This window comes from Hyperoodon ampullatus (genome assembly GCF_949752795.1).
Source record: "Hyperoodon ampullatus genome assembly, chromosome: 4".
Taxonomy (NCBI): Eukaryota; Metazoa; Chordata; class Mammalia; order Artiodactyla; family Ziphiidae; genus Hyperoodon; species Hyperoodon ampullatus.
This window is the reverse complement of record NC_136917.1, coordinates 2,705,454-2,777,542: the sequence shown is the minus strand read 5'-3', so window position 1 is coordinate 2,777,542 and position 72,089 is coordinate 2,705,454. Positions and strand designations below refer to the sequence as shown.

The window sequence follows — 72,089 nt, the reverse complement described above, 5'->3', positions numbered from 1 at the left end:
TTACATTTAAGGTAGTTATTGATATATATGCTCCTATTACCATTTTCTTAATTGTTTTGGGTTTGTTTTTGTAAATCTTTTCCTTCTCTTTTGTTTCCTGCCTAAAGAAGTTCCTTTAACATTCATTGTAAAGCTGGTTTGGTGGTACTGAATTCTCTTAACTTTTGCTTCTCTGCAAACCTTTTGATTTCTGTATTGCATCTGTATGAGATCCTGCTGGGTAGAGTAATCTTGGTTCTAGGTTTTCCCCTTTCATCATTTAAAATATATCTTGCCACTCCTTTCTGGCCTGTAGTGTTTCTGCTGAAAGATCAACTGTTAATTTTATGTGGATTCCTTTGTATGTTATTTGTTGCTTTTCCCCTGCTGCTTTTAATATCCTTTTCTTTGGGTTTAATTTTTGTTAGTTTGATTAATTTATGTCTTGGCATGTTTCTCCTTGGGTTTATCCTGTATGGGACTCTCTGCACTTCTTGGACTTTGTTGACACTTTTCTTTCCCATGCTGGGGAAATTTTCAACTGTAATCTCTTCACATATTTTCTCAGACCATTTCTTTTTTCTTCTGCTTCTGGATGCCTATAATTCGGATGTTGGTGTGCTTAATGTTGTCCCAGAGGTCTCTGAGCCTCGTGCTCTGTTATTAGGTTCATATATGTTTTGAATTATTATATTTTCTTTTTCTCTGATTAAGGGCTTTAACACAGAATATATAAAGAACATTCACAGTTAAATAAGAAGGCAAATAACCCCCCAAAAAGGATTTGAACCCTTTACCAAAGATGATACATAAATGTCAATTAAGTACATGGAAAGCTATTCAAAAATAGTTATTGGAGAAATGAAAATTATGAGACTGATGTGGTGCCTACTTTGCTAAGGAGGCAAGTTTGGAGAAATGCAAATTAAAACCACAATGAGACACCACCACGCACACACCAGAATGCCTTAAATGTTAAGAACTGATAATACCAAGTACAGACAAGGATATAGTACAGTAGAACACTCACACAGCTGAGGGGTTAAAAATGGTTCACACACCTTGAATTATTTTATCTTCTCAATGGATTGGCTCTTTTATCACTATAAATGTCCTCTTCGTCTCTACTAACTTTTTTGTTTTGAAGTTTACCTTGTCTGGTTTTAGTATAGCCACTCCAGCAATTATCATTGCTCTTTGCATGAAATATATTTTTCATCCTTTTACTTTTAATCTCTTTGTATCTTTGAATCTAACATTTGTCTCCTATGGGTAGTATATAGATAGATCTTGTTTTTTTATCTAGACTGATAATCTCTGCCTTTTTATTATGTTTTGTGTAATCTACTCATATGTAAAATATTTTATTTACAAACTGAATTTTACTTTTGGATTTCTATGTCTCAGGTATTTTTTGTTCCTCTATTCCTCTTACATTGCTGTCTTTTACATTAAAGTGGATATTTTCCATAATAGCATTTTAATTTCTATGATTTTTTCATTATAATTTTTAAAATTGTTTCCTTCATGCTTCCTCTAGGGCTTACCTTACACATCTTAACTTATCAAAATCAGCTTCAAATTTTTTTAACTTAATTCCAGTGATGTATAGAAACATTACTTCTATATAATTGTATTCTCTTTCCCCCCCTTTTGTGGTATTATTGTTATACATATTACATCTATAAATATAACAAACCCAACAGTACATTGTTACAATGATTATCTTATGTAATATTATGACTTTTAAGAAGCTGAGAAAAGAAAGGAGTACAAGTAAAAGTTTGTAGCTTTTGTTATATTAACCTCATTATTTATCATATCTGGTTCTCATCATTTGTTCCTGTGGATTACCATCTGGAATTATCTTCTTATCCCAGTACAGCTTTGTTTCCACCCACCTTTTTTGTACTATAATTGACAAATATAATACCTTTCTAAATGTTAGGCTTGACAATATATTACATGATTACTGTTTTATTCAGCTACTTTTTAAAATCAGTTGAGACAAATAAGAAATATGTATATATATTATCTATTAGAATTACATAATTACCTTTTCCAGTGCTCCGTTTTTTTCATTTGGATTTGAACTACCATCTGAAGAATTTCCTTTTAAGTTTCTTGCTAGGTGGGTCTGGTAGAAACAAATTTTTGTTTTTGTTTATCTGGGGATGTCTTTATTTTGTTATCATTTTTTAAAAGATAGCTTTGCTGAATATATGATTCTTGGTTGACAGGTTTGTTTTTTTTCCTTTAGCTCTTTGAATATCCCACTGCTTTCTAGCCTCCATTGTTTCTGATAAGAAGTTAGCTGTTATTCTTATTAGGTTTCCCTTATAAGTGACAAGTGGTTATTCTCTTGCTGTCTTCAAATTATGTTTTTATTCTGGCTTTCAGTATTTTTAGTGTGATGTATATAATTGTGGCTCTCTTTGCATTTATTTTACTTGGAGTTTGTTGAGTTTCCTGAATGTGTAGGTTATTGTGTTTTTTAAATAAATTTGGGTTATTTTCAGTTATTGTTTCCTCAAAATAATTTTCTGCTCTCTTCTCTCCTATCCTTCTGATACTCCCATTATGCATTCATTGGTGTACTTAACCATGGCCAACATTTATGTGAGTCTTCTTTCATTTTTCTTCATTCTCTCTTCTCTCTCTTTTTCAGAGTACATAATTTTTATTATCTACATTCAAGTTTGCTAATTCTTTCTTCTACTAGTTCAAATCTATTGAGACACTCTAGCATGTTTTTCATTTCAATTATACTTTTCAGCTATTTTGAAGTATTTTTCTGTTTCATCTGACATCTATTCACAGGCAGTTTCTGGTGCCTGCTTATTTTCCAGCATATGGGCCATGCTTTTCTATTTTTTTTGTGTGTCTCATATCTTTTGTTGTATTTTAGAGTACCTTTTGTTGTATTTTTGGAGTATTTCTAATACCTGTAGATCATTACTTTTATGTTCATATTTATACTGTTAATGACTGGCTGGATTATTTTAGCGAACTCTACCACACACACACACACACACACACACACACCACTCACAGTGTTAACCTTCTGATATTATACAATTCAATGGATGCAACACTTGTCTCTCAAACAGAATTGGGATCCAGATTTATGTGACTTTAAGTCCTGTCTTTAAGACCAGGATCTGGTTCAGAATCAGATGGAGTCTACCACTGCTGCTGGGCCTGAGGTCTGTCAACAGAAGACCAGGAAATGGGTGTTGAGATAACCAGACAGGACCCAAGGTTCACAGAACCCATAACAGTACTCGAGTGTCTCAATATAGTTCACTTTTGAAGGGGTGGATCCAGAGCTCTGACCCTCAGGAATGTGGATGGACCAAGCCTGGAGCTGGTCCTGAGAAGTGGGAGGTGGCCATGTGCACAGGGAAGAGCTGGCTGGAACAAACACCATCAGGGCTGGGTTAGGCGGCCCAGACCTACTCCTTTGCTCTCTGCCTCTGAACTTGCCTTTCTCAGGGGCCATGAACATTCTGCACAATATCCTCAGATGATTCCCTCAGCATTGTTGCTTTGGGCCACAGTCACTGAGGAGCAACTAGGAGAGAGAGGCAGGGCAAGCTCAGTGTGTGAAGTCCTTTCCAGTCTTGTGAAGACACGACCATGGGCAGAGGCTGGTTTCATAATTCTCTACTCTGCTCAGGGCAGTGTGATGAGGTAGGCCAGCCCATGTTGGTCACCTAAGGATCATGAAGTGTAATATAGAAGAGACATACACCTGAGGGGATATGTTCCTCCCAGTCTGGCCCAGGTTCGGCTGTAGGGCTTCTCCATAATGACGGGCCAGTGTTCACTTGGCCTCTTGAATATTCGTCTTACAAACTAATCTGGGGACATTGTTTCCAGTTCTTCTTTGTAGCCCTGGGCTTGAGACTCTGGGCAGTTGTCTTTGCTGTACATGATTCTTCTTCCTTGACTCAAGATGAAACTTCCAAAGGATTCCCCATTCTTACAGCAAGGACTGGCCAGGAAGGGACAGAGAAATGTGGATGCACCTTGGCATGACTCACTCTGTATATCTGAGCGGTTTTCAGAGACCCTCCCTCTACACTGACAAGGACCACACATGCCTTTGTGTCTGTCAGTGGGAGAAGATACAACATTAACAAGAAGGTCAGAACCCAGCATCACTGGGAGAAGTAATGTCCAATCCCTGTACTCAAGGGCTTGTCAGGAAGCATCTGTGTGCCTGGGTATTGTTCAAGTTCACTAATGAATAACGAAATCTGAAAACACAGAACACAAGGACTTTGACTAAGTATTTCATGGCCTGAAAGGGCTCATCCTTTGTTTCAGGAATGTAATCCATCCTCAGAAGGGGCCTTGATCACCCTCTGCTTACCACTCTGTAGACAAAGACAGAGCTCTAGGTACAGGGAGCCACAGGCCCTGTCAGCCTCAGAGATGCCCCTGTGGACCTGGGAGGGGAATTTAGAGCTGGTGCAGGTCCTGAGGCTGAGACAGAAAGTTTAGACAGAAAGAAAAGTGACTGATGGAATGTTGTAACCAGAAAGCTTCGCTTGTCCCTGAGTTTCCTTTTCTTTCTTAATGACTTAAAATTTTTAATATTTCAGTCATCACCTAATTTTTAAAAATGAAGATATTTTAACATGAGGTAATCACTATTAATTCACAATCCTTGCTTGTGAATCTGTTAAAATTTGGAAAATCACACTATTGAAAATAAAAATCTAACATTCTTAACACTAAGAACTAAGCTAGAATTACATTATATAAAAGTAACAGGACATCCCTGGTGGTGCAGTGTTTAAGAATCTGCCTGCCAGTGCAGGGGACACGGGTTTGAGCCCTGGTCCGGGAAGATCCCACATGCCACGGAGCAACTGAGACCGTGCACCACAACTACTGAGCCTGTGCCCTAGAGCCCTTGAACCACAACTACTGAGCCCATGCTCAGAGCCCATGCTCCGCAACAAGAGAAGCCACAGCAATGAGAAGCCCGCACACGCCAATGAAGAGTAGCCCCCACTTGCCGCAACTAAAGAAATCCTGCATGCAGCAACAAAGACCCAATGCAGCCAAAAATAAATAAATAAATAAATAAATAAATTTTTTAAAAAAAGTAACAAAGATTCTCAGTCCCAAGTTAATAATCAAGAATTTATTTCAAAATCCTTTCAGAACCTCCCCTTCTGCCTGTAATGGAATAACAAGATCCAGACTTCCTTCCAACATCAAATGAGTAAAAAGCCAGATGAACTTTGTAAAGCAAATATTTCAGACACTGGATGAGAAGAGCACAGGACAGTGGTCTGGAGGCAGGAAGCAAGTGACGGGAGGCCCACAGCTGCCCCAGCTCAGAGCCTGAAGAGCTTCCAGGATACAGTGATGAGGAGATCCAGGCAGAGAGTGAATTAAGTTAAGGAAACAGGGATAAAATTTTGAGGAGGGAAAGGCAGCTATAAATCTAGGGCCACAGTATAAAGAGAAGGTTGCTGCACACAGAGAGAACTCTGGAGATCTTCATGGGTGTTTGCTGAACTCTTTGCACAGGCACTAATGCGTATATGCACATGAGGAAACTATCCAGGCTGGATAAGAACCATGGATAGGGGAGCAAGATGAACAATCCCCGGGGTCACTCAAGTGGGTCATTCTGTGTCCGCAGAAGTCAGAATGGAAAAACCTCCTACCTGGTGGGCCATGCTATAGAGTCCTTAGAAATGTATTGCCCACTAGCAAAGCCACATTAGCCTATCCTGGTCCTGCCTTACAAAGCTTTTATAGTATCCTCCAAAGACCAAGCTCTTTAAAGCAACTGCATCATTTTAAAAAGTCTAAAAATATTTAAAATAATTCTGTGATGGTTAATTTTATGTGTCAAGTTGTTTGGGTGAAGTGATGCCCAGATAGCTGGTAAAACATTATTTCTGGGTGTCTCTGTGAGGATGCTTCCAGAAGAGATTAGCATTTGTATGGTAGACTCAGCAAAGGAGATCCACCCTCACCAATGTGGGCGAGCATCATTCAATCTGTTGAGGGCCGAAATAGCACTAAAAAAGGTGGAGGAAGGGTGAATTTTCTTTCTCCCTCCTTGATCTGGGACATCCATCTTCTCCTGTCCTTGAACATCCAAGCTCCTGCTTCCCAGGCCTTTGGACTTGGACTGCATTATACCACCAGCTTTTCTGGTTCTCCAGCTTGCAGACAGCAGATCATGAGACTCCTTGGCCTCCAAAACTGTGTGAGCCAATTCCTATAACAAATCTCCTTTTATATATAATATAATATTGGTTACAGAAACAATGGGATATATGTATATTACATATAATAGGTCCTCTGGAAAACCCTAATACCAATACACACACACACACACACACACATATATACAGTCTACCAACCACCAACATAAAATTAATGGTGTCTAGCCTCCAGGCCAAAATGACAAGACATGCAAGAAATCCAATTCATGACAAGGAGAGATACCCATCAATAGAAACAAACCCATAAGTGATACTTATAAAAGAATTAGTAGACAAGGACTTGAAAATAACTATTACATAAATAACTGAGATGTGAAAGACATAAAATGAGCTGAAAAATCAAAGCACCTTCACATTCTCATTAAAATTAGAATGGTAGCATAACACAGTGGTTAAGGTCATGCACTCCAGGGCCAAGTGGCAAGTTCTAGTCCCAGCTTTGAAAATTACAACTGTGGAGTCCTGCTCTAGTGAGGAAAACATGCTGGACCTTAGTTTTCTATTTTGGAAAATAGGGATTGTAATAATACCTTCCTTGTAAGTTGCTATGAAGACAAGTGATTTAATATTTGTTATAACCATAGAAGATATTTCAGGGCTGTATAAATACATATGAAATAACTGAAAGACACATAAGCCAGTGACCTGCCATAAGCAGAATAAGTAGATAGCTCTATTTTACCTCCTTTATTGCCGAGATTTCAGCTGCACTTAACACTGAAATTCTGGAGAGCAGTCTGTATTTCTTTTCTCTGCATCTTCAAGGCCTATTCTATTGCCCAGAGGACAGGCAATGTTCTCTTAGTGGAAATTTTTGTTATTGATACTGTTTATTGTTTAAAGGTTTTATTTTTTATAATCACAAATAATTTCAGCTGATGAGCATCAAAGCCATCACCTATAGAGACTGTGCTCCAACTCGGGCATAGGTCTCCACTGTGTAGAGAAGAGTGGCTGCTAGGAGAGCAGGTGGCACATGCAAGAGCATATGCCAGAAATCTTAAAAGTTCAAAGTCCACACTGGTATCAGAATCAGGGCCAGTGTGGTCTTAGGCACAGCAACCCCTGCAGCCAAAGGGCACACACCCAATGTTCCTGCCGTCTTCCGGCTGGCTTTGGGGACCCCAACAAAGGCAGCTGGTTCCAGAATTGGTATTCCGAGTCTATTCATTTAGATACACAAGCTTTATGTGTTGTTGTTAATGTTTCAGTCAAATCTCTTCTCTTTTTAAAAAATTAATTAATTTATTTTTGACTGTGTTGGGTTTTTGTTGCTGCATGTGGGCTTTCTCTAGTTGTGATGAGCGGTGGCTATTCTTTGTTGCGGCACGTGGGCTTCTCACTGTGGTGGCTTCTATTGTTGTGGAGCATGGGCTCTAGGCATGTGGGCTTCAGTAGTTGTGGCACGTGGGCTCAGTAGTTGTGGCTTGCGGGCTCTAGAGCACAGGCTTAGTAGTTGTGGCACACGGGCTTAGTTGCTCTGTGGGATGTGAGATCTTCCCAGACAAGGGCTCAAACCCGTGTCCCCTGCATTGGCAGGTGGATACTTAACTGCTGTGCCACCAGGGAAGTCCCTCAAATCTCTTTTCAACTTCAACCTTTCAGTATTTCTTGTTTTAGATGTTTTGCTTATAAAATGCATATAATTAAATATTGTTTACTGTTTCCACTCTAATAAGTCATTTAACTGGAAGATTTAGTCCACTTACATTGAACATAAGTACTAATACGTTTATATTTAAATAGGCCATATTTCTTTGTGCTTTCCATTGGTTCCATCTGTTCTGTGTCCCCTCTCTTTTCTCCATCCTTGAATTCTGTTGGATTAATAACTTTTAATCATTCTATCTTTTTTCTCTCTTCCAAGCAGAAGTTACTCACTCTGTCATTTTTATTGTAGTGATTAGCCTAGAAATGCACCACATGCATTAGTATTTATCAAAGCTCAATATCAATTGATGTTAACTGAGGATTAATTACTATCCTCCTAGAAAATAAAAGGACTAGATCTACAAAACACTTTTCTGCATGTGTTTTAGAGAGTATATGTATCCATATCTGTTGGAAATAGGAGTGAAATTGCTGAGTAGTAGGGTAGACATATGTCAGCTTTAATATTTAATGAATACTGCCAAACAATTTTATAATGTGATTGTACCAATTTATATTTCCCTCATCATTGCAAACAAGATGTTGCCTATCTATTATTTTAATGGATCTGGTGGGTGTGTATTTGTACCTCATTGTGATTTTATTTTATGATTTCCTGGTGTCTAATCAAGTTGAGCATCTTTCCCTATGTTTATTGGTTATTTGGATATCCTACTTTTTTTTTTCATTTTGATATCCTTCTTGTGTATTCATGTTTCATGCCCATCTTTCTATTGGGTTGTCTGTTTTTTACTGATTTATAGGAGTCCTTTATGTTTCATGAATTCAAGTCTTTGTAGACATTTAAGTATTACAAATATCTTCTCCCACTCAACTGCCTGCCTCTCATTATCTTAGTTGTCTGCCCACTTCCTCAAGTACTAATTAGGTTACCTTTTGGAGGACTGCTGGTGAAGGGATGCTAGTTGTTGTTGAAGGCCCTTCTTAAAGGCAGCTTCTAACTGCATTTCCAGATTTGAGTCCAGTTCTCTTTCAGATTCACAAACTGACTTTCTGAGGGCAAACAAAAATGAGCATACCCTTGGTAACAGACTCATACTATTAAAAATCAAAGAGTCTTATGGACATCATAATGGAATTGCTGGCTCATAAGGATGTAAATGTTCAATTTGAGTAGTTACAGCTAAAGAGTTTTCCAAAGAAGTTGTACAATACACATTTTGTATCCAGCCAGCTACTGCACATCCTCATGAACACTGGATATTGTCAGTCTTTTAATGTTTCCCATTTTGCTGGGGATGTAGTAATATTGTGTAGTGATTTAAATTTGTATTTCCCTGATAATTAAAAAAGTTTATTGGCCATTTTGATATCTTTCTGTTCAAATTACTTGTTCTTTTTAAATTGGATTTTCTGCTTTTTTTCTCATTTATTTTTAGGAGCTTTTCATATATTCTGGATGTGTCCTTTGCCAGTTAAGTGTGCTACAAATATCTCTTCCCATTGTGTGTCTTGCATTTGAATTATCTTAACTATCTTTTGATAAACAGAAAATTCTAATTTGAACGCATGGTGGTGCCAACTAAAAATTGTCACTTGCCATCTGCCTCTACAAGGATTAGGTCATTAGCCACTGCAGTCACTGACCTTCAGTACACTCTGAAAAGAGTTCAGGGTGGAGATCAGGAATGAGTCACTCTGTGCCCTGGGAAAAAACCGGCAGAACAAGCCTTCAGATAGTTAGATATTTTCAGGAGAAGATTTTATGAGCCCAATTTCTTGCATCTTCTCATATCTAGAAAAACACTAAAATCAATGGACACATCTGCTCCTGGTGACTAGCAGCAACCTTCTCATGTCTACCAGCAAGCCTCTTCCGAAATGTGTGCTTGACTGCACGTACCCCGCTTCACCAAAATCACATATATACTAACCCCCCCACCTCTTCAGAGCAGTTCCTCAGAGCTATCAGAGATGCTGTCTCCCAGGTTGTAGTCCTCATTTTGCCCCAAATAAAACTTAACTCACGATTCTCACATTGTGCATCTTTTTTCAGTTGGCAGCAGTTTAATATACAGTCTAATTTATCAAGTTTTCTTTCCTTATGATTAGTGCTTTCTGCAACCTTTAAAAAGGAAAACATCCGGGCCTCCCTGGTGGCGCAGTGGTTGAGAGTCCGCCTGCCGATGCAGGGGATACGGGTTCGTGCCCCGGTCTGGGAGGATCCCATATACCGCGGAGCGGCTGGGCCCGTGAGCCATGGCTGCTGAGCCTGTGCATCCGGAGCCTGTGCTCCGCAACGGGAGAGGCCACAACAGTGAGAGGCCCGCGTACCACAAAAAAAAAAAAAAAAAAAAAAAAAAAAAAAAAAAAAGGAAAACATCCTTCCTCTATCATAAAGTTATAAAGATGGGAACTTCCCTGGTGGCACAGAGGTTAAGAATACGCTTGCCAATGCAGGGGACATGGGTTTGAACCCTGGTCCAGGAAGATCCCACATGCCGTGGAGCGACTAAGCCTGTGTGCCACAACTACTGAGCCCATTCGCCTAGAGCCTGTGCTCTGCAACAAGAGAAGCCACAGCAGTGAGAAGCCCATGCACTGCAAAGAAGAGTAGCTCCTGCTTGCTGCAAGTAAAGAAAGACTGCGCACAGCAACAAAGACCCAACACAGCCAAAAATAATAAATAAATAAATAAAATATCCGTAAAGTTATAAAGATGACCTCCTATTTTATCTTTTAGAACTGTACTCTCTAATATGGTAGTCACTAGCAGCATATGGCTATTTAAATTAATTAAAATTACATTAAGTTAAAAGTTCAGTTTCTCAGTTGCACTAGCTACATTTAAAGTGCTCAATAGGGGACTTCTCTGGTGGTCCAGTGGTTAAGACTCTGTGCCTCCAATGCCAGGAGCCCAGGTTCAATCCCTCGTTAGGGAACTAGATCCCGCATTCCCCACCTAAGAGTCTTCATGCCACAGCTAAGACCCTATGCAGCCTAAATAAATAGATAAATAAATATTTTTTAAAAATTAATAAAATACTCAGTAATGGCATACAGTAGGGATTATAACATTGGAGAGTGTGTAACAGGAAAGAGCTAAATTGGACTCCATGTTGGATCTGTTTCTTTGACTTTAACCTTGGCTTTTCATTGCTTTTGTTATTATAACCATACATAATGGCCTGCCTCGGGGAACCCTGCCCACCTGTGAATGGCTGCAAGAAAAAAGAAACTAGCACATCCCCTCACCAAGGCTGGTCATTCCAGGAGATGTTTTGCAAGACTGCTGGCCCATTTACTTTACTTCCTCACCACCTCTCCCTCTCTGATTCTATAAAAGAAATGGGCATCCAGACCCAGGTAAGATGGTTTTCCAGAGACACTAGTCTGCCATCTTCTTGGTCTGCTGGCTTTCTGAATAAAGTCGTATTCCTTGACTCAACACCTCGTCTCCGATTCATTGGCCTGTCGTGTGGTGAGCAGAGAGAGCTTGGACTCGGTGACAAATTTGGCGAGCCACCCAAGAGCCTTGCTGCTAGTAGCTAGCCAGACCCGGTCAGGGAATATTGGGGCAAGGCCCTAACAGCTGCCAGGACCATTTGTCCTGAGGATATTCCCTTCAAAGTTTCCTGAAGTGGAACCAGCTACCCCAGCGCTTGGCAGTTGAAGCAAGGAACTGATAAACTTCAATTTGTGGCTACGAGTTGACAGACTTGATTTGATTCTGGAACTTCGGTTCCATCTGGGGAACTTTAGTTCCAATTTGGGGAACTTCAGTTCCACCTGGGGATCTTTGGTTCTATTAGGGGAACTTCGGTTCCATCTGGGGCTACAAGTCAATGGACTCGATTCGATTCTGGAGGGTAAGTTGCTCCAGTGTGCACGCCAGGAACAAATTTCCCCCTCAATGTGGGCTTTTCCTTTACAGGACAAGCCAATCTGGTTGGGATACCCTGCTGGCGGGGAGAATTGTTGGACTCTACCTGATTCTGGGAACTGGTTCACTGGGAACTAGTTCATTGGTTTTGCAGGGTAAGTCTACCCATCTGGGAACTAGTTCATTGGTTTTGTCTTGGTTTTGTGTGCATCGATGCTGGAATTTGTTAGTGCCTTTTCTGTTGGAACTTGTCTGCGTCTTTTGTGTTTTGGTGTTATCAAACTTATAAAAATGGGAACTACTCCGTCTATCCCAAAGGAAAGCCCTTTGGGGTGTAATTAGATAAATGGGCAAAACATAGCTGTGAGTCTATGACTAAGAAAGACATGATATACTATTGTAATAGTGTGTGGACCTAATATATGTTAGGATCAGAAGAACAATGCCCCCTGAATGGCTCACTCAATTATTATACAACCTTGAAGTTAGAAATGTTCTGCAAAAGAGCAGGGAAAAGAGATGAGATTCCATATGTAGGAGCATTTATGCTATTGCATCAGGAGGAAATGGAGTCAGAGGGCTGCCACCTTATGGTGCAGCAGTCTGAAAGGAAACACAAAGGGAAATCTGTTCTACAAGGGAAGAGGGAGAAAATGAGAGTGGGGACATATTATTTCAAAACTTAAACCCGCCCTCCAGCCTATCCAGCTTCCCCAATGGCCAAGCAGGCTGCACCAGCAGTTGTTCCAACTGTCCCCACCCCATGCCACCATCATATTCACCACCTCCTGTTTCCCTTACCCGTGGGGATTAAATAGAAGTTTCTATGTTAAAAACTGGAGCACAGGGACCTCTTTTAATATCACAATCTAAGACCCGACAGGGCACCCAATTTGGACCGGGAGGTACTTCTGCAGCTGGGCAATTTCCCCTGCCCCGATATCCTGTAAGAGGCCAGGGGACTCCCTTGGACATGAGGCATCCGATTCTGATTTCCCCACAGGAGCCCCAGGTAACATTGACAGTGGGGAACAAGTTGATTGATTTTCTAATAGATACAGGTGATCTTAAGAGGCTTGTAAATATTAAACAAAGGGGAAACAAAGTCATCCTAGGAGAAACTTGCCTGTATCTTTGAGATACAAATGTCCTATCTGGTCTTCTCAGAAACCCTTTTCTCTGCCATCTTTTTAAAATGCAAATTAAGAAAAAAAAAAGAGGGTACAGTAATTTAGAACTTGACTTGCTTTCCATAAATATTAGTAGAAAGGTTTTAGCCATCTAGACAAGTGAGCTTGATTTTTTCCATCTGCCAGAATCCCAACTTTAATCCAACCTCTTTTGTAAACTGATGGAGTCTACATTGCTGTACCTGACTCAGGGCTGAAATTTTAAAATGGGAACTATGATGCCTCTCTGTTTGCTTGTGTGTTTGTATGTGTCTTTGGATAACATTGCTGAAGTTAATTTGTAAATGACCTCTATTTAGCTGGCTTAAAGAAAAGTAAGTGCTTACAAACGAAACAATTCTAAATATAAGAGAAATTAAGCTAAATGAGTTTCAGGTTCACGTGAACTGGGATATATTTAGTATTAAATTAATACCTGGTATTAATCTTTAAGTTTGTTGATCTAATTAATATAGACATGTTCTTTAGAGCCATCAACATTAAGTATAGTACTTTGACTGCACCTAGATTTAATAGAAGTTAAATGAAATCTTGTTGTATCTGTTGCAAATTTGTCAGCAAGAAAAATAACTTGATATGATGAAACTTTAAATATAAATGAGATAAGTGTTTTTAGGTAAACTAAAAACAATTACCTTCTAAAAATCATCTAAAATAGTTTCTCCAGATTTTAGTAACTATTACTTGCCTCTTGGTTGTCATTAGAAATCAAGGTTTTTAAGAGTAGGGGATTCTAATTTAAATACATTAATTAAAGCTACTGAAAACAATAAAACATTTCAGTGTGGTAGAATGTGTGTTAAGATGGTATGAGAAATGGAATTACATTTTGCTGAGAAAGTTTTGTACCTGGTCAGGATTAACTAAATTTAGATTGAAGTTAACTAAGTAAGTGGATTTTTTTTTAAGTAAGCTAATACAAGACTGGAATTTGATTTCTCTCTGTTAGAAGTGCTCTTTTTGATAACAGATTATATAAGTTTCTGTGCCCTTAGGTGATGCATATTTGTTTTCTTTTAATCGTTTTGTGACTTTAGTTAAATGAATAAGTATTGTTTCACAGCGACCTTTTGTGTTTTAAAACTGTTTTGATATTTTTAACAAACTTCCCAAATATCAAATCTAAGCTTTTTAGCCTCCAGCTGACTATGGGATACTTCGAAAGAACAACTATGAGACATCTCAGAGAGAAATGTCAAACTAGGTTTATTTGGTATGTTAAATTACTTCAAAAACATTGTCAAGTGGTTGGAGATGAACCTTAGGTTATAGTGTATGGATAAATGTCATTTATATAGATATTCCAAAATTTATATGGAATCCCTAACATCTGATATGTCCTGATATGTTATCAATCATAATACTAGTTATTCTGAAATGGTATATCCAAGTTTCCTGCTAATTGCATTGTACTCAAATCTTTAACTATGCTATTTTAAGTTTTGTCCTGATGCTTTTACAAAATGAAGATTTTCAAGAAGGCTGATAAAAAAGGAACTTTTAAACAAATATAAGTTTCTGATAGCCTTTAGATAATATCACTGGATTGGGTAACAAATGACAAGACTAATGGGAAGCCTGATTATTTCATCCAGATCAACGGGAATTAATTACATGGCACTGAATGAACTGGTAAATATGATTTATAACTTTATGACTTTGGGAAATATACTGGCTTTAATCTTTGTTTTTCGGAAAAACCTTTTCTCTTATGCTATGACCTACAACAAGTTGATAAAGTATGCCTTTGTAAACAAAGATGAAACCTTTTTTTTCTCTCTACTGATCCTGCCAGAATTTGTTGTCCCTAGCTGGCTCTCCTGTGGACTTAATATTATACTAATCATTGTTTTAATTTGTTCTTTGTTTCCAAATAGTTTGTGCTTTGTGTCTCCCTGCTGCACTATGTCTTTGTCAATGTTACTAGCTACATTACTTATATGCTGTCTATTTTATAAGATTGTTGCCTCTTGTAGTACCTAGTGTGTAACAAGGCCTCCAACAAAACTTCTTCTATGGCTAAACATCTTAAGTAAATAGATCACATTTATAACATAAAAAATTGTAATAATGTGATTCTAGGTATGGGAAGAAGCAACAAGGGAAAATGTCTTCTGGATCATAATTAGAGAATCCAGAGAATCTTTAATTATCAATAGGGCCTAATCCGAAAATTAGCACCTGGAGTAGCATATCAAGAATTTTCACCTGACCTCAGATAAGCCTCCCAGCACTGTGGGACAAAATTTGGTCATAAAATGTCTCCCAAACATTGGTCAAATTCCTGACCAAGAGGAGAAGATCAATCATCAGGGATTGCAGCCCTCCAACGTGAGCCAGTGAAGCCTGAGAAAACTCAGGAAGGAGAAGAATACCTGTCATCTAGCAGCCATCAGACTGCAACCACTCCCTATGGTGAGTCCTGAGGAAACTCAGGATATGAAAATACAGGATACAGGCCCCAGATAGTTGTGGTATATATCAAAGAAATGACTTCACTGAGCCCAGACTCTTGCATCTTCCCATACATAGAAAAATGCTAAATTCCTTAACTTGAGATGTGGCCTCCTGAGCTAGAAGCCCTCAAAATTCCTGTTAACTCTCAACTTTTAGGCTGTAAATATTTTTAAGTCTACAGGTGTAAAGTAGACTCTTCCAAAGCGGAACAAAAGACAAATCTCAACATTTGGAACTCTGACACCGATGGCAGACACTCCCAGAAAGATCCATCTTACTGAAGAGTTAAAACGTTGTCACCCCTTTTTCCACAAGATTGTGGAATGGACATTGACAGTGGGGAATTGTAACAGGGAAGAGCTAAATTGGACTCCATGTTTGATCTGTTTCTTTCACTTTAACCTTTGCTTTTCGTTGCTTTTGTTATTATAATCATACATAATGGCTGGCCTCAGGGAACCCTGCCCCTCTACCTGAATGTTAAACTAAAGTGCCTCTGTTCAGCTTACCGGAAGACAATCTGACCCCGCCCACCTGTGGATGGCTGCAAGAAAGAAGAAATTTACACATCCCCTCACCGAGGCTGGCCACTCCAGGAGATATTTGCAAACTTAAGGCCTTTTTACTTTACTTCCTCATCTCCTACCCCTCTCTGGCATCCAAATCCTGAGAAGACGGTTTTTCAGAGACAGTAATCTGCCATCTTCTCGGTCTGCCGGCATTCCGCATAAAGTCGTATTCCTTGCCTCATCACCTCCTCTCCGATTCACTGGACTGTCGTGCAGCGAGCAGAGTGAGCTCGGACTCGGTAACATGGGGATCTGCTCACGGGCAGGCAGCCCCACAGGGCCTCTGGGCTTGATCGGAAGCTCGGGAATCTCTCTGTACGCCAGCCTCCTTCAGGAGAGCAGAGGGTCGGAGAATATCTCTGAGTCCAGATTGCCAGGGACTCCCTGCCACAGGGCTGTGCCCGGGTCACACCCGGCCCGCCGACTCGGCTGTGGAACTCCGAGGCTGCGGCGTAGAATGGGGGAGAGGCTAACCTAGCAGCTGCCGAGGCTCCTTTTGCCTTGAGGACACCTTCTCTTCTCATGCCCTCGTCGGCCTGGACTTCCTCTCCAAGAACACACTAAATATTGGAGGATCAGAAAGAGGGCGTTTGGAAGTCGAGACGCACCTGTCAGCACCTACGGTGAGTCTCCCGGAGTGCACTCCATGACCTTTGACTGTCCCTGTACGGGAACTTCGGTTCCAATTTGGGAATTTCCCTGCAAGGGGAAATCCTTATGTGGAATTCTCCCTGCAAAGGGAAAATTCTGATGTGGAATTCTCCCTGCAAAGGGAAAATTCTGATGTGGAATTCTCCTTGCACAGGGAAATTTCTGATGTGGAATTCTCCTTGCAAAGGAAGATTCTGATGTAAGGCGCCGCTTTGGGGCAACGGTCCAGGTTGAGTGGGACTCGGAAGTCACGTTTGGGCGCGTCTCCGCCATATGTTTCTCCTCTTTCTTTTTGAGCATCCCTTTTCTGTTTCCTTTTACGGTTTATGTTTTATGTGCGACTTCCAGCTGACGAGGTGAAGGTTTATGTTTTGATTTGAGCGCGCTAACATCTAACGTCTGTTACCAACTGCTCGAGCCAAAATGGGAAGCGCTTCCCCTAAGGTTCCACCCCAACCTGGGGACCCTTGGGGAAAGTGTTAAATGACTGGTCGACCTATAGCTATGATCCAATGACAAAGAAAAATGACCTGAAAATGGGTCTCCTACAATTAGATCTCTGTTGCCACAGGATGGGATAATGGACTGAGGTTCCCTTATGTTCAGGAATTTATGTCCCTTTTATTATAATCCTGCTTTGGGTGGCTCCATAACCAAAAGCCTGAGGGAAGAAACCCCAACTCTTCTGACACTCTAAATGATCCCCTTCTAACTTCTCCCAACTCTCAGGGTGGGGGAACCAAGCTTCCCCGACTCCTGCAAGTTCCCTTACTCCTTCAGATTCTTCTGATCAAACTAAGACCCCACCTCCCCAGAGGGCCAATCCCTGCTGGGACAACATTTTATCAGCCAGTCTGCCCCTGTTATCAGAGCCAATTTGAGCACTATCTGGTTTAAATTTTAGCTATGAAACCATGACCACAGAAAGAAAGATGATTTTCGACAGTATGGCCACAATATTCTTTAGACTCCAGAGAAAATTGGTTAAAATAAAATTTTTCTTAAAATTGCAAAAACCAGTCCTTTTTGCATATGCAATTAGAAAAAGCTACCTTGTTAAACAATTTCTCTTCAAAATTCTGACCCTGAGAGAACAAAAATATACCTAGGACAAAGCTTGAAGTTACCTCTTATCATGTCCTTGAGCTACAAACACAGCCCACATTACCTGAGACTTCAGCCTTGGGTTAATTAGTAGAACTTCAAGCCAAAAAGAAGAAAAAAAAAAAAAGAGGCAAAGAGACATTTTAAATCTCAAGTGAAAACTATGAGAGCTCTCTCTGTCTGGATATATGTGTATGTCGCAGTATGTGTTTTTGTCTTTGGATAATATTGCTGAGGTTAATTTGTAAATGAGCTCTATTTAATTAGCTTAAAAGAAAAGTAAGCGCTTACAAATTAAACAATTCTAAATACAAGAAAAATTAGGCTAAATAAATTTCAGGTTCATGTGACCTGGGAAATATTCAATATTAAATTAATACCTGGTTTAATGTTTAAGTTTGTTGATCTAATCAATATAGACATGTCTTTAGAGCCAGCAACATTAAGTATAATACTTTTATTGTGCCTAGGTTTAATAGAAACTAAATAAGATCTTATTATATCTGTTACAAATTTGTCAGCAATGAAGATAACTCGATGTGAAGAAACTTCCAAGAAAAAAAAATGCAAATAAAGTAAGAACCTTGGATGAACTTTTTAGGAATAATTATGCTTTAGGAACGTCTACTTAAGAATAATCTCTCTAGATATTTGACAACTTAAAACATTTAGAGTTGTGCTAAATTAAGTTAAAGGATGGAAGTTTATTAAATAACTAGTCCATTTCCAAATAAAATAAGATACTGAAACTGTAATTACTGAACATTGGCTTCCTTTTACAGAGGAACAAAAGATTTAGAACTATTAAAAAATGTGTTTGGTGCCACACAGAGATGTTTTCTATAAGAAAGCACATTCTTCAAAAATTATTATTTGGATGTATATTTACCAACCTACAGAGTGCTGATATAAAGGATAGTTCATGGTTGCTTAAGGAAAGTAGGATGTATGTTTTTAGTAAAAAAGGTATGAGGGGGCTTCCCTGGTGGCACAGTGGTTAAGAATCCGCTACCAATTAAGGTGACATGGGTTCGAGCCCTGGTCCGGGAAGATCCCACATGCCGCGGAGCAACTAAGCCCGTGCGCCACAAGTACTGAGCCTACGCTCTGGAGCCCGGGATCCACAACTACTGAAGCCCGCGAGCTACAACTACTGAAGCCCGCGCACCTAGAGCCCGTGCTCCGCAACAAGAGAAGCCACCGCAATGAGAAGCCTGCTCACTGCAACCCCCCAGTTCGCCGCAACTAGAGAAAGCCCGAGTGCAGCAGCGAAGACCCAATGTAGCCAAAAATAAATAAATTTATTTTTAAAAAAGGTATGAGGAATGGAATTGCATTTTATTAAGGAAAAAGGAAGTAGGACTGACTTACAGGTGGCTGTTTCTGAATGGGAAAATAAGTTGATGGATACAGAAAGTGATAAGAAAAAGTTTGTGGAAAGTGGACCCCGAGAAAAGAGTTTTGTGCATGGTACAAGTTTTCTTAAGATGTTGAACTGCCTTGGATGACAGATTTTAATTCTTTACCTTTTAAGTGATCAGGTCTATATTTGCCTTTAAAGTCTTTTACTGTTACTTTGGCTAAGTGAATAACTGTTGTTTCACAGTGACATATGATCTTATGTGACTGAGTGTTCTAAACCCTTTTTTTTTTTTTTTTATAAAACTTCCCAAATCAAATTGTAGTGAAGTTTCTTTGACCTCTAGCTAACTTTGGGATGCTTCAAAGGGCCCCTGAAACATCCCAAAGAGAGATATTACACTAATTATGTTCATTTGATATTTTAAAAGTACATGGGAAGTATTGTCAAATGTGTAATAAATCTTCTTAGGTTATATTGTATGGTAATTGTTACTAATACAGATATTCTAGAAATTATATATGGAATTTCAAAAAATTCTGATATGTCATGGTAAAATGTTATCAGTTATAGTTCTAGTTATTATCGTAAGTGTCATATGTCACAACAGTAACCAAGTTACCTTGTTAATTACATTGTAATAAGATTTTAAACGTTCCTTAAGTCTTTTGTCATTATAGACACTTACACGGTTTTACTCTTATGCCTTTGCAAAAATGATTCCTCTTCAAGAAGATTTATAAAAAGGACTTTTGGATAAACACAAGTTTCTGACTTTCAGACCATAATGATAAACTGGATATAAAGAAGCTCTTCTCCTCAAGCTACTTATGATTTACAATAATTTGGTAATTTACATCTGTGTGTAAAATTAAAACATTTATCTTTTCTCTCTATCTGCTCCCTCCAGAGATTGGAAACTCTTAGGTCCCCAGCAGCTTTATCAGATAAATTAGGAAAGCTATCTCACAGGTACAAAAATCTCAAGGTATTTCGGGGAACCTGAAAAGGGAGGAATTCACCTAGATCTGGTAAGCAAAATCTGTGACAAACCCTTGGTGTGACTTTCCTGAGAGGTCTTTTAAAAGTTCACTCTGAGACCACTTATAAAAATTTCAGCAAGCAAAAAAGCCTATATGATCAATTACAGTTATATAAATCATCAGACCAAGTTTGTTGAGACCCGACTGAAATTTGGTTCTCTCTCTCTGTTAAGAGAACAAAGTTTTCTTGGAGTGCTGCTCTTAATAACAGATTATGTAAATTTCTTTGCCTTCAGTGATTTGTATGTGCTTTTAAAATCTCTCGTTATTTTGGTTAAGTAAATAAGTATTATTTCAAAATGATCTATGAAGATTTTGGCACACGTAGATAAAGTTCATTTAGCTTCTACACAAATTAGCCCCTCATTGTCAGACTTTTGCTATCCTGATGTCTTTGTAGCATGGCAACGGTCTATTCCTAAGTCAAAAAGTTTAACATGGGTAAACAATAGCTGTAAATTAAACAGTCAGGGCCATGGAAAATCCAAGATGGCCACTTGGCTTTTTCTGGCTCCCTGACAAATCTCATTTTATTTGATAGGATAAAGCCTTCCCTGGCTACAAGATTAATGCCCTCACAATGGAAAAAAATTATGTTTCACTAAATATTAAATTCTAGTTTTGTTAATTAAGGTCTGTGTTTACCAAGACTCACTTCCCAGATAGTTCCTTGCTGTTATGTTATATTGCTAAAAGTTTAATTAGATTATTAAAGGACACTCTAAGTTTGTTTCTAAAGCTTATTTCAGTAGTCTATCTTTAGATGAAGATCGGATGCCCTATGACTTACAACCAGGGAATTATACATACTGGAAAGGACACAATTTAAAGGACTATCTCCAACCTGGATGAAAGGACCCTTATCAGAGAGAATGACTGACCTCAAAATCACCTTAAAACAACGCTCAAACAGAGAAGAAACTACACTCACACCAGGATGAGAAGAAGACATCAAAAGTAGACAGCTTACCCACGATCCTGGACCTGACTTGTATGACCATTTCTAATGTTTTCTTGACTTCTTGGACCTTTGTATATGAATCAAATGTTTTTCTATCATAGGCACGATCCTATGCTAGTTTTAAAAATCGATCCAATTGTTGATTTGTGGCCAATTACCTATGTCTAGTACTTCTGGGTTACCTGAGTGGATTTCTCTACTCCAAGGCTGTAATTGGTTGACTCTTAGGAAATTTATCTTAAAAGGAAAATTATAATCATGTTCAGGCCACTGTTGATATTACTAGATGAGATCCCCTTACCTGACCAGTTAATAGTACCTGCTCTGATGCTGACCATAAATCTGAATTTTCCTCTATTACTCAAAGTTCAATCAGAGCAACAAGCAAAATTTCAGCCAAGGAATAAAACCTCCCACAATTATGGGATGGATTTATGTAATTAACACCAGGCTATGGTAATTTAAGTTTAAAGACTCCCCTATGCTAGGAACAAATAAATCATACTAAGGATAATCAGTCTAGTAACGCTAAGAAACTGGACTGGACGCCTTATGGACAGTGCCAATATATAGTTTCCCTGAAAGATAAGGATTGGTACAGAACACACTAATAAGTTAGATGACCTGAGATATACTGGGCTGCACCTAATGGAAGTTCTTGGCTTAATTCTTACTTATGACTTTACTAATACTGCTAGCTATGTTATTTGTATTTTGCCTATTTCAAAAGAATATTGTTGTTTCTTATGTTACCAAATGTGTGACTGATCCTCTGATAAAATGGTGATATATAGTTCCATATGAGATCAATGATTGCAGTAGTCTAACTCTAGATATGGGGAGAAGCAACAAGAGGGATTATTTTCCTGGACCATGAAAGACTAGGAAGACAGGTCCAGAGACTTTTGGATACAGTAAAGGCCTAGTCCAGTAATAGCACATGGAGTGCCCTATCAGCAAAATCTTTGCCAGACCTGGGAATGAGCATTCCTAGCAACATGGGACAAAATGGTCATGAAATGCGCCAAACCATGGTTGAACTTATGACCATAAAGGAGCCCTGCTGACTAAAAACTGACACTTTCCATCTACTTCTACAAGGCTTAAATCATGAGCCACTGTAGCTGGTGACCTTCAACACCCCCTGAAAGGAATTCAGTGTGGAGATCAGGAATGAGGCACTCTGTGCTCTGGGAAAAACAGAACAGTCCTTCAGATGGTTAGATATTTTCAGGAAAAGATTTTATGAGCCCCAAATCTTGCATCTTCTCATACCTAGAGAAGCATAAAAAATTGTTAATGGTGACAACTGCTTTGTTTTTTGTGTTAACACCACATCAAAAATTAAAACCTACTTGGATAAACCTAGCCAACTGGCAACCTGCTTACAGGTCTCCTCAAAGTGCCAAGTCTTGACTGGGATTCAGGCTTATTCTCCTAAAAAGAGATAAGATCTATTTTGTCTATAAATGTTCAGGTTGTCACTCCTCCAACTACTTCTGAGTCTGTTATACCGACATCAATCACACTGGGTTAATAAAAAGGACATCAAAAATGTACATGACCACGCCAGATGGCTCCATTCCTTTGGACAGGGTAACCCAAGTGCTGACTTTATCTGGACTAAGATCAAAATTACTACCAAACGAAACGTGGCTCTTACTCTTGCGTGGGCCCCTGGTTACAATAATTCTTTTACTAATCTTTGGCCTCTTTTTTTTTTTTTAAAAAAACTACTTGTTAAATTCTGTCTCCTCCAGAGTACAACAGGTTCACATCAAGATAATGAAGATGCAAAGATTCCAGCTATTTCTAAGAACAGATCCTGCCAAAATAACAGCAGAAGTCACCGTGGGGCCCCTTAATAAAACAGGGCAAGAGCTCCATGACCCCAACTAGGTGGGGTCTATGAGCCCCTTGCCAGCCAGCTACAGAAGACAGACCATAGTCCCTCATCCTCCCAATAAAGATTTCTTGGGGTTCATGTCTCAGGGGGGATTTGAAATGGAAGATAGATGGGCCCCTGGGCTGGACAGCTGGTGTTTGTCAAATGGAGCAAAACTGAAGTTTTGTCCTCAGTCAGACAAGAAGGGCGCCCGTTTCCCTTCCTCCATTGATATGGAGGGAATGAACTAGCAGTGGGGAATTTGTTGCAGCAAAAATAGAAATGAGACTTTTCTGATAAACAAGGAAAACAAGCAACAGTGAACAGGCTGGGAAAACAGCATAAACAGGCCTGAAAGAGCTAAGCAATCTTGGTTATTCTTTAGCTGTTACTACTAATGAACACTTGTAACTAGACTTGTACTTCACAAAGCTAATTACTCTGATTCCATATGAATTGTTCCCTGCCTCTAGCATTTACTCTCACTGCATTCTCTTGTAGCAAATCACCCCTTGTAGCTGTTTACGCAGGCCATAACCCAGAGATAAACGGACCCAATTACCAGGTTGCCTGAAGCCAGCAGTGACTGTTTTAAAATACTGCAAGAAGAAGAAGAATGCAAGACCTTCACCACTTTGATCCTTATCACTTATCCTGGACTGCCCACCTATAAGACACCCTGTGATTCCCCAGGACAGGAGGGCACAGTTCTTGCGGCGCTAGCCTGCTGTGTCTTCCCTTCTGCCTGGCAGAAAAATAAAGCCATCTCTCCCTTCCTCCAAAATCTCTGCCTCCGTGTTTCTGTTCGGCATCGGTGCACAGGGAAGCCAGTATTTCGGCAACATCAGCACCTCGTCTCCGATTCATTGGCCTGTCTGCGGCGAGCAGAGCGAGCTTGGACTCGGTAACAAGTGCAGGTGTAAGATATGTCTATTATTACAGAAAGTTTTATTGAACAGCACTGATTTAGAATCTACATTTCTTTACCATTCACCTTTAGATCTATAATCCACATACTATTGAAAATGAGTCCTAAAATCGAGTTCCTCTGACAAATTTATGATTAACCTCTCTATCCAAAGTGTTATTCCCTTTCTTGTTCAACACCTGTTCCCCTCAAGATTGAAGAGTATCAAAGAAAAGGTGGGGGGCGGGGGTCGAAACTGAGCAGGCCCCTGTGGGGCCCTCTTGGGCCCAAAAGACTTTCTGTGTCCCCCATTTCTGGTTTGTAGGAAAAAGGTTTTCAGCCTCCTAGACCTTACCTGAGTTCCAAAGAGCATATTCAAATAGTTACTAATTAGGGCAGTGAGAGAATGCAGAAAGAAACAGGAGTACAGCATGGGGCAGGGTACTGGTTCCTCCTCAAGGAATATACAGAACAATATGTCTCTGCATTCTTCTACAGGAACTAGCCTCCCCACCACCAGGTGGATGATGGTAACTTCAGGCTGAGCACAAGCACATGGGCCCAGACTGGTTGGAACCAGGAGGCTGATGATTGAGATTCTTGGAACCCCACACCGTTACCTCACCACCAACCAAATCAGAGGAAGGTTACACACCCTGCAGCCCTTCCCTCAACTTTTTCCTGTAAAAACTCTTCCTTGAAAACTATTGGGGAGTTTGGGCTTTTTTGAGCACAAGTCACTTGTTTTCCTTGCTTGGCCCTTTCAGTAAACCTTTCTCTGCTCCAAACTCCGATGTTTTGGTTTGTTTGGGCTCATTGTGTGTTGAGCACACTAACTAGGGTTCAACAACACTATTAAGTTTGTGAATAAGATAAGGAAAGGATCAAGATTTGTTTTTTATTTTTTTATATATATATACACGTAAAGGCAAGTAAAAGAATATTCATAGCGGCGTTCTTCTTAATATCCAACAACTGGAAACAACCCAAATGTTTGAAGGGATAAATAAATTATGATGTATTCACATAACAGAGTAATGGGCTGCAATATACAACAATATGAGTTTATCTCCAAATATAATGTTTTTTTTTTTTTTTTACAAATTTAATCAGTTATACATATACATATGTTCCCATATCCCCTCCCTTTTGCGTCTCCCTCCCACCCTCCCTATCCCACCCCTCCAGGCGGTCACAAAGCACCGAGCTGATCTCCCTGTGCTATGCGGCTGCTTCCCACTAGCTATCTACCTTACGTTTGGTAGTGTATATATGTCCATGCCGCTCTTTCACTTTGTCACAGCTTACCCTTCCCCCTCCCCATATCCTCAAGTACATTCTCTAGTAGGTCTGTGTCTTTATTCCTGTCTTACCCCTATGTTCTTCATGACATTCTTTTTTCTTAAATTCCATATATATGTGTTAGCATACAGTATTTGTCTTTCTCTTTCTGACTTACTTCACTCTGTATGACAGACTCTAGGTCCATCCACCTCATTACAAATAGCTCAATTTCATTTCTTTTTATGGCTGAGTAATATTCCATTGTATATATGTGCCACATCTTCTTTACCCATTCATCCGATGATGGACACTTAGGTTGTTTCCATCTCTGGGCTATTGTAAATAGGGCTGCTATGAACATTTTGGTACATGTCTCTTTTTGAATTATGGTTTTCTCAGGGTATATGCCCAGTAGTGGGATTGCTGGGTCATATGGTAGTTCTATTTGTAGTTTCTTAAGGAACCTCCATACCGTTCTCCATAGTGGCTGTACCAATTCACATTCCCACCAGCAATGCAAGAGTGTTCCCTTTTTTCCACACCCTCTCCAGCATTTATTGTTTCTAGATTTTTTGATGATGGCCATTCTGACTGGTGTGAGATGATATCTCATTGTAGTTTTGATTTGCATTTCTCTAATGAGTAAAGATGTTGCGCATCCTTTCATGTGTTTGTTGGCAGTCTGTATATCTTCTGTGGAGAAATGTCTATTTAGGTCTTCTGCCCATTTTTGGATTGGGCTGTTTGTTTTTTTGTTATTGAGCTGCATGAGCTGCTTATAAATTTTGGAGATTAATCCTTTGTCAGTTGCATCATTTGCAAATATTTTCTCCCATTCTGAGGGTTGTCTTTTGGTCTTGTTTATGGTTTCCTTTGCTGTGCAAAAGCTTTGAAGTTTCATTAGGTCCCATGTGTTTATTTTTGTCTTTATTTCCATTTCTCTAGGAGGTGGGTCAAAAAGGATCTTGCTGTGATTTATGTCATAGAGTGTTCTGCCTATGTTTTCCTCTAAGAGTTTGATAGTGTCTGGCCTTACATTTAGGTCTTTAATCCATTTTGAGCTTATTTTTGTGTATGGTGTTAGGGAGTGATCTAATCTCATACTTTTACATGTCCCTATCCAGTTTTCCCAGCACTACTTATTGAAGAGACTGTCCTTTCTCCACTGTACATTCCTGCCTCCTTTATCAAAGATAAGGTGACCATATGTCCGTGGGTTTATCTCTGGGCTTTCTATCCTGTTCCATTGATCTATCTTTCTGTTTTTGTGCCAGTACCATACTGTCTTGATTACTGTAGCTTTGTAGTATAGTCTGAAGTCAGGGAGCCTGATTCCTCCAGCTCCATTTTTCGTTCTCAAGATTGCTTTGGCTATTCGGGGTCTTTTGTGTTTCCATACAAATTGTGAAATTTTTTGCTCTAGTTCTGTGAAAAACGCCAGTGGTAGTTTGATAGGGATTGCATTGAATCTGTAGATTGCTTTGGGTAGTAGAGTCATTTTCACAATGTTGATTCTTCCAATCCAAGAACATGGTACATCTCTCCATCTATTTGTATCATCTTTAATTTCTTTCATCAGTGTCTTATAATTTTCTGCATACAGGTCTTTTGTCTCCTTAGGTAGGTTTATTCCTAGATATCCAAATATAATGTTGAATGAAAGAAGCCAGACACAAGAGAATATATACTGTATACTGTAGTTATTTTAAGTTTTTAAAATGCAAAAATAATCTACAGTGTTAGAAGTCAAGATAGTGGTCATGTTAGCTAGGCAGCAGTAGGGAAAGGATAGAGTTAAACCAAAGTGCGATTTGTTTTGCAGAAACTATCACTTAAATGGCAGAAACACACCATGTTCCAAAAAGGTTACAGTGCATTCCAGTCAACAAGATACTACCCTTTACCTCATTATAATGATCATGCCTACCCTTTCATGAATATTTGTGACACCCCCAGGCTTAAAACTTCCCCTGTCCAGCTGTTCATGGAGAGTTATGTCCCTGTCTCCTTACTTGTCAAAAGTAATAAATGCCTCTGTTTTAGTGGAAAGTACTTGGTGTGTTCATTGGCTATGCACCCCAAGGAGGGACCAATAGTGTCTAGTAACAGTTACCTTTGGGTAGAAGGGATGAGGTAGTTGTTGGGAGGGCATGAGGTGAGTATTTGGAGTACTGAAAACATTCTATTTCCCTGGATGGCAGTTATATAGCTGGATGGTGGTTGTGTTATGGAACCAAACTTTGGTCCGCTAGCCTGCAGGCGTAAACCAATCTACTATACTGGGTTGTGGTGAAGGGAAGTGCGGCGTTTACTGTAAGGCACCAGACAAGGAGTCTGGGACAGCTAGTGCTCAAAAAGCCCTAACTCCCAGATGGGTTTCAGCAAAACATATTTAAAGGCAAGGTGAGGGAGGAGGAGTCCCAGGGTCTGTGGTCAGTTCATGCACAGTTTTCTGATTGGTTGATGGTGAGGTAACAGGGTGGTATCACTGGGGTTAACGTTACCAATCCTCAGGCACCAATAGGTCTGGTGGCAACATGCTCATGGTCATCAGTTAGTTAATTTCTTCCATTCGGAGGGGTTTTAGCATTTGCAAAACAACTCAGGAGATGTGCATCAGATACTATTATATAGGTACTTCAGAGAGGCGCTACAGCAGAGGATATAGAGGAGGGGTCTGTCCCAGGAAGGTCCCATAGGGTCCTGCTTGGTTACAGTTATATAGCAGTTTTAACTTGTGATGACCCATTAAGCAGTATGCTATTAAAGAATAGGGCTTATTTTTTTAAGGTAAAATTATGACTGTCATATAGATATAAAATGAACAGATTTTAAGTTAATTACTTAATTAAATAGTGAGGGAACAAACAAAAAGTTACAAATGGTGCAAAAGACATGAAATGAATTTATAAACAGATACAGAACTGTTTTTTTGTGTGTGTGGGGGGGGGTGGCTGGAGGGAAATCAGTTGTCCCTCCACCAGACAATTTATTTGCCAGTGTACAGAAAAGAATAATTTGTATTGTTTTCAGCTGTCTACTGATATTTAAACTTACAAACTTTTAAAATAGCTCAAAGATGATGAAATGTTCATACCTTATAGAATCAGATAACCTGGAAGGGCATGCTCTAGACACATAGTATTCTCCCGCAGAGACCAAATAATCTTTCTGGTCCATTTCACAGTCTTTTACATAACTTAAGAGCTGTCAGTCTGTATATTATACTTCCTTTTTTTTTTTTTTTTTTTTTTTTTGTGGTACGTGAGCCTCTCACTGTTGTGGCCTCTCCCGTTGCGGAGCACAGGCTCCGGACGCGCAGGCTCAGCGGCCATGGCTCACGGGCCCAGCTGCTCTGTGGCACATGGGATCTTCCCGGACCGGGGCACGGACCCGTGTCCCCTGCATCGGCAGGAGGACTCTCAACCACTGCACCACCAGGGAAGCCCTATACTTCCATTTTTAAAAAGTTTATTAAAAAATAAAATTAAATAAAGGAAAATAGAGAGTTCTGTAAGCCATGCATCAGCTATCTCAGGTGTTCCCCAAGGCTACTCTAAATTCCTGAGACTTCCGCACTGACCAGCTTTCTTTAAAGCTTCAACCTCTTGCCACATGGCTGGCCTCTGTCTTATTTCCCTCTTCCCAAGTCCCTCTCCAGAGACTAACTATCCAGATGTCTACTTGATGGGGCAGGGGAAATTGACTGTAATGTTGATTGGGAAAGGAGGTCTAAAGATCTGCCTCAAAGAGTTTTCTCCTTGCCCTCTTTATCTTTTTTTTTGTTTTAGCCTCCACCTTCAGTCCCACTTCCAGAAGTATCTGGTATTACCATTCCTGTACTTTTGAGGTTTCTGAGATATCAAGTCAAACTGGCTTTCAGCTTTTTTTATAGCTGTCTGGGGATTTGGCATTTTTCAGGTTTGCCAAGAAAATAACATCCATCTACTTTTCAGGTCCAAAATGTTGCTGGTGTGTCCTTGCCTGATTTTTCCTGAACTTGTGAGTTAACTTTTCAAATAATACCTTAATTTTGGCTTTACTGGGTTTTGGAAGGGAACAAAATTTGATGTATTGTTAGAGAAAAAAGTATTATCCTACCTGTTAAAAAAATTGTTCATGATATTTGTTAAAGAACAGTAAGGCAGAGTTTATTCAAGGGGGGCGGGCGTTGTGATTGGGTATAGGGACCACTGCAATGGAATCTTGCAGTTGGGAAGAGGGACTGGGATCAATTCCAAATACAGCATAAGCAAGTAGGAATTTATAGCCAATGAGCCAGGTAGGGGTGGTCAGAGAATAGATAATTACTAAGAGGTGAGGGGTGGACCAAACTAACAGAATACTTGCTGAAAACAGATATCACCTGAGGCATGGTGGAGGATGAATTACCAGATATCAAGAGTGATAAGATATGGAGGATGGGGTATTCTGGCTAAACTGATTTAGTAGTATTCTTGCTAAAATTTGACAATGCAGAAACAAAAATGAGAACCCAACTCTTGAGGCCTAGTTGAAAAAGAGCTCAGAGGAGCCTGATTAGAATGTGACCAGCCTAATCTCTAAATATTCCCTTTACCTAAATTTTTAAAAAATTTTCTGTTGTTTTTTAAAACGTCTAACTGCATTGTTGTCGAAGAATGTGGTACTTATGACGCCAGTTCTTTGAAATGTGTTGAGACTACTTTTATAGCCTAGCATAAGGTAATTTTTATAACCCTATGATTAAAAATTATTTTCATTAATTTGGGGATACAATATTCTATGTGTTTGTCCATTAAGAAAAACTTGTTAATTTTGTTCTTCAGATATTCTACATCTTTAGTGATTTTTTTGGTGAGATTTTCTATCTCACCAAAAACTATCTATAGAAAGATAGTTTAAAAATAACTCAGTAGGGCTTCCCTGGTGGCACAGTGGTTGAGAATCTGCCTGCTAATGCAGGGGACACGGGTTCGAGCCCTGGTCTGGGAGGATCCCACATGCCTCAGAGCAACTAGGCCCGTGAGCCACAACTACTGAGCCTGCGCGTCTGGAGCCTGTGCTCCGCAACAAGAGAGGCCGCGATAGTGAGATCCTGCGCACTGCGATGAAGAGTAGCCCCTGCTTGCCACAACTAGAGAAAGCCCTCGCACAGAAACGAAGACCCAACACAGCAAAAATAAATAAATTAATTAATAAACTCCTACCCCCAACATCTTCTTAAAAAAAAAAACTCAGTAGATTTGTCAGTTCTCTTTGTTCTGTCAGTTTTTGCTTTATATATTTTGAAACTCCATTATTAAATACATAAAAGTTTATGAATATTTTCTTTTTTTGGTGAATTAAGTCTTTTATTGTTATGTAATTACCTTTTCCACCTCTAGCAATATTTTTTGCTTTAATGTGTGTGTGTGTGTGTGTGTGTGTGTGTGTGTGTGTGTGTGTTAGTAGCTACATTAACTTTCTGGGGTTAATATTTGCCAGGTGTATCTTTTGCCAGTTTTTCACTTTCAAGGTTTGTGTATCCTTATGTTTTAGCATATAGCTTAGATTTATAAAAATGTAGTCTGACAGTATTTTTCTTTCAATTGGAAAGTTCGGTTCATGTGAATGTGTAGTGATTACTAATAGACTTGGCATTATGGCTATCATCTTCTTGCATATTTTTTATTTACCTGAATTTTTATGTTTGTGGGTTGTTGCGTTGTGGTGGTGGGGGGGGGTTGGTTTCTTTTGGTCATTCTCCCTCTCTCTATTCTACATTCTCTGCCTACTTGTTGGGAAATTGCACACTCTTATGTTGTGAGTTTTATCAAGGGCCATTTTTCCACCAAACCATGATGAATATATTCATGCAGTTTCTGATGTACGAATGAACTTGTAGTCCTGGAACAACTGTCTGATTCAAGGTATTTGAATCGAAAAATACAGTGGTAGATTTTTACTTTGTTTGTTCGTTGCTATCTGGGTTACCTTCACTTGATTAAATGAACTGTGAAGATTTTCATGTTTATCAATATTTTGAAACAGTTCAAACATCTCTCAAAAAGAAACAGAGCTGGACACTAGTTAAACACAGTAAAGACATATTTTATTCAGTACTATTGCAATAGGGGCTTCAGTAAAACTGAACTCAACTCCCAGTAGAGCAAAGACAGCTGGAGATTTACAGCTCCAGCAAGCAGGGTAAAGGGGGTCAGTGGATGGAAAATTACTAAAAAGGAGACAGAACATTTGGGGGGATCCTTGCCAAAGTCTGGCCAAGGACTTAGACATCAAGAGTAGGGGATGAGGAATTTGATCAGATATTAAGAATGGGGGATTCTACCTAAACTGACTTAGCAGTACTCTTGCTAAAACTGGGCTCCACAAGCCAAGGACAGGGCTCAAGGAGGAGGCCTAGTAGAAAAGAAGACTCATAGGAACCTTCCTAAAGTTTGGTCAAAGGTGGAGTCTTTGTCACATCAACAGAAAGAGGCAGATGAAGCTACCGGTAATTTTTAGAAAAACAAATATTACAGTCTAAGCTACCATACTGATCTGCCCCAAATGTCATGCACTTCACCAAATTCCAGTGGCAGACCGAGCTGTAACTGACAGCTCTGGCCACACATTTAATTAGAGATTTTGTCTGCATTCCTTTTCTTTTAAAATTAATTTATTTTTGGCTTCATTGGGTTTTCTTTGCTGCGCGCGGGCTTTCTCTAGTTTGCGGTGATCAGGGGGCTACTCTTTGTTGTGGTGCTCGCGCTTCTCATTGCAGTGGCTTTTCTTGCTGCAGAGCACAGGCTCTAGACGCATGGGCTTCAGTAGTTGCAGCACGTAGGCTCAGTAGTTATGGCACACGGGCTTAGTTGCTCTGCCGCATGTGGGATCTTCCCGGACCAAGGCTCGAACTTGTGTGCCCTGCATTGGCAGGTGGATTCTTAACCACTGCGCCACCGGTGAAGCCCTTGTCTGCATTCTATACAGTGATAATTCTGAAGCAAATACGGCAGCACCTGACACTGAGCTAGGAAAGGAGGTACAGTAGCTACCATTCATGGAGTGCTCACTCTGCATCTGGTATGTTAACTACCACATCTACTCAGTCTTCTGACAACTTTGCAAGGGACTCCTCTAGGCTCCCTTTATTTCAGAGGAGAAAAGTGAGGCTTAGCCAAGGCTGTCTGCCCCTTCTTCCCTACCCATGGGTTAGGAACCCGCAGGTTCTAATGAGAGGCTTCTTTAGGGTTGCCGGGGTAAGGTTACCGCGCAGTCAACTCCTGGCTTGGCAAACAACAACCCCACCAAAATGAGGTAGCCATTCGGGAAGCCACCACCTTCCGTCCCGCTGGAACCGCCCCTGCCCCCACCACCCGAGGCCCGCGCCTGCGCACTCCTGACGCCCGCGCCGCAACCCCGCAGCTTTGCGGGAAATGTAGTCCGGCTTCCCGGGGTGGAGATGCTGGGAGGGGCGGCATTGGTCCGCTGGTTGCTCTGGCTCCTGCTGGGAGAGGGTGAGTGCGGGGCCACGGCGGGAGGCACCGGGTCTGGCGGGCGCCGGAGGGCCTGGCGGGAGGAGTCCAGCACAGACGGGCGAGGCCCCTTAGGGGCGGGGCGGGGCGGGGCGGGCTGCAGATGGGCCGCGACCTCTCGGACCCTGCGCAGCGCCGGGCTTCTAGCTCCAGATGTTCCTCCTCTCGCCCCGGGGGCCCAGCCGGGTTGGGAACACCGAGAGCTGAGGCGCCGGGCGCGGTCCTTCCACCACCTGTCCCCCGAGTGGCGAGGGCAGGGGACCCGACACGGCGGCCCCGGGTCCCAGGGTCAAGTGAGGGACCAAAGGCTCTGGAAGTCGCTCGGACCCTAGGTTCCTCCCCATCGCGGGCTGTCCCCCGGACCCACCTCGGAAGTCTCGTGGGATGCTGCACCAGGGTGCGGGTCTCCGGGCTCCAGCACCTGCCCTTTGTGTAAACCGCATCTCGGGGACCTCCCTCAGTGATTTCCGATTCCTAAGGGTGATGGCGTGGGCTCCCCTTAACTCATCTCTCTGTAAGAATGCGGAGGCCAACCCTGTGCAGATTTCTACTTCAGGGAATCCTTTTCTTTCTTTTCTTCCTTTATTTATTTATTTAAAGCAGTTTTTCTCTTACCAAAAAAAAAGTTCACTATAGGACAACTAGAAGATTCAGAGGAGCAAAAAGGAAAAAATCATTTGAAAACTGTCAGAATCTGCGTGTCGGCATGTATATACGTATAAACACAGAAACGCTTTGTTTTTAAGCAAATATATGGATATTATTCTTTTCTCCATTTACTTCAAAAATGAGTGCACAAGTCTCAAGCTCCGTGATTTTTTAATAAATATTTTTATCTGTGTAGTACCACTTAAGATGCAGAATAAACTTTTGTAAGTTTTGAAACTATCTACTTATACCAATTTTTAAGAACAGCTAAGTCTGCTTGTTAATGACTATGAGGAAAAGTATGTCTGTGCCATATTTAATCCTCTCTTTAGGCCTCTGTGTTCTTTCTCAAGGTTGTTGTGGGGTTTTTTGTTTGTTTGTTTAGTATCATAAACAGTATAGGCCATCTGGCTACATATATCTTTGCATTCTTGTCTCATTCTATAAATCTCTTGAAGTGAAATTTCTAGATCATACTGTAAGGCTTTTGATACCTCCTGTCCTATTCTCTCTAGAAAAGTAGTAGTTTATAAATATTGCCTGATTGACCCACAGCAAGTCTGAGTGTTACTATTCTCTAACTTTCTGAGAGGTACAAACAATAGGGTTGTTTAGATTTGCATATTGAAAACTAGTGAATATTTTAATGCAGTTTGCATTGTGTTTTTAAATTGTGTCTGATACACAAGTATATTTCCAATTTCTATGCAGAAATGTTACATTTTCATATGCTCAGATGTGCAAAACTTCCCTTCATGTTTGGGTCTTTGACATCATTGTTAGGGGGTCTTCTATTCCATGTGTCACAAAATGTTCATCTTCATTTTCTTATAGTACTTTAGTTTCACTTTATATGCAAATTTTTATTCTTTTCCAAATGGTAAGTCCTTGTTCCAAGTTACTGAATCATTCATCCTTTCTTCATTGATGTGAAAGGTCTCTTTTTTCATATCCTGAATTCTTATATATAAATTTTTTTTCTGAACTGATTGTGTTGGTAGGATTTTAATTTGTTCTATTCACCCTTTTTCCTGTTAGACTGTAACATCCGTGAGGGTAGAGAGTTTATCTATTTTGTTTACAGCTGTATTCATCCCTTGCCCTAAGAATGGTGCCTGGTACACAGTAGGTGGTCAACAATATATCTGGTGAATGAGTGACACTATACAGTAACACTATGTTCTAATTATCATAGCTTTATAATATCTGGAGGGCCAGTTCTCACATCCATTGTTATACAACACAATTAACTTTTTCATCTTTTCCATAATTAACTTTACAAGATTATTATTTAGCTGTAACTTGGTTGGGAATATGTTAAGCTTATAAACTAATTTCAAAGAAGTGACAACTTAGGATACTGTGACATCCTATCCAGGAGTATGGCATGTCTCTCTCTGTTCAGCTTTCTTTATATATCTAAATAAGCTTAATAAATAAAAAGTATAGTTTTCTCTACATTAATACTATACACTTTTTTAAAAAAATTTATTTATTTATTGGCTGTGTCGGGTCTTAGGTGTGGCACACGGGATCTTCCGTTGCAGCATGCAGGCTCTTCATTGCGCTGCGTGGGCTTCTCTTTAGTTGCGGCACGAGGGCTTAGTTGCCTCACGGCATGTGGGATCTTAGTTCCCTGATCAGGGATTGAACTGGCATCCCCTGCATTGCAAGATGGATTCCCAACCACTGGACCACCAGGGAAGTCCCAATACTATACACTTCTTATTTGGCTTATCTGTAGGTATTATATTGTCGATGAGAAAAGATATTCACAACCTAAAAGTTGAGAGTTATGTTTTATTCGGCAGGAATTTTTAGGACTTGAAGCCCAGGAGGCAGCATCTCAAGTAACCCTGAGAGAACTGCCCCAAGGAGGCGAGGGGTGGGCGGGGGTGGGGGGGGTAGGATATATAGGAGTTTTGCAGCAAAGGGCAGGTAGTCTGAACGTCAGAAGATTATGGTTAATTAAAGAAAACCAGATATTTCAAGTTAAGGAATTTAGCACTTTTCCATATATGGGAAGATGCAAGGGTCTGGGCTCACTGAAATCATTCCTTTGATATGTGCCTCAGCTCTCTGGGGCCAGTATCCTGTGTTTTCACATCCTGAGTTTCCTCAGGGCTCACTCTGGGGAGTGGCTGCAGTCTGATGGCTGCTAGATGACAGGTATTCTCTTCCTTTCTAAGTTCCCTCAGGGCTCACCAGCTCACTGGTGGTGGCTGCAATCGCTGATGACTGTGACATCCTTTGTTTACTGATATGGCAGGCAGTATTCCATTTCTCAATATTTTTTATTGTCGCTGGAGTCTTTGTTTCTCACATCTTTTCCTTCCCTCAGCTCTACCTCCTCTGACCCTGCCCATCCCCTGGGAAGGACACCACAGGAAGGAAGGAGAAGGCAATGGCTGCTGGGCCTCTACTATTGGGAGTTCAGGTGAGCTCATTTTTCTCTCTTAAATCTCTCCCTTACTCCTTGTTCCTATACTGTAGGTGGGCCTCACCACAGAAACCAGGGCCATTGAGATCTCTGAATGTTGGATGTTTTCCACAAAACTCCCCCTCAGCATCCCTCAGCTAGGTTCTCAGCTTCCAGTTCCTTATTCAGCTGGATGCCGTGGCCTGCTGAGCTGTTGGTATTGTCCAAGTGTCAGAAAAGGAACAAAAGTCATGTGAGAGATGGTCCTGGTGCTTATAGGGCTATGGACTTTCAGGTAACATAAAAGAGGTCACATCTGTACAAGGAACAGTCATGATGATTGCACATGTGTATGATAATAAGAACAAGTATGGTTAAATACCCACATTGTCAGTGTTCCAAGACCTGGAAAGAGAGAAGATCAGTGTGGTGACCAGAAGTAGGGTTGGGTAGGGATACCTGGAGAGGATTTGCTGTAATGGAGTCAGAGTGTCCCAAGTTTAAATTCCGACTACCATTTAATAGCTGTGCTGTCTTGGGTGAGTGACTTGACTTCCCTTGAAGCATCAGTTCCTCATGTGATGATAGAAATAACAGCATTAACTGAGTGTTTGCCACATACTTGACATTGATAAGAATTTCACTGGACTTATTTTATTTGAACTTTCAACAAACTTAGGAAGTAGGTATTATTAAATGAAATAAGTAATGTAAGTAAAAAGAGCCCAGCTTTGGTTCCTGGAATGTTGAAGGTACTAGCTCAGCGGTAGGCATTCTTAGCATTATTCCAGCCACTAACTTGGTGTTTTAGAGTTTGTCGACTGAAAAAAAATGCACAACATGAGGGTTGTGAGTTAAGTTTTATTTGGGGCAAATTGAGGACTATAGCCTGGGAGACAGCATTTCAGATAGCTCTGAGAAACTTCTCCAAAGAAGCAGGGAGGAAGGTCAGCATATATGTGATTTTGGTGAGGTGTGGGGGGGGTGCATGCAATCAAGCACATATTTTTTTTTTGCAGAAGGTTTCTGCTAGTCTCGTGAAGGTTACTGCTAGTCATGAGGAGCAGACGTCACCATGAAGGATTTTAGTGCTTTTCTAGATGTGAGGAGATATAAGAATTGGGCTCATAAAATTGTCTCTTGAAAATATCTAACTATCTGAAGACCTGTTCTAACAGTTTTTCCCAGAGCAGAGTGCTGATCTCCACCTTGAACTCCTTTCAGGGGATGTTGAAAGTCAGCAGCTGTAGCGGCTCGTAATTTGATCCTTGTAGAGGTAGATGGCAAGTGCCAATTTGTAGGTGATAAGTTTTAGAGGTGGAGTGAAGGTAGAAGGGACTGGAAGGGAGAGGGAATCAGATACAGTTTGGGGTCAAGTACCAGGAAGGAGGAGTTTGTGTGTTTGGTGGGGTGGTAGGCATGGCAGTAGAGGAGGAGTCAGAGGAATTTAAATAAGGGAGTTGGCATGATAAGAGCTTTCCTAAGAAGAAGAAGTGTTGGACCTCCCTGGTGGCATAGTGGTTGAGAATCTGCCTGCCAATGCAGGGGACACGGGTTCAATCCCTGGTCCAGGAAGATCCCACATGCTGCGGAGCAACTAAGCCCGTGCACCACAACTACTGAGCCTGCCCTCTAGAGCCCGTGAGCCACAACTACCGAACCCGAGCACCACAACTTCTGAGCCTGCCTGCTGCAACTACTGAAGCCCACGTGGCTAGAGCTCGTCCTCCGCAACAAGAGAAGCCACTGTGTTGAGAAAACCGCACCCCACTCACCGCAACTAGAGAAAGCCCGCACGCTGCAACAAAGACCCCACGCAACCAAAAAAAAAAAAAGAAGAAGAAGAAGAAGCAGTGTCTCTCAGCTAGAGGAAATCATAGAGGAAAAAAAGTGAGTAAGGAGCCTAGGCTTTTTTTGCCCTGTAAGATTGCTTGAAAATGGAATCTGCTAGTTTTTGCTAGAACCTGGAGTTGTTCCTTCTCTGGAAAAGGAAATAAGACATCAGGGGCACTTTACCCAGGAAACCTTAAGTTCTTGTTTTTGTTTTTGTTTTTGTTTTTAGGGTTAGGTTTACTTAACTTTGTCTGCCATCCCAAAGGACTTGTGGTTTTTCTTTATTCATAAGATCATATGTTAGGATTCTCTTAAATATGTCACTTGGTTATTTACAAGAGGAACTAGTTTAAAGGCTTCATGAAGACAAGCATTAACTGTTGTGATTTTTTTTTAAATTTATTTATTTATTTATTTTTGGCTGCATTGGGTCTTCGTTGCTGCGTGCGGCCTTTTCTCTAGTTGTGAGCAGGGGCTACTCTTCGTTGTGGTGCACGGGCTTCTCATTACAGTAGCTTCTCTTGCTGAGGAGCACGGGCTTTAGGCACACAGGCTCAGTAGTTGTGGCACATGGGCTTAGTTGCTCCGTGACATGTGGAATTTTCCCAGACCAGGGCTTGAACCCGCGTCGCCTGCATTGGCAGGTGGATTCTTAACCACTGTACCACCAGGGAAGTCCAACTGTTGTGATTTCTGTTTGTACTACTTTCTCTTCTCAGTGTTATCAAGCTCAGTTTTAAAAGGCAACATAACTCACAAAAATAGGTATCAGAGAGAGGGAGTTTCTGGAAGAGGGGAAGCTTTAAGGGGGCAGCGCTGAGAAGATTTTGGTTGGTGTAGGTTGTGGTTTGGTTGTCAATAGCCTTGATTTTATTTTATTTAGTTAAAATAGTACTAACTAAAATTTTAAATCAGCTTTATTTTTCAGGTATAATTTACATAAAATAACCCACTTAAAGCATATAATTCATTGAGTTTTGACAAATTTATGCACCAACATCATCACCACCCCAGTCAAGCTATAGAACATTTTTATCACCCCAGAAAGTATCCTCATACCCTTCCTATCCACGATCCCCATCCCAGGCAACCACTGGTTTGATTTCTGAATACTTCAGTATGTGTTTCCTAAAAATAAGGACCCTGGGGGTTTTTTTTGTAAAAAAAGGTACATGTTTATTTTTCACTCAGGCATAAGCAAAGCAAGGTCATTCCTGGGAGAGGGGCTTGACCCACCAGCAAAAGGGCTGTCATAGTGTCAGAGGGTGGGAATGGTGATAGCTTGAGGCCTGCAGTAAAAATATATTTAGTGTAAGGGCTGTGCTGAGCCCCACCCAAGGAATTCAGTGGAGAATATATTGGCTATTATTAACTTGACAAATATTTAACAGTTTAGCCAAAAGGCATTTGCTGAGCAAAGGACCCTGTTTTACATAACCAAAATATAATTATCAAAATGAGGAAACTTACTCTGATACACTACTGTTAACTAATCTACAGACCTTACTCCTAATTTGCCACAAATGTCCTTTATCTGGTTCAGGAACTAATCCAGATCACATCTGGCATTTAGCTGTCCTGTCTCCTTAGTCTCCCTTAATCTGGAATAGTTCTCAGTCTTTGTCTTTGATGACTTTTGACACTTTTGAAGAGTATAGTGATTGATTTAGGAGGTATCAGTGCAGCCTTAGAGCTGTATTCCTTTTTTCATCTTTACTAATATTTTCATCTTTCCTACATTGGCCAGTGATGTGCCTGTGAATTGCCTGAGTATGACTTGTGTTTGCCTTTAAATTTTATCTTCCTTTTCTGAATGTAAATATTAGGCATATAGTTCTAAAAAAAAATTAAGGCCGTAAGATAGGTCTCAAATCCTCAAAAATAACTATGGATGTACATTCTTCTAGCCTTTATGATAGCTTTTTATATCCTTTGCCCCTTTTTATATTGAGTTGTTTATATATAAAAGAAGCCTTTTATATAATGTGGATATTAGTCCTTTCCCATAAATTGTCATTCTTGTTCTCTGTTATTTTTCTTCTAAAATTTTTTATAATCTTCTACAAATAAGTTTTGAAGTCCTATGCAGTTAACTTTCCTTTTCCCTTGTTTGGCTTTGGGATCATTGCTATGAAAGGCTTTCTGTACCCTAAGATTATAGAAATACTTTTCTACATTTTTTATTAGTTTTATCATTTTAAATTTAGATTCCTGAGCTTCTGGAATTTATTGTATATATGTGAGGTTGTATTCTAACTTCATTTAACATGGTGTGGTGAGGCATTTCATCATCCATCCTTTCATTAAACAGATTTTTAGCACCTCCCTACCATGTGCTAAGCAGCGTTCTGGGTGCTGGGAAGGTAGTAGTGAATGAAACAGGCAACACCCCTTCCTCCTGGATCTTCTCTTCTAGAAAGAGGAGGCAGCAGAGAAGAAGAAATACTACTGAGGACGAGGTTACATGCTGTGATGGCCACGCAGCAGGGTGGCCTGGCTGAGTGTGACGGGGCACCTTTGAGGAGATGGCATTCAAACTGTTGTAAATCTGTTGAAATAGTCTATTGAATAATCTGCTTATTCTCCATAGATTTGAAATGCTACCTTTAAAATATACTAAATTTATATATGTATATAAGATGTGCACATATAATATATTCACACACATACATACATGCATGAGTCTATTTTTCTGGATTCTGTTCTATTGCTCTATTTCTACTATAGTAACACACTATTTGTTTTAGAATTTATTTTGTTATTTTATAAAGAAAATCCACCCCTCCCCCCTTGTTTTTCTTTTCAAAATTTTGGTTACTGTACTGTTCTTATACATTTATCCTTAGGGTCAAATTTTGTTAACTATAATCAAGTTCTAACAGAAACAGTTAAAAAGAAAAAATATTTAATTTGGATTTGGATTCATTAAATCTGTTTCAATTTGAGGAAGATTACCATATTTACAATGTTTATTCTTCCTACTGAGTAAAAAAATTACCCTTCATTTTATTTGGATCTTTCATTATGGATTTTAACTTTGATCATGAGGCTCTTGCTTATTCCTAGTAAGTATATTCTGAGGTGTTTCATTTTTGTTGCACTGTGATTGGGATTTATCCATGATTGTGACTATCACTATCATATCTTCTTTATAGAGTATACTTTCATTATTAAAATATCCCTATTTATTCCATTTGATAATTCATCTTTTTAAAGAATAGCAATATCAAAAAAGCCTGTGTTTTAGGTTTAAGAAAACCTCTGCATAAAGGAGATAAACCCATGAAGCTGCTTATTTCAAACACCCTGAGTTACCCCGTGCTTAATGTAGTGCTGGGGAGAAAAATGGCATAATAAGTGGAAAGGAGAAAGGCAGAAAACATTTTAAGGGATTAACAACAAATACATCTTATGAACAATACAGTTAAGTTTCACTTCAGCCTTTTAAAATGCCTTTCTGTACTAATCTACCCAGGGCTCCATAGTACATTACATAGTAGGGACAAGCTCTGCGGCAGGAGGGCTGGAGATTGGGGGTGGGTAGGTTCTGCACTTAAGGGAATCTAGGGAATAGAAGAATCTAGGGAAGTGGGGAAGACAGCATATAGCCCATAGGAGTCTGAGTTTGGGCTTTTAATTTTGCCCAATTATGTTCAGCTAAAAAGGCGATTGCCTTGTAATTAATTTATTGTAATTAATTTATTTATTGCCTTGTTATTAATTTATTGGAAAGAGAGTGTCATATTTCTGATCTGTTATGTTTTTCAGAAAGAAGGGGCTTAAGTTTTGTTTCCACATATATTCTGCCTTATCTGATATTGATATGGTCTCCTCCATGCCTTTTTGTTTGTTTGATTTTGCCTGCTATATCTTGTCTCTATCACCACCCCTTTTTAACAATTTTTTGGTTTGTGTTTTAGGTGTATCTCTTGTATGTGCCATATAATTGTACTTTAAACCAATTTTACAGTTTTTGCCTATTAATAGATAAAGTCAACCCATTTACATTTGTTGTTATACATGTATCAAGTCTTTTTCTGGTTATTTAATGATTTGTCCTTATTATGCTTTCTTGTTTCCTTTCTTCTCCTTGCTTTAAATTTTTGAACTGATAATTTTTCTTGTTTCCTTTTCTTCCTTTCATAAAATGAAAATTCTGCCATGTATTTATATCCTGCTAGTAGCTACTTTTACTTTTCTTGACACTATTTGTCAGTGATTTTTAACATATTTTTTGTTATTTTGATATACTGATTTAAAAGTATTAGGAGAAAATAATGAGGTAGAAAGATATATAATAAATTCTGTGCCTCAGGGTTGACACTTTTTCTGGAGTTCATAGTCAGTAGGATGTAAAATACACAACTTGCTTGGAAATTTGTTTCATTCCATCTCTGGTCTCTCCAGTCCTTTTCTTTTCACTAACTTTCTCCCCTTTGCCTATTCACATATTACAGTGCTCTCTGTCCTTTAACGAAAACCTTTTCCATTGCTTTATTTACACCACTTATTCCTTACTTCTTTTCATACAGTGTTATCTTTCATCTTCACAAAAAGTTTGAAGTAATTTCATCTGGCTGCTTCTGATTCCTGATCTTATCTTCCTTATCTTCTTCACTGTAAGCTGACTTCTTCCTTCACGACTCTTCTGAAATTAGCTAATTTTCGAATCAGCAGATTCTTTTCAATCATTCTGTTTGACCCACCCAGCTTCGGATAGTGTTGACTAGTCCCTCCTCTTTGAAACCCTCTTTCTCCTGAGTCTCCTTCCATCTCCCTTTCTGTCTTTCTCTCGCTCTTCCTCTTGCTGAGGATTGCTAGGGTCTTTTCTTGGCCTTCTCCTCACAACATGAGGAGTTGGATGGCCTTGGGTTCAAGCTGTATGATCTTGGAGAGGTTATTTAACCTTTTTGTTCCTCAGATTCCTCATCTGTAAAATGACGACTTTAATTCTGTCACTTTAGCAGGTTGTCCTTTGGATTAAATGAGCTGAGGCATATGAACCTCCTATTAGTACAAAACTGAGAACAATGTGAGTTATTATTTATGGTAACTGCCACTCAGTTAGTGTTCCCTCCTTGTATTAGTTAGGGTTCTCCAGAGAAACAGAACCAATAGGATATATGTAGATATACAGAAAGAGATTATGAGGAATTGGCTCACACAATTATGCAGGACGAAGAGTCCCCATGATCTGCCATCTACACTTGTAGGGCCCAGGAAAGCCAGTGCTGCAGTCCCACTCCAAACTCGGAGGCCTGAGATCCAGGGACCGATGGTGTTAAGTCCTGGTCTGAGTCTGAAGGCTCAAGAGGTAGGAGCATTTATGTCTAAGGGCAGGAGAAGATGGCTATCTCAACTCAAGCAGAGAGAGCAAATTCGCCTTTCTTCAGCCTTTTTGTTCTATTTGGGCCCTCAGCAGATTGGATGATGCCCTCCCACCTCTTTGCTCAGTCTACTGATTCAAATGGGAGAACTCTCACAGAAATACCCAGAAATAATGCTTTACCAACTCTCCGGGCATACCTTAGCCCAGTCAAGTTGACACATGAAATTAACCGTCATACGCATCAAATAGATAGTGAATGCTTACAGAGTTTTATTTCCTAGTCTAAGGGCTAGAAAACAAAGCTCAAATGGGCTTATAAATTTGAAATGCCATTTTCAAGTCAAGCTGGGTGTTTTGTTGGTTGTCTCATAGACCAACCACAGTCTAGATTTATCCTGTTTGCACATGCTTTCCCTGCATTAACTGGAATTCCCATCCAGTGATTGTAAAGCCTAAAATTCCATGTGCTACTTCTACAACTCTGAGCCTTAGGGAGCTCCAAAGACCTCGTTGTGAGTTCCCCTGCTCTCTCTGGCTAGGCCCCCACCCTCTGGGAAAGGTTCCACACCCAACCAGCTCCCCTGTCAGCCTGGCCAGGTACACCCCTCCTAATCCTCAACCTAATGGTTTTCACCTCCCTAGCAGCCCACGAAAGTGTTCAAACAAGCCAGTCACATCTTCCCGTGGGAACCAAGGGTCACCTCAGCCTCCTGTCAGTACCAAGTCTGCCTCCCACAGCCCCTGTGGTTCACTGTGCCTGAGTACAGGCCCCGAGTGGTCTTGCATGGCGTGGGGTTGTGAGGCCAACTTGTGACTAATGAACTCCTGTCAGGCTCATCTGTCCAGTGCTGGGTGTCATATATTCAGTCACCGTGTGCTCTTTAGGGTGGCGAATCCCTCCTTCATCAATGGAGCGAATAGGATACAATCAGAACACCACCTACTCTTCTCTAGTGCTAATCTAGAGCAGCCTTCACTATCCTTCCCTATGACTCCTTATACTTCCTCTTCCTGTCCTTAAATGTCAGAGCACTTTCTATATTCATGATAATGTCTGTTTTTGTTGCAGATGTTTAGTTTCTTTGGGATATTTTTCTCTCACAGATCTCTTGTGTCCCTTCTAATGCTGCTTGTTTTTTTGTTTTTTAATTTCCTTAGAGGGTGTTATTGGCATAATCCTTTGTTCATTAGAAATTTATAGTTTCAGGGATCAGTGACATTCAAGGATGTGTCTGTAGATCTCACCTGGGAGGAGTGGGTCCAATCTAAATTCTGCTCAGAGGAACTTGTATGGGAAAGTGATGCTGGGAAACTACAGTAACCTGGTTTTGCTGGGTAAGGACTTCTCCTTGTAACTCAAATTCTACCTATTGCCATCTTTCCCACTATTGACATCTTGTACAGCCTCTGAAATTTGTGAATTTGGACTTGAAATCCTGATACTACAGGGCATTGTTTTAGGGTAGTTCCTTAGTGTCCTGTCTTTCAAGGTGAAAGGCCTTTTCTATAGAGAATGGAAAAATGGGAAATCTCAGAAGCCACACCTTCCTTTGTTACAGAAGCCCTGAAGAGGAAGGGATAAGACATATGCTGGGAGTGGTTTTTATACTCAGTTCAGAAGTCAAATTTAGTGCTTTTCCTCCCGAGCAGGGCATCAGCTTTCCAAACCAAATGTGATATCTCAGCTGGATTGAGAACTGAGCCTGATGACAAAAGAACATCCAGGGTGCATTTCCCCAGGTAAGGATCTGGCTGCAAGAACTTGTTCCATGAGTGTCACCTTGGGGAGAAACCACTTCAGAGGTCCCTGGGTCTCTTGAGACCTGTACCATTTGCTGTGTGTTTCTCAAATGCCTCTGCATTGTTGATGTCACTCATCCTGCTGAGGTCTTGCATGTGTCCTTACCTCAGTGGCAGGTAATATCTTATGAGGATTAAATAAGTTACTACATTTGTGACTCTTTTAAATTGCCTGGAACATACTGAACATTCAGTAAATGTCAGCAGTTATTATTTTCTCTTCTGTCATCTGTGCTTTCTGTTCTTTTTCTTTCTTTCTTTCTCTCTTTTTTTTTGGCCATGCTGCGCGGCTTATGGGATCTTAGTTCCCTGACCAGGTATCCAACCCGGGCCCTCGGCAATGAGAGCGTGGAGTCCTAACCACTGGACCACCAGGGATTTCCCTCATCTGTACTTTCAACCCCTGTCTTTCTATCCCCTCTACTTTATTCTCTTTATTTTCTTTCGTGAATCTTTCTTCTCGGCCATGACCTATATCCATAGATTCCTTTCCATTATTCATTTAAACATTTGTCAGCTTTTTAAAAGGAAACTAACGTTTCTCTTCCTCTGAATTATATAGGTGTTTTATACAGTCTTCATTTAAAAACAAATGGCGAGTGAGTTTAGCCCTGTTCTTTTTACTGGTAACCTTACATTTTATGTATTTCCCTTCTCATTCCTAAATTTTTAATCTGAATCTACTACTTATTTAATCCCATTCTCCTCTAAGCATTTAATGCGTCGTAATCTTTGTTATCTGCCTACTAATCCCCCTCACAACTGAAGTTTCTTTATTAGATGTTATCATGACTTTTCTCTGAAAAAATGCATTTTACACCTTTATCTTTTCTACTCATGTGAAAGTGTTGATCACTTCTTTTCAAACACTGTTTAAAGAGTTAGGCAGATGTTTTTTGATGTCTGCATAGTGTATGGCTATCTAAGTACAGAGCAATAAAAGAAATCAGTAAAAAAAAAGTTGGTAGGAAAAAAATCATCTTGTGACCATCGCTGCTTGTTTCCATTAAGCTTTCTAAAGAACAGGATTCTGGAAGAGTTACTGTGTCAAAGGATATATACATTTTTCTGGCTCTTGCTACATATTGCACAACTTTGGATATTATCTTATGCTTTTCATGCTAATTTTTAGGTATAGAATGATCGCTTAAGGTAGCTTTAATTAACTTTATTATAGATTTCTGTGGATTCAATTACTATTGCTATTTGTATTCTTACATAAATAACAAACAAATGTTTTTTTGAGCACTGGGCCCTGTTCCTAACATTGGGTGTAGAGCAATGAGCAAAACAGGCAGAGTTTCCACGTGGAGTTTATAGTCTAGTCAGGGAAACAATAAATTAATCAAGAAAGAAGGCAGGGAAGGAGAAGGGAGAAGAAAGGAAGGAAGAAGGGAGGGACTGACTATTCATAGAGTCAGGTGCTGCGTGGAAAAACAAAGCATCATAAGGGAAGTAGATCAGTTAACAGGAGTGCTGTTTTATAGGGGTGATCAGGGAAGGCCTCTTCTTTAAGGTGACTACTGAACAGATACTCAAAGTGATGGTCATGTGGGAGCACATTCTGGGCACAGGGAGCAGCAGGTGCAAAGACCTTGTGGTAAATCGCATGGCATTGTTTGAAGGGAAAATGTGAGATGTGAAGATTTCTTTAAACTTTGTCTTTCAGTCCTTCTGTGAAAAAATTTATTTCTACTATCATATTTTTTATTTCTATGAGCCTTCTCATTCTCTAAGTGCTCCTTCTTTTTTAATAGCAATCTTCTAAAATGAATGTATTAACTTCTCTTGTCTGTATGAGGATATATAAATTATATTTTTGGTAGGGGTTTTTTGTTTTTGTTTTTGTTTTCTTTTGCAGCATTTTGTTCCCTAGATTATTTTAGTGCATTTATTTATGACTTTTTCATTCTTTCACTGTCATGTTGGTGGGTTTTCTAGAAGCATCAGAGGCAAACAAAGGTATTGCTCATACTGGGTTTTCCTCTCCCAGTTTTTTACCCACCTTCCAACTTCTCTATTGGGCTGAATCCTAACGATTTATCGCTTGCATATGATTACATTTCACACTGTATTTCTCTTGTCTCTTTGAATATCTATCTAGCCACTAGTATGTAGGCTCACTGAATTGTCATGATTGAGCTTACTTTTATCTACATCCCCTGCCTAGCATGTTGTCTGTGAGAGTAGGTATTTAATATCTTTGTTGAGTGAATCTTAGATGACATCAAGTAGAATTTTTAGTAATCAAGTAAAACTATAGCTTTGAAAATTATAATTATATTTATGACACTCATATCAATGAATATTTTAATTATCAGGAAGGGTGAATAAGAAGGGCAAAGCAGCAAGGATGGAATCTTGAGGAATAACATTTGACTGGGGGCCAAAGATGCTCTAGCAAAGGTGACAGAAAAAGTGATCAGAGGGAGAGGAGAAAGTCATGGAGAGCCGGGCCAAGGGAAGAGAGAAAAACAGAGAAGAGTGCAACAGTGCCAAGTAAGAAATGAGAAACGCTATTGGTCTTAGTGTTGAGGAAGTGGCCTGTAACCCAGGGAGGAGCACTCTGGTGCTGCAGGACATGTGCCTGGGGAGAAGAGTGAAGAAGTAAACAAGGACTTTTACGGGGAATTCCCTGGAGGTCCAGTGGTTAGGACTCTGCACTCTCACTGCCAAGGGCCTAGGTTCAATCCCTGGTCAGGGAACTAAGATCCCACAAGCTGTGTGGCAAATCCCACCACCACCACCCCGCCCCCACCCCCCCACCCCACAAAAAGAGAGACTTTTAAATACAGACTATCCTTTCAACAAAGTTAACTTTGAAGGAAAAGGAAGACAGGGCAGGACCTGAAAGAAGTCAGACATAGAATGCCTCCGATTTGTTTTTTACTGAGATAGAGACTTGAATGCATTTACAAGAGCAGAGAGGTACCTGTTGGAGAGAAGGAAATAAAGACACAGAAAAGTGGAGGAAGAGGACGGAGCTCAGAAAACATGATGATGTGCAAATTCCAGATCTTGTTCTTTCTAGATTTTCTTTGATGTTACTGCCAGTTAGTCTCATTATGCTGTCCAAAACCAAGAGGGGGGAGTGGCAACCGAGTGCTGTGCTCAGCTCTTCCCCAGGCATCATCTGATTTACCTCTGTGTGTGAGTAAATGTATATGTGTGTACACATGCACACACAAAGAGAGAGAATTTATGTGCTCTTACCGAGTCCCCATGTACCTTCATGCCACCTAATGAGCCTCATTGATGGTTAGTACAGGCACATATCTTTGCTTCCAGTAGGAAAACTAATCTAAAAGACTGTAATCAATGTAGGTGAATCCAAAAAGTTTGTTCATCCTTGCACAGGCTCTCAGCACTGGTGGTTCCTTCTGCCTGGGATGCTCTCCCTTTGATAGTCCTGTGACTCCCTCCTTGGCCCCTAAAGTCTTGTCTTCAATGTCACCTTGTCAGTGAGGCCTTTCCCAAAGATTGTATCTAAAATTACAAACTTTTCCCCTTACCCATCATATTCCCTATTTCCATTTTATTGCTTTTATTTTTTCCATAAGGTATACCACTTAAATACTAAATATTTTATTTACTTATTATGTTGATTATCCTTCTTCCTCTCACTGAAATATAAGTTCCTCCAGGGCACTTTTGTTCATTGCTGTATCCCTAGCCCCTTGAACAGTGCCTCACTCAATAAACAGTTATTGAATGAATGATTTATCATGTTCAGAAGATCGATCCGGCTGCTTTGTGGAGAATGCACTGTAGGGTAGCAAGAGTGTTACATAGGAAGTCCAGTCAGGTGAGTACTGAAATAGTCTGGTTGAATGGAAGGAGTAACTTAACTGTTAGGCTGGAAGAAATATAAAAGGAGAAAAGAAAGAAATCAGCTTGCCCTAGGAAGAGCAGGGCCTGCTGCCCAAGTCTCTCATCCAGGCCCCCGACCCCTGGCCAAATACTCTGCAGGCTCTTGGCCTCTACTATGGCCAGTCCCAGCCATGAATACTGAAAGAGCTGTGCTTTCCCATACCCCTTGGTCCTGGGGACTCTTATGTCCTGATGAGTACCAAAGTTAATATAAATCCTAAAGTTAACTAGGCATTCTAAGACTGTAAGGGAGTATGGGCCATCACTTGAAAGAACTGCTTAGGAATAAAGGAACAGAAGAGAGGGCTGTATATTGTTTGACATAAAATAATAATGATAGTGATAACCTCTAACAATCATTGAACTCTTATTGTGGCCAAGCATAAAGCTGTGCATGTTACAGGTCCTTATTTAATGAGAGCAAAATGGTAAGGATCTGAAATGTCGTCTAATCCTGAGAGAGCTATGGTTTTGATCTTTAGTGCTCAGTTCCAGGCTTCAATACTTCACTAATATGAGTAAAGCCACCTTAACAATTTTATGTTTTCCACAGAGACAGCTATGTAATCTGGGAAAAATGAAATTTCCTCCCCTCTCATTTGTCTAAAAGTGGTCACACTTTTGGAACAATATTAAATAGTTGCAGTAATAGTAAGCATCCTTTCCTTGATTCTGTTTTTTAGTGTGAATTCTTTTAGTGTTTTATTTTTATGCTTGGTACAATGCTAATATTTTTGTTTTTGAATCAGGATTGGATGTTGGATATTATCAAATACTTTGAATCACCTTTTTCCCATGACCTATTAATATATTACTAGATTCCTAATAGTGAGCATTCTATTCCTGGATAAATCCTTTGTTCAAACATTTAAACATTTAAGTAATATTTCAGGAATGGTTTAGGAGTATTGCAATTACTGAATCTTTCATATTTAAGAACATGTTTTGTTTTTTTCCTATGCATGTATAGAGTACTGGCTATGTGGAATTCTTGAGTCACATCAGTTTTTCCTCAATCCTTTGTAGACATGACTCCACTGTCCTTCACCATCCCATGTTCTTGGAGAGATCACTTAGGCCAGTTTTAAAAAAATTTGTAGGGCAGTCTATTTTTTTTCTTTTTCTTAAGCAGCAAATCTTCAGAGGTAACTTTTTAAGTTAGGTCTCTAAATTCCATGAAGATATACTGAACCCTTACTATTAAGTTTTCTGCAGTACATGTTTCAACTTAAAATGATCAGTATTTTCAAAAATAGAAAATATTTTGTTGTTCTTCTCATTTGTTTTTTGAAATGTCATATATACAGAAGAATGTGTAAAATACGGGTACTACTTAGCAAAAACCTGCGTAGTCTTCTAAGCCCTTTATAAATATCAACTAATTATTGTTCACATATCAACACTAGATAGGTACCATTTAACAGATGAGGAAACTGGAGCACAGGACAGGTTAAGTAATCTGCCCAAGGTCGCACAGCTAACGGTGATGGAGCCAGGCGGTCCGGCTCCAAAGTTATTGTCTTAACCGTACTGCTTTTTTTTATAGTTCATTATGATAAAAATGAATGAATAATAATGAAAGCAAACACCCAGGCACCAGAGCCCAGATTCAGATTCAGAAACGGAACACTGCTAGTACTTTAGTAGTACCTCCTCATTCCCATCCTCTTCCTCTACCCAAGACATAACCACTGTTCTCACTTCTGTGATAAATCCCTTCCCTTGCTTTTCTTTATAGTATTGCTATCCACAGATGAACAATATATTTAGTTATAGTCTGTTTTTAAACTTTATCTAAATGGACTCTTACTGTATTTTTCTGTGACTTTGCTTAAATTATTTATTCACTTATATTGATATGTGTGGCTTTAGTTTATTAATGTTTACTGTCTTAAGCAGTTCAGGCTACTATAACAGAATACCATAGACCAGGTGACTGAATTTATCAGACATTTATTTCTCATAGTTCCAGACACTGGAAGTCTGAGATCAGGGTGCTAGCATGGATGGGTTTTTGGTGAGGGCCCTCCTCCTGGTTCACAGGATAGAGCAAGTTCCCTCGTGTGTGCCGCTTCTTATCAAGGCACTAATCTTATCAGGGCTTTACCCTCATGACTTAATGACCCAAAGACTCCCATTTCTTAATATTGTCTCACTGGGGATTAGGCTTCAACATGTGAATTTTGGGGAGAAGCAGACGTGAAATCCATAACATTCACTGTTTTCATTTCTCTTGTATAAGTATTTGACAATTTAGTTATCCTTTCTCTTGTTGGTAGACATTTGGGTTGTTTCCAGTTTTTTGCTATTGTACACAATGCTACTTTAAAAATTATGAATCATGGTGAACTTTTACAAGATAGATTTACCTAAGTGTATGTACCTACTAGTGGATTTGCTAAATCTTATAGTCTGTGTGCCTGTTCTACATTCTAGGTAGTACTAAACCTTTTTTCAAATACTTGAACCAAATTACACTCCTACCAGCAGTATGTGAAGTTCCCCATACTGCACATCTTTCTAAATTCTGAAGCTGTCAGTTTGAATTTTTGAATTTTGTTTCTCAGGTGGATGTGGTAATAATATCTCACTGAGGCTTTACTCAACCTTCTCCTGGTTACTGTTGGATTGGCATCTTTGCTTATGTTTACTCACTATTCAGGTTTCCTTTTCTTTTTTAAAAATAAATTTATTTATTTATTTTTATTTTTGGCTGCATTGGGTCTTCGTTGCTGTGCGTGGGCTTTCTCTAGTTGCGGCAAGCAGGGGCTCCTCTTCATTGCAGTGCGTGAGCTTCTCATTGCGGTGGCTTCTCTTGTTTCAGAGCACGGGCTCTAGGTGCGCAGGCTTCAATAGTTGTGGCATGTGGGCTCAGTAGTTGTGGCTCGCAGGCTCTAGAGTGCAGCCTCAGTAGTTGTGGTGCACGGGCTTAGTTGCTCTGCAGCATGTGGGATCTTACCAGACCAGGGCTCAAACCCATGTGCCCTGCGTTGGCAGGCGGATTCTTAACCACTGTGCCACCAGAGAAGTCCCCAGGTTTCCTTTTCTTAAGTGTCTATTCAAGTCTTCTGTCCATTTTTCTAGTGGACTTAGTGTTAAACAGATATTGTTTTCCAAGGCTAAGTTCTAGAGCTCTTTTTGGATCACGTGTTGCAAACCCCTTCTCCCAGTATGTAACTATTTTTTTTTTTTTTTTACTTTTTTTACATCTTTTGATGACTGGAAGCATTTATTCTTCCAATGTTTATTCTCCCATTTGGTTTTAATGCTTTCCTCCCACCCCCTTGTTCTCCTGCTTTTATTATTTTAAAAATTTCTTGAACCTCTACCTAGTTTCCAAATTTGATATTTTCTGTGTGTCATTTATCTTTGAATAGTTTTGTCTGTCTGGACATTGTATTTGTCTAACAGTGTGAATAGCTGCCCCAAGTCCTTTATGTTGTTTACTGGGTAGCACTTGGAATGATCTCAAAGAACTTCAGTTGGATAGTTGGATATGATAGAGTGAAGTGGGGCAAGAGGCAGCCTCCAGTTCATGTGTTGCCTGTTGGTATTTCATGCTTGACTGGATAGGTCCTCTCTGAGGTTTCTTGGTGCTGTGTGTGTTTTACAGGTGGAGTCTGCTTGGCTTTCCACTTTTTCTGTTTTATGTAAGCAGGTCAGATTGGAAGGAGGAAGTCCAGTTCATGCGTATCTTTTGCTTCATAGTAAACCTCCTGCCCAGAGACCTTTGGTCTGTTGGTTCAGGGTTGATAATTTTGATCAAGCCGACAAGGTGATTCTCAGATTGTAGTTCCCTGTCCTCAGCCTCTCTGCCTCCAGGATGTTTTGTCTGAGATAAGAAATGAGATCTGAGAAAATAAAGTCTGAGTGGCTACAAGGCCTTTCCTCCAGCCCCATCTCAAGCAGTTCAACAGATTCTCCCCTACCTGCCTCTGCCACCAGTTCTTATCTGTAAGGAACGGATATTTAGGAGAGGGTAGGGCCCTTTAGGACCCTCTTACCTAAAGAGAGTGAGAAAATCACATGCTCCTTGTGGAGCAGAGAAGCTTTTAGATTTTGCCGTCCTCCCTTGAGAGTTTAGGTTTCAAGTATGTTCTGGTATTTTATGTTCCAGACAAGTATGTTCCCTAAGGGTAGTTTATATACATTAATTTACTTATCCTTATCAGATTAGTTGATCCTCATTTTATATCTCTGAAAACTCAGACTCAGAGAAACAACTACTTAAGATGATAAGTGATTAACAGCCAGTGTTTAAACCCACGTTTGTCTGACTCTAGGGTAAACAATCTTTTCACTGTGTCACACTGTGATGTTTTATGAAGATTTAGTATCAGAATTATAGGCAGCCTTCGGGAGGGAAGAAACTGCTGGTAGGAATACCAGATAAATGTTCCAGGGCTTTGTGATCTGCCTCTCCCAATCCCAGCTCGTCTGTATATCTTCCCTTAGTTCCATCTTCATTATTTAGCCTTGTCCAGTGGTCAGTGATTTCAGTATCTATCTCTCCTGCATAGGCTCACTCTTTCCTCTGCTTACCCTGCTTCTAGTTTCCCTATTATTTATGGACAGCTCACTGTTTTTCCCTCCCTTCCAATTCTCTTCCTAATTATAGGGACATCTTTGAAAGCTCTCAAATGTGCCCTATAGTTATTCTCAGTTTCATTCTCTTCTTCCTGCCTTATACAGTTTTCAGCACAGAAACCAATGTGTATTTGAATTTTTATTTTTTTTCAGACTGGGAGATAAGACTTGAAACCAAAGAGTCAACTACAAAGCCCTAATTACTGAAGATTTATCTTATGGGGTAATAATGGAAAGAGAAGGTCTCTGGCATTCTTCTTTAGGAGAAACCTGGGAACCTGATAATTGGTTAGAGGGGCAACAGAAAAACCAGGATAGACATCTGGGCCAAGTGCACATTACCCATAAGGAAACCCTCACTGTGAGAAGGACATGTGGAGGTAATGAATTTGAAAGATGTTTCAGTCAGGGTTCAATCATTGATACACAACAAACTATTCCTGTGGGGAAAAGTCCTAACAGTTGGAATTCACATGGAAAAGACACTAAACAAAATGCTGAATTAATTAAAACTCAAAGAATGTTTGCAGGAAAGAAAATCTACGGATGTAATGATTGTGGGAAAACCTTCAGCCAGAGTTCATCCCTCCTTAAGCACCAGAGGACTCATACAGGGGAGAAACCCTATAACTGTAATGTATGTGGGAAGCACTTCATTGAACGCTCCTCGCTTACTGTACATCAAAGAATTCATACTGGAGAGAAACCTTACAAATGTAACGAATGTGGGAAAACCTTCAGTCAGAGCATGAATCTTACTGTTCATCAAAGAACTCATACTGGAGAGAAACCATATCAATGTAAAGAGTGTGGAAAAGCTTTCCGCAAGAATTCATCCCTTATTCAACATGAAAGGATTCATACTGGAGAGAAACCCTACAAATGTAATGAATGTGGCAAAGCTTTTACCCAAAGTATGAATCTCACAGTGCATCAAAGAACTCATACAGGAGAAAAACCCTATGAATGTAATGAATGTGGAAAAGCCTTCAGTCAAAGTATGCATCTCACTGTACATCAGAGAAGCCATACTGGAGAAAAGCCCTATGAGTGTAGTGAATGTGGAAAAGCCTTTAGTAAGAGCTCAGCTCTTACCCTGCATCAGCGAAATCATACTGGAGAAAAACCCTACAAATGTAACAAATGTGGGAAATCCTTTAGCCAAAGTACATACCTTATAGAGCATCAGAGACTTCATTCTGGAGTAAAACCTTTTGAATGTAATCAGTGTGGGAAAGCTTTCAGTAAGAATTCATCTCTTACTCAGCATCGGAGAATTCATACTGGAGAGAAACCTTATGAGTGTATGATATGTGGGAAACATTTCACTGGGCGATCATCCCTTACTGTACATCAGGTTACTCATACTGGAGAGAAGCCTTATGAATGCAGTGAATGTGGAAAGGCCTTCAGCCAGAGCGCATACCTTATTGAGCATCAAAGAATACATACTGGTGAGAAGCCCTATGAATGCAATCAGTGTGGAAAAGCCTTCATTAAGAATTCGTCCCTTATAGTGCATCAGAGAACGCATACAGGAGAGAAACCCTATCAGTGTAATGAATGTGGAAAAGCCTTCAGTCGGAGTACAAATCTTACACGGCATCAGAGAACTCATACGTGAGGGAAGCTTCCATGGGATCCTTCACCATGATGAACTCTTCAGTGATAATCAGATAAGTCATGTGATGTAGAAACCTAATAAATGTCATGATTGTAGTAATCTTTTAGTTGAAGTATAATATACCATATCAGAAAATACAGACCACTGCAGAGAAACCATATAGAAGTGGAGAAATCTTGATTCAGAAAGTAAAACTTTATACTAGAAGGTTTAAGTAGCTAATGTTCTAAGCAATGAGGATTCATGCTGAAGATAAGTTCTATTGTATTATACTGCAGATTCTCCTTTGGACATCAGAGACTTCACACTGGAGAGGAAATGTGAGAGTGCTTAACTGGATAGCCCAAAGACCTGGTATGTAGTCCTGATCTGCCACTAACTTGGACAAGTCACCTACTTTCACCAGGTCCCAGTGTCCTTATTTGGTAAATGAGGGATTTTAGATTTAGAAGGCTCCAAGATCCCTATAAGCTCTAAAATGCTACAAACATAAATATGCTTGATTTTTCACCATGTTATATATGTTATCTAGATGCTCCTATTCCATAATCTGGTTTCCCTGAATGTTTTGAGTCAAAATTCTCTACCTCTACCAACTTCTATTATTCCTCCATGTCCTTCCCACCCCCCCCCCCCAGTTATTTTCTCCTCTGAAATATTGGCTCCTTGCTACCAGGTGATAGAATAATTGTGCAAATCTTAATGCAATAGCATGCTGTTTTAAGTTCTCAATTAACAGTCATTAAACTATTGTTAAATAAGCTAATTACTTAGAAAACAATATAACAAATATAGTCTTTGAGTACATAGGATTCAAATACATCTTTGTGTTGTACTCTAACTATCAAAGTGGAAAGGAAAAGAGGCTGAACACTAACAGACATGAAAATTTGACATATTAACAAAATCTTTGCTACTCACAACATATTCAAAACAATCATAGAGAAAGATTTTATAGATCTATAGTTATGAGAGTAGTTAAGGCAATTTCATTTATTTTATACACATTGAATAAGTGCTAAATAGGTGATAAATATGATTAGGAAATCGAACTGCATAAGATAGTCTTTGTTTTGTTTTCCAAGGGCTGAACCAAGAAACTGGCAGTGGGATGGGAGAGGAAAGGAAGAATTCAAGCAATAATAAGGCAGAATCTAGGTAATGTAATCAATTAAATGTGAGCACTTGAATTTATTTGGGTGGATGGGTGCCATAATTAAGAACACAAAAAGTTGACTGACTATGTGGGGCAATGATCAGTTTGGTCTGGGGGTATTTTATGAGTCTGTGGGTATCCAAGTGAAGATTCCTGATAGGCAGTAGAATAAGTAGAAGGGGCAGTGATAAAGGGTTTTCTGGGAGTACTGTCTTTGAATGCAGTAAGTGGAAGCCATCATCAGTAGAAGCTGAGGGGGAACAACAGGCAAAAGAAAAATGAAAAACAGAAAGAAAAATCAGGAGAAGGTGGTGGCATAGAAAAAAGAATTTTAGCATAGGGATAGGAATATTTCATATTTTCAAATGCCACAGAGGATTAAAGTAAGGTAAAAATAGAAAATGGCCTTTGGTTTGGTTATTGATAACCTCTGTAAATTTTAGTGGGTTGAAGAGTGACTTAAAGATTGAAAAGGACTTAGTAGTTTGAGAAAGGAGAGATTTAGGAAGATAACTAGAGAGAGATTGTGGCTGAGAGAGGGTGTATATATCAGAAGAGCTTTTGGCTACAAATAATAGAAAGCCCAGGTAACAATGGCTTACAAGCAAATAGGGATTTGTTTTTCTCCCATAAAAAATCTGGAGGTGGTTGGCATTGGTTCAGACAAAATAATTCAATGCCTTGAGTTTCATGACTTTTTCATCATGTCACATGATATGGCTCCTATAGCTTCAGGTAAAATATCTGCATTCAGAGCAGGAAGAAAGGGGGTGTGTAGCACCATCAACATCTGTGCCTTTTATCAGAAAAGGTTTTCCCAGAAGCCCCTCAGGAGACTTCTTCCTAAACCTCACTGATCACAGCTGTGTTGCATGGAGGCTAGGAGCAAAGGAGGCTGAAAAAAATAAGTACTTAGCTCTTCCAGCCTCTATAGAGGAGGTAGGCAAGGAAAAGGGGGGATTGAGAAAGGTGTTGATTTAGCCAACGAATAATCTGCCAAGAGCATTTGTATGATTTAAGGTAGAAGAACTGAGCATGTTTATCACTGCATGGGAGAGTCTGAAGGTGCAGAAAGGAGGGGATGTGCAGCTCAAAGTGTGAAAATAAGGTTTGGGGCACAGGTGGAGGCTCCAGGGATCTTTTTTCAACAGGAGGAAGGAAACTTTCCATTGGGAGAGGTGGAAATCAAGAAACGATGGGTACAGAAGATATCTGTGGGTGGCAATGGAGGAGGTTCCCCATGGACTCTGAGTGTTTGGAATTTGAGCAGTTTGGTCTCTTTGGGCTACAGGACCTCTATGGAATTAGAAAAGGCAAGGACTAAGGAGGAAGGAAACACTGAATTAATTGTAACCTCAGAAACTTAAGATTTTAAATAATGTCTCTCGCTTGCATCCAGCTTCTTCCTTTCTCTTCATGTATTTGCTTGTTCCCCACCTGATCTCAAGAGACAGAAATGGAGGGGAAGAGGGAGGCAGAGAGATGGGTAGAAAACAGATGGAAGATTATAAAGAGAGCAGCAAAATTAAAGGCTCAAAAGGAAGGCAGAAGACAAGGGGGAAAGGAAGAATAAAATGTATTGAAGCCTAAGATGGATGCAATAACCCCAAACTGGTAAAATATTAACACTTAGAGGGAGCAGCAGGGGAAATGGGTCAGATAAATGGGTCAGTTGAAGGTTTCACTACTTTTTCAGGAGTTTTGGAAGCTTCGGGCCCTTGTATGTCAGTGCTTAGCTATTCTGGGCAACAAGTCAGGAGGAAACTTCTGCACCTTTGCTCTATCAGCAGGGGCAGGACTCCTGGTCCCACTAACTAGACATGAGACCTTGGGCAAGGCACTTAGTATATCGCTGTCTCAGTTTTCTTATTTGTTAACAGTGCAAACCTCATAGCTTTGGATTACATTCAATACTAATGTAAAGTGCTTATGAAAGTGCCTAACACATATTTAGTGCTCAATAAATATTTTATTATTATTATCCTTATATATCTGAAAACAGAACAATATCCAAAGTCCTTAGCATGGCATCCACAACCCTTAATTATCTTAGGCTCTCAAAGCAAATGCCTTGTACGAAGGTGATATAATTGTAGGAGGCTCTCTCTTCCCCCCACCCCACCCCCACTGGTGTAATAGCCTCCTAACTGGTTTCCCTGTATTCCCTCTAGCCGCACCACAGCCTGTTCGCCCCACAGCGGACCAGTGATTCTGTCAAAATGTGTTCAGCCAAGCCACTCTTTTGCTCAAACCCCTTCGATGGTTTTCCGTCACACAGAGAATACAGGCAAACTTTTTACGATGTCCTTCAAGCCCTCTAATTACCCTTCCAACCTCCTCTCCCACTCTCCCTTGTTCACTATGCCCTCTCCTGTCACACTGGCCTTGCTAAACCACAGGCTCACCAAGCACACTTCTATCTCTGGTCAGCATTTCTGTTCTCTTCCCAGATTTGCACATGGTTTCCTTCCTCACTACATTCAAATCTCTGCTCAAATGTTACCTCCTCAAAGAGAACTTCTCAAAACGCTTCTCAGAACACCTCCCCACCCCTGTCACACTCTAAACCGTAACACAGCCTCAGTGTGTCATCACTACCTAATCAATATTTTCTGTTTATTGAGTACCCCCTCTGGTAGAATTCAACCTGCATAAGTTCAGGGTTTCACTATTTCTCCAGCCCCTAGAACAATGCCTGACACATAAAGGCTCCAAAAGTGTCTATAGAATGAAATCTTCAGTAAAACCCAAAACAGAATGCCATAGTGTCACGTAAGTAAAGTCACTGACACCGCTCACTAAGAGGTCCGTTCTTGGCTTTTTTTCCCCACCGACAGTTAAAACTCTCTCATCTTTCCTTCCCGCGATCCGTGAAAATTCAAAGGCAACTAAATATCTCCAGTTGGATCTTTCTATATTTTATCTCATCCTTGCCCGCCTCCGCAAAACACTGTCCACAAAAATAAATACCACCTCTCTAAATACCACCCAGTTGTACAAGACAGCCTTGGCATCCAGCTCCTTCCTCGTGATAAGTGGAGAACCAAGTTTATTCTACCTGTCGACGTTCTCGCGCCGTGCCCTTGGTCCCGTGGCCACCACTCTGGTCCCAGCCACTATTCGCTGGGTCCTGAACTGCCGCAGCAGCCTCCTCACTGGTCCGCAGGCCTTCAGCCCGCACCTCCGTCCTCCCGGTCCCCGGGCCCCACTCATCGCCCGAACCACGCCCCAGCCCGAACGCCAGGCCACACTGTTAGCATTTTTTGCATCCCCGTGGCCGAGGCACAATCCCGCTGCCTTCTCAAGTCATCTCCGCGCGGTCATCCCTCAGGAATGCTCCTTTTCGACTTGTCGCCTCCTGAGTCCTTGGGGGCCGTCCTGGGTCAGCTCTACTCACCGGATCAGGTGCCGCTTCCTCGGACTGACCTTTCTTATCCCTTCGTTAACTTTTCGCTGGTCTCTGCCTTCCCTAGTCTGATCCAAACGGAACCAAATCCTCACGTGCGGGTTAGCGCGCGGGTGGTTACCTGCCTAGGGAACCGTGACGCCTCCGCCGAGGTCCCTGGGAAATGTAGTTTCTGCAAGGAAACCCCCTTGGCCTGGTGGGGTGGGGGGTGGGGGTGTTGAGCGGCGGGGCCCTAATCTGCGCAGGCGCGCAATATCAGTTTCTACGCCCGGCGCTGGTGCGGGCGCTTGCCGCCGATTCGCCCTCTGGGAAGTGGAGTCTGCGAAGCAGAAGCGCTGCAGCTCTCTGACTTGAGGGAATCCGGCTCGGCGGGTCTCCCGGCAACGCGCAAGCGCAGTTCGGATCCGGACTGCAGACTCCAGCTCATTGTGTTCTGCCTGCGATGTGGCGGTGGCGGTCTCGCGCCGCGGGCAGAGGCTCCTCGAAGAGCAACGCAGTGTTGACTAGACACGGTGGCCGAAGCCGCATCGGGAGAGCGGGAGCAGCCTTGGGGTGGTGGAGCCCGGTGGGAAGGGCGGATGAAAACCGAGTAGGTCTGGGTCGTGGTCCGTTCTGAAAGACGGTAATCTGATGCCCCAAACTTCCCGGGACGTATGGCTAAGGTTTGATTCCAAAGACAAAAAGGCCAGGTGTGAGCTCTCGGGTTTAGGGTCCGAATCTGCGGGTGCATGTGGAAAAGGATGCGGTCAGGGCCTCTGGCGTGTGTTTTGGAAACGACTCCGGGAAGCCCATTTACGCTCTGTGGTAGATGCTCCCGGTGTTGTCTGGATCACAGTATCCGGAACTCGCTGAGGCCGGGTCAGCAGCTGCGCAGCCCCTTTATCAGCTTCCCAGGGGACCTGGCAGAGGGCGGGAGGGTGGGTTGTACGGTTAACATTCGTGGCGCCCAACGCCCACTCCTACCCCCACCCCGCACAAATACACTGCTTCTCTCCCACCTTTGACTCCAGGTCTCCCGAACTCGGCGCCAGAGAAGGAGAGGCCTGAGGCCAGAGAACGGCATGGCCTTGAGAGACGTCTCGACAATGAAAATCCAGCCTTCTTAGCTTCTTTTCTAGGAGAAAGAAGACGACCCTCCTTCCCTACTTCTTTCACTCCCCGCCCCAGGATTAGGCAGCCATCCAGGCAGGAGACACACTTTTCTTGAGATCTCTCAGCATAATTTAAGGGCAAAAGGCTGGAGGGTGTGTAGAAAGTGTGAAAACGGGCTGGAGGATGCTTTCTTCAAGAAAAGTCCAAGTATTTAAATACAGAAGGGAAGATAGGGAGGATCTGACTCAGATTGCTAGGGGGAAAATTGGTGGGGGGTGGTGGGAGTAACTGCAAGGTGAGCTATTCCCTTTACAGGGGAGGCCATCGGAAAGACCCTCCAGGAGGAGAGAGGATTGGGAGCAAATAGGGACTAAGAATTCACTACCTGGAGTACTGGAGGATTCCCAGGGTGTGAATGCTCAAAGCCCCACTCTGGACTGCTGTGTGATATCTTTTGACCCAGTCCTCTCCTCATAAACAGTAGAAGGTGTTACCAGCCTGAGTCATCAGAGAAGAAGGAATGGCAGTCAGGTGCCTGCCAACCATGGTCCAGGTGAGTGAGGGATTGCTGTGGGCTTCCCCCTCTAAATTGCCTTAGGAGATTTGAATGTAGTGGTTGAAGAGGGCGGGCCTGTTTCTTTCCCCTGACCAGGAGCTTTTCTCCCAGTCCAGTCTCACTCAGGAGCCTGACCCGTTCCTGCCCCGCCATCTTGGGCACATCCTGGTGGGTGTCAGAGCTCAGGAACTTGCTAAATCTCACCTAAGTGACACAACTGGAAGTGAAACCCAGGTTGGTCCAAAGTGGAAACCTGCAATCTTTCCACTAGCAAGTAAAATAAGGGTCTAAAGTGGTAAAGGCAGTACCTAACATAGCAGTGATAGAAGAGAGAAGTTGGAATGCTTTCTTAGAAAGGTGGGATTTACTGGGCTTTTTAAAAAAATTATATTTGGCTTTTTACTTCAGAGGAATATTGGGTGCAAATGAAATCACTCAAGTGGTATGTTTTCAATTTCAGTAAATTACTGAAAAGCTTTGAGCAGTGCTAACTTCTTTAGAATAAGGGTATGCACTCCACTTTGAAGGAGACAACATTCATTTGAGTGTACAAATTCTGATGAATTTGGTAAATTTGTTCTAATTCATTCACACCTAAACCTGTCCAGGGCAGGAATCTGTGGCAGAAATCACTGGAAAGGCTGAGCAGCCGATTGAAAGTGCCATGTCAACCCAGTCCCAGCTCACTGGTTGCTCACCCTTCTCCTTGGTTTCTAGCTTGTCCTTTAGAACCCATCTCAGGCACCACTTTTGTTTTGAAACCTGTCTTCACGGTGCCAGTCCACTGTGATATTTCTCTTCCCTAGCCTTTTCCTCAAATTCATTGTTGGTGTCACACAATTATCTTGTGTTTACAGGCTGCCATAATTTTGGTTGCCATTCAGCAGACCTGTATTAGGGATGTAAAATGTGCCAGGTATTAGATCTATGCCCATGACAGAAAGGTGAACAATGGTCCCTGACAGATTGGTTCATGGGTTCAGTCCAACAAATGTTCCTTGGTTCAGCCTACTTTGTGCAAGGCTCTGGGTGCAGGTAACAGAAACCTAACTCAGACTACCTTAAGCAAAAGCAGGCCTTTATTGGAAGGATACTGGGATATTGCCCAAAATCCAAAGGCCAAAATGCACCTGTTCTTCAGCTAGGCAAGTGGGGTCTAGAATAATCTAAAAGTCCTTTCTCTTGGACCCTTGCCTTTCTTCTCTGGGCTTCTACTTTTCTTTCTCAGTTCACACCAGCTCTCTTGGCCTCTCAGCCAAGAGTTTCCACAGAAGGTACTAGTTGTGATCAGAGGGAACAAGGTCACATTGTCCAGAAGGACTGTTTCCATAGGAACTGTGTATGTGTGTTGGGTTCAGCTGAAGAAAAGCAGGAGTTGCTGAGTAACACATTTGTAACAGGTGCTGGGTACACGGGCCATGTTCTAGAAGACATGATGGGAAGACAAGGGAGATGTGGAAATGGTCCATAGCTTCTTGGAGTTAACAGTCCAGTGGGGGAAACCAAAAGTAAACCAAAACTCAGTAAAGTGGGACAGGGCTTGGATGGCCCTGCACAGGTGAAATGGGAGCAGTTGAGGAGGGGTGCTGAAGAGGTAATGCTGAAGCCAAGACCTGGGTAGGATTGGTCATGGGGGTGGGGGTACAGGCAGGGCTGTGCAGATAGATGGAGATGGGAGAAAATGTTTTGGGCAAGATGAGCAGCCAGTGTGAAGTCCCAGTGCTCAGGAGGCCTGTCTTCTCCACAAGGTATTTTTCTTCAGGGGAACGAAGTCTGATAAAAGCTTGACCCCTAGGAGACCCTGAGGAAGTGCTTCCCTTGTCACAGAACACCATCCCCCTTCTGTGCTAACAGCCCTGCAGACGGTCACAGCATTTCCCAGAGAGTCATGTGAGGGAGTAGCCACCAGTCAACAGGGATGGGTTTGCCCTTACAGGAATCAGTGACCTTCAAGGATGTGGCCGTGCTTTTCACCCAGGATGAATGGGCGCAGCTGAGCCCTGCTCAAAGAGCCCTGTACAGGGATGTAATGCTGGAGAACTACAGCAACCTGGTGTCCCTGGGTAAGTGGGAGCCTCTGAAGGCTCATCTTCATATTTGGAGATTTCTTTGGGACCCTTCAACTGGTTCCATACAGAAGTTTGGGTTGGGAGTGAGCTGTTCTGAGGATGTTATCTCAGTGCCTATCCTTTGTGTCCTGGGCACAGGGCTCTTTGGAGTCTAAGTGCAGATGTCTCAAAGGTGACTAGAGGTCGAATCCTCCCTCCCTTCCAGCAGAGAGAAAGACGGGAACGGATTCTCTGTGTCAGGCCCAAACCATCTTTTCCTCCTTCTGGGAACTGTTGTCTACCCTGGACCCTTATCAGGTCACCTTTTCCAGGAAGTTCCACAGACCAGATCTCATCCTTGCAATGATTTTATCTCTGGTATGAACAGATGTGGCCCTTTTTTTCCCTCAAAAACAGGACTCTTAGGACCCAAGCCAGATATGTTTTCCCAGCTGGGAAAAGGGGAAGAATGGATGCCGGAAGACTCCTTGGGAGGCTTCTGTCTTGGTAAGCATCCTGCATGTGGGAGGCATTGGGAGGAACACAGCACGTGCGCCAGGCCTGTGGACTGAGAAACGAGCATCTTTTCATGTTCACCTCAATACCTTGTTGCCATATTTGTCCCCACGTGTATGTGGCACTACTTTCTTGTGGCAGTTTGTGCCTCCCTGGATCCTCCTTCCCATGATTTTTCTTCTCTCTCTATTTGGCATAGATGGACAGCTCCCCACTGTGCTTGTGTGTCCTGTTGTTCCCTTCAGCATCTGACCGTGCAGTCTCTGCTCACACTTCTCCAGTGAGGAGGAACAGCATGGGTTACACACAGCTGAGCAGCTTCTGGTCCTCAGGGCCAGTCACCATGTGCCTACTGAGGCAGCTCTTCTAGCTAAACATTGCACATTTCTTCAACCACCTTCGTATTTGTTCATCCACGTGTACCTACATTCAGCATTTAATTATTCTCCACCTTCTGCTGGTGCTGCACTGGGCTGTAAGCACCATACGAGCACAGCCAGATATTTTGCCTGTTTTGCTGTATTGCTCATGCCCAGCACAGTGCTTGGCACCTAGTAAGTGGCAAAGACTTGTTGCCTGGGGATACAGAGAACATGACAGTTTAGTGGCTGTTACTTGTTTTGAGGAACCCATTGGATCTGGTAGCATAAGAACAGGAGCAGGGGTGCCTTCCCCTAAACCCCCCAATGTTTTAGAGAGCTATTGGCATATTCAAGACATTACATTTCACTTTCGGCCGGCATTTGGCCAACTGTAAAATATTTTTTAAAACCTTTTGATATTGATTTTTCACAGGAGCCCAATGAAGTAGGCAGGACTTTATATCCTACAGTAAGTAACTGTTTACTGGAATGTCTAGGATCTAATCTGTTATGGAATTTATATGTCTTAACTCCAAAACTCAGTTATCAAAAAAATCTTTTAACTTACTCCAATAGCATTCTGAATTTGTATGTTCTGTTACACCCAAACTAAGGCATCTTTAATATTTCACTCAGTATTATATTGTACAAGCAGTGTTATAACAAAAAAAGACAAGGGATGGGAATTAAAAGAAATCAATCCACTGTCCCAGTACTCTGGCCTAATAACATCATTTATTCTTCCATTATTCATCACTGACACTAATTCTTTATTGCACTTCTGAGGGGGGATTGTGAAGATGAAGGGGACTTTTATGCCTAGAAGGGATTTTATAATCAGGTATGAGTAATGACATGAAAACCCATGAGGTCATGGTTCAGTCCTTCCCAGATGCCTTTCACAAGCCTCTGTTCCAGCACCTCTTGTTTCCTGGACACCCTAAGCTGTGAGCTGATTCACGAAGGATGATTAGTGGTCAGCCAGTCAGACATGGAAAGAAATCTTACATTTCCCAATAAACTTTTGGGTTTTTGTGTTGCTGCTGTTGTTTGTTTGTTGGGTTTTTTGTTTGTTTGTTTTTTGGCTGCACCACGCGGCTTGCGGGATCTTAGTTCCCCAACCTTAGTTCCCCGACCAGGGATCGAACCCAGGTCCACAAGAGTGGAAGCACAGAGTCCCAACCACTGGATCGCCAGGGAATTCCCCCAGTAAAGTTTTATAGTTGTTCCTTCAATTTCCTATTAAAGTTATAGTTCTGTTTTTTAATAGAACTACCTCCTTGTTTTTCAACTGGAAATTGCTGCTGTAAAGAAGTGGTAGTCATTTCCAAATATTTATTCCACTTGTCACTCTCCAATTCTTATTCTTAAAGTGTTCACTGAATCATTTTTAGTATAGTTTTTTCTTATTTCTGTTTCACTTCTTAATGACTGGCTAGCACTTCAAAAACCAGGTAGAACAATGATAATAGGTTTATCTCTGATTTTTCAAAGGATCGGATCTAGAACTTTTCCATTGTTACATCAATCACTCTTGGTTTAGAAAGACACTTAATTTTAATAATAGTAAGAAAAAGTCCTTCTGATAGCTTTCTTTAAAAATTTTTCTCTTCCCTGGGCCATGATCTAGTGTAGGCAGGGAGCTGACATTTGAGCCCCTGTGGATCAGCACTGTGCTGGGTGATCTCCGGGGATTTGTTAGCTGCCCCATTTCAACCTTACAGCCTGTGAGGCAAATATGATTAACCCCACTTACAGAAAACCCAGAAAACTGAACTTCAAGGTGGTTAACTAATATCAATGTATTTAATGTTGCCATTTTGTCGCAAGTCAGGATGAGGGTTAAACCAGTGTGACCCTCAAATGGTGTCATTTCCCCCCACTTCTCCAAAATAGCTTTAATTCTACAGAAATTGTTTACCCAGTAAACCTAAAGAAAATGGCCTGATCCCTTAATTTGAGTAGTTTGCTAATAACTTTTTACATTTCTTCCTTATTTATTAATCTGTTTAGTTTCTTTTTGTTATATCAATGGTACATTTTGCCCTTTAGCTTTAAATTATCTTTTCTTGAGCCATAAAATGTATTCATTTACAACTGCGCATGGTATTCATCTATAATTTTAACATTTTATATTATATCCTCTTTCTCATTTCCAACTTTATCTGTGTTTTTTTCCTCTAAAATTTGTTGAGACTTTTTGTAAAGAACCAGCTCCTGTTTCTCTTACATGCTGTAATTTTATTTCGACACTTAGCACTATCATTTCCTTTTTTTACTTAAAGCAAATATATTTTGATACTGTAATCCTATCTACAGAACAGAATATGTAACATTTTTGAACAGCCTGAAGAATGGGCAAACACCCTCCATACCCCGCTCTCCAGCTGAAGAAACAGAACAACGCTGCATATGTGAAGTTCGATGTGGCCCTCCTCATCAGATCTTCCTCCTTTCATACCAGAGAGCCACTAGCTTGAATTTTACATTAGCTCCTGTGCTGCTCTTCTTGCTCTTTACCACATTTATCCATAGCTCTGAGCAATATTGTTTAGCTTTGCACACTTTAAAGCTTGATATATATGTATTGTACTATAGATACCTTTCCACAGCTTGCATTTTTTTAAATCCTTATTGAGATGTGTGTAGCTCTAGTCATTTTTAACTGCGCTTTGATACTCTTTCAATGGCTATACCTTTATTTAACTATTTTCTTGCTGATAGACCTGTAGGTTGTTTCCAGGCATTTTGCTGCTTTTTGAATGATGCTGACCTGAATATTCTTTTTTTTTTTAATTAATTAATTTATTTAATTTTGGCTGCGTTGGGTTTTCATTGCTGCACGCAGGCTTTCTCTAGTGGCGGTGAGTGGGGGCTACTCTTTGTTGTGGTGCACGGGCTTCTTATTGAGGTAGCTTCTCTTGTTGCAGAGCATGGGCTCTAGGCGTACGGGCTTCAGTAGTTGTGGTGTGAGGGCTCAGTAGTTGTGGCTCGCGGGCTCTAGAGCACAGGCTCAGTAGTTGTGGCACACGGCCTTAGTTGCTCCACAACATGTGGGATCTTCCTGGACCAGGTCTTGAACCTGTGTCCCTTGCATTGGCAGGTGGATTCTTAACCACTGCACTACCAAGGAAGTCCAGACCTGAATATTCTTGTACATACTTCCTTATACACATGGGCCTTGTTTGGGAATTTCTTTAGGTGTATTCATAGGTGTAGAAATAGTGGGTTTAAGAGTATATGCTTCTTCAGCTCTACTAGATGGTCCCAGATTGCTGATTAAATTAGTTGATCCAAATTATACTAATAGTTGTTGCAGGTTAGTTGATGTTACTTTGGCAAGTAACAGGGACTTAACCAAAATTCCTAAGAAATGGTATCTCATTGTGGTTTTAATTTGCACTTCCTTGTTTACTGGTGGAGTTGAACATCTTTTCATATGTTGATTATTTGTGTTCTGTGACATATTCTTATTCTTCATTTTTTCTGTTATAGTTTATCTTTTTCTTATTCACTTGTAGGACTTCTATATATAATTAGGAATTGAATACTTTATCAGTTAATATGTGTGCCAGTCTATAGCTTATCTTTTCTCTTTCTTTACTAGCAGAAGTTCATAATCAGTCTTTGTCTTAATGATCTTTATCTTAGTGCTTTCTGTGTCCTGTTTAAGTAATGCTTTCTACTCTTAGATCCATAAGGGAAGGACTTGGTCATGTTTGCTCTTGTATCTCAGCTCACCAGGTCCCAGTACATATTTGTTGAATGAAAGCATGAATTTTTTCTAATAATAATTTACTTTTGTCTTTTTTTCTGTATAAATCATATCAGAGGTTTGCCTTTTTAATAAATTTAATAAATAATTTTTGACTTTGCTGATTGTTTCTATTTTATCTTTATTTCATTAATTTTTGCTCTTCATTATTTCTTTCCTTTGACTTTTTTGGAGCTTATTCTGTCCTTTTTCTTTATTTTTAGTGTTAAATTTCATCACAATAATGCATTTAGTTTAACAAAACTACAATGTTTATTATGAAAACTGATGGCCTCTTATCCCCCCTTATCCCCATTCTCTCCTCTTTAGAAGTAACCATTTTCTCTTCTTTCAGATGATTATTTGGTATATTTGTTTCCATGTCTCCAAGGAATGTTTTTATATTGCCACCTCTTGACTTTTCAGTTTTAGGCATCATTTACTGAATTTCTTCTATAAAAAGTGAGGATTAAACTCAACTCCCCGACTATTCGTCTTACTACCTTTTCCATTCCCTGTCCTCCCAGTAGGGTTATAGTATACTTAATGGTCAGAGAAATAGTCATTGTTTACATTCTGAAGCACTCTTCACAGCTGATCCATGAAGTAAATCCTGGTAACTTTTGCTTTTGCTTTCCTAAGCAATCTTTCCCAGGGTTCATTTAGTTTCATTTAATTTAATTTAATCTCAGACCTTCTCTAGTTGTCTGCATCTCGATTTCAAGACTTTTAGATCAGAAGTCATTCTGACAATTTCATTTTCCTGGAAAAGTCTCTTCTGGAGCCATCTGACCTGCTCCATTCTGGAACGGCAGGTGCCTAGCTGTCATCCTCCTGCAAATCCCATCTTTCCCGGCCTGCACGTCACGCATGATGCTTTTTCTTGGCTTATCTCTTCATTTGCACATGTCTTCCAGTAGCTTCCTAAGAAAGGATGCACAGGAATAAGTTTTTGGTAACCTAGCAAGTCTGTAAATGTCTTTTTCCTGCTGTAACACTTTCTGGATAGTTTGACTAGATAGAATTCAACACTGGAAATCTTTTTCCTTCAGAATTCTGAAGACATTGCTCTGTTGTTTTCTAGACCTAAGTCTGCTATTGAGAAATCCAAAATCTTCAGGTTCTTCATCACTTGTGACCTGTTTTTCCTCTCTGAAAGCTTGCGTGATCTCATTTACTCCAGTGTTTCTCAGTGGTGTACCCTGGTGTGCTCCTATATTTGGATCCACTGAGCATTGGTAAGCCTTTCCATCGAAATTTCTGCCCTGCAGATCTTGGACATTTTCTTCTAGCATTTTTTAATTTCCACCTACAGTTTTCTCTATTTTCTCTTGGTGGAATACCTGATACCACCTGGACTAGTCTTCTAATTTTATCTTTTTTTTTTTTTTTTTTTTTTTTTTTTTTTTTTATAAATCTTACTGTCCCCAGTAAGGTTTCCTTTTTTTTTTTTTTAATTAATTTATTTGTTTATTTTTGGCTGGGTTGGGTCTTTGTTTCTGTGTGAGGGCTTTCTCTAGTTGCAGTGAGCGGGGGCCACTCTTCATCGTGATGCGCGGACCTCTCACTGTCGCGGCCTCTCTTGTTGCGGAGCACAAGCTCCAAACGCGCAGGCTCAGTAGTTGTGGCTCACAGGCCTAGTTGCTCTGCGGCATATGGGATCTTCCCAGACCAGGGCTTGAACCCGTGTCCCCTGCATTGGCAGGCAGATTCTCAACCACTGCGCCACCAGGGAAGCCCTAATTTTATCTTTTTATTAAAATTTCCATCTTTATGTTTTTTTTGTTCTACTTTTGACAGGTTTCTTCAGTTATGTCTTCCAGTTCATCTATTGAGATTTTAAAAATATTTTTAATCAGCTTCATTAAAGTATAATTTACATGCAATAAAATTCACCATTTTAAGTGTAATATTTGATCCGTTTTGACAAATTTATCACGAAATCAAAGGAATAACATTTTTTGTCATCTCTAACCAAAAATTCCTTCTTACCTCTTTGCAATTAATCCCGTTCCCTGTCCCCAGCCCCTGGCAACCACAGGTCTGCTTCTGTCACTGTGAGTTTACTTTTCCAGGATTACTCTTCCATTGCCTAAAAATAGTTGTTTCATTTTTTCCCTGGTTTTCTAATTGTTTATGGTGGGAATTCTCTGTTGAGTTTTCAAATTCTGCCATCCTTTTTAATTTCCAAGAACTCTTGTTTTATTTGTAAGCTCTTATTCGTGTTTTACAATTGTAATATCTTACCTCTAAAGATAATGATTTCCAAAAACACTTTCATCTCCCTTTATAGGCACTGTGTTCTCAAATTTTCTCTTTGATTGTTTTGGTATCTCTTTCTTGTTAGAGGCTTTCCTCAGTTGGGAGAGGGAAACCTTCCAGCTCCTCTGAGTTGGGGAAGGGATCTGAGGGCATAAAGGCTTCATAAACTGACCTTAATCCAAAACTCCTTATTTTATCCACCCCCACTCTCAGATGTACTTGATAGTGCCAAGTCTTGAAACTTTTGATGATTTGGAGGAAATTGGGTCAGTTTCTGGTCCCTCCCTGGGGGTGACCTCTTGACTACATTGTATAGGGTTTGGATCATTCTACTTGGATGCCTTGTTTGATACCCTAGAGTTATCGATATATAGTTTAAAACCATACTTTTTTTTTTAGTGTGGCCCAATGCAGCTACAGGTGCTGCTCCTAATTCAGCCCCCATAAAGTGACCTGGGCCCCAGTGAGAACTGACTCTGAGGGTCGAGTCTCCCCATCTCAGTTCACCTTCAGCATTGGGAAACCAGGGTGTGTTTGACCCCCTCTTGATAACACAATTAGATGAGTGTTTTCCTGTAACACAAAACATTAAAAAGCCAATTTTCTCTTATATATAGGTGATAATGTTTTATGATCACAATCAAGAAAAGGCTTTAATAAGCATAGCTATCTAATAGCTGCTAGAAAAGAAAGCTAGCAATTGGTTGTTTTTATTGAGCCAAATTATTATTTTTGAAAGCCACTCCCAGAGTTTTAAAGTAAACTTTTATTGAAGTAATACTAACACAGGAAAATACATAAATTATAAGTGTACAGCTCATCGGATTTTTACAGTATAAATACATCTGTATAACCAGCACCTATATCAGGAAATAAAATGTTCCTAGAACACCAGAGAGCCTCCTCCCATCCCCTCTGTTTCTTTTGTCCTGAAGATAATTACTACCCTGATCATAGCTTTGTTTTGCCTATCTTAAAAAGTTTTATAAATGGAATCATATGTGTCTGTTCTTTTGAGTCTGGCTTCTTTGCTTCCACAGTGTATTTGAGATTCATCCATGTTGTCATATGTAGCAATAGTTGGTTCATTCTCATTGAGGTATGATATTTCACTCTGTAAACCTACCACTACTTATACATTCTACTGTTGCTAGACATTTGGTATATTTCTGGCTTGGAGCTATTATCAGTAATACTGGAACTATTATGAACATTCTTGTACATCTTTTAGAGAATGTACATTATACATTTCTCTTAAGCATATAGTTAGTATATGTTCATGAGTAGGCAAGCTTTTTTATTTATTTATTTATTTATTTTTGGCTGTGTTGGGTCTTAGTTGCAGTGCATGGAATTCTCTCTAGTTGTGGCGTGAGGGTTTTCTCTTCTCTAGTTGTGGCGCACAGACTCCAGGGCACGTGGGCTCTGTAGTTGTGGCGTGGGCTCCAGAGTATGTGGGCTCCATAGTTTGCAGCATGCAGGTTCTCTAGTTGAAGCATGTGAGCTCAGTAATTGTGACTTGCGGGCTTAGTTGCCCCGCAGCATGTGGGATCTTAGTTCCCTGACCAGGGATCGAACCTGTATCCCCTGCATTGTAAGGTGGATTCTTTACCACTGGGCCACCAGGGAAGTCCCTGCAAGCTTTAATAGACACCGCCAAGTAGTTTGTTGTTTTTTTTTTTAAGCTGTACTCGGGCCTCTCACTGCTGTGGCCTCTCCTGTTGCGGAACACAGGCTCTGGACGCGCAGGCTCAGTGGCCATGGCTGACGGGCCCAGCCGCTCCGCGGGATGTGGGATCCTCCCGGACCGGGGAACGAACCCGTGTCCCCTGCATCAGCAGGCAGTCTCCCAACCACTGCGCCACCAGGGAAGCCCCAAATAGTTTTTTTAAAGTGGTTATACCAGTTTATACTCCAGCCAGCAGGATATGAGTGTTCCATGTCCTCTTATATACTTAGTATTGTCATTCAAAATTTGTTTTTCACCATTCTAGAGGATATATGGAGTATCTCATTGTATCTCAACTTATGACTGATGAAGTTGATCATCTTTTTATTTTTTTATTGATCATTTAAATATCCTCTTTTGTAAAGTATCTATAAGTCTTTCCCCTATTTTCTATTTAGTTGTCTAATCTTTCCTTATTGATACATTTTAGGGTTGTACATTTGGGATTTGATCCT

The 72,089-nt window shown here is 40.7% G+C and overlaps 1 long non-coding RNA gene across 1 annotated transcript; it reads left to right on the top strand.

The window, feature by feature from the left end:
• Positions 1 to 37,165: 37,165 nt before the first annotated feature.
• On the top strand, positions 37,166 to 53,304 carry LOC307052323. The gene is made up of 3 exons (XR_013810857.1): positions 37,166 to 37,600; positions 44,523 to 44,612; positions 53,283 to 53,304. It is a non-coding gene; the product is annotated as an uncharacterized lncRNA (long non-coding RNA).
• The last annotated feature ends 18,785 nt before the right edge of the window (positions 53,305 to 72,089 follow it).